The 60,948-nt window shown below is 39.1% G+C and overlaps 2 protein-coding genes across 4 annotated transcripts; one reads left to right on the top strand and one right to left on the bottom strand.

The window, feature by feature from the left end:
* Positions 1-4,174: 4,174 nt before the first annotated feature.
* On the bottom strand, positions 4,175-8,308 carry GON7 (GON7 subunit of KEOPS complex). 2 transcript variants are annotated; one of them, XM_021000281.2, is made up of 2 exons: positions 7,995-8,287; positions 4,175-4,497 (listed from the first exon to the last, which is right to left on the bottom strand). In XM_021000281.2, the coding sequence occupies exons 1-2, from the start codon at positions 8,203-8,205 to the stop codon at positions 4,358-4,360; spliced, it is 351 nt and encodes a 116-aa protein (XP_020855940.1). In that variant the 5' UTR covers positions 8,206-8,287; the 3' UTR covers positions 4,175-4,357. The 2 variants fall into 2 exon arrangements, with proteins under 2 accessions (XP_020855940.1, XP_020855941.1); XM_021000282.2 differs by having other exon boundaries at positions 4,479-4,567; positions 7,995-8,308.
* Positions 8,309-8,452: 144 nt separating this feature from the next.
* UBR7 (ubiquitin protein ligase E3 component n-recognin 7) lies at positions 8,453-41,272 on the top strand. Of its 2 annotated transcripts, XM_021000279.2 has the most exons (11): positions 8,465-8,739; positions 12,728-12,861; positions 13,384-13,444; positions 14,982-15,077; positions 16,829-16,882; positions 17,099-17,204; positions 21,485-21,705; positions 22,062-22,211; positions 22,785-22,947; positions 26,576-26,637; positions 39,076-41,272. In XM_021000279.2, exons 1-11 carry the CDS (start codon positions 8,590-8,592, stop codon positions 39,166-39,168), a joined length of 1,290 nt encoding a protein of 429 aa, XP_020855938.1. In that variant the 5' UTR covers positions 8,465-8,589; the 3' UTR covers positions 39,169-41,272. The 2 variants fall into 2 exon arrangements, with proteins under 2 accessions (XP_020855939.1, XP_020855938.1); XM_021000280.2 differs by lacking the exon at positions 26,576-26,637 and having other exon boundaries at positions 8,453-8,739; positions 39,076-39,245.
* Positions 41,273-60,948: the final 19,676 nt, after the last annotated feature.

Raw genomic sequence — 60,948 nt, forward strand, 5'->3', positions numbered from 1 at the left:
CATCTTTCTGAAGCATGTCTGACCGTGTCACCTCCTGCTCAGAAATCTTCAGTGGCTACCTTTTGTCTTCAGGCAAAAACAAACCCTGCAGCTTGACATTTAAAGCCCCTCCCATTGTGGCTTAGACTTATTTCACATTAATCCCACACTACATTTCAGACAAACCAGACAGCTTGCTATTCCCCAAACTTGGCAGCCTCTTCCCGTTTCTGGGCCTTTCCACAAACTGTCTTTTATGAATAGAATCTGTGGCTTCCTTCAAGGGTCAGTTCAAGTGCCAACTTCTACACAAAACTTTTTCCAACTCCCTAATCCTAAGTGGTCTTTCCATATCCTCAAATTATCTTGCATTTACTTTTATATGTTATATCCCACTGGAATATAAGCTTTCTGCGGGCAGAAGCCTTTTTCCATTTTTGTCATTGTATTATCCAGTGTGTGCCCAAATGCCTTGTACATTAGTAGTCCCTTTAACAATTACTTGGTGAATTGTTCTCAAAAGATGAAAACTGTTTGAACTTATTCTTGGTGTTGTTTCACAATTTTCTTCCTATGTCATCTTTTTTAAAATAAAAATTGTATCGATAGCCTAAATTTTTCCCTGTATCCTCCTCCCTCACTCTTCCTAGACAGCCATCCCATATAACCAAGAATATTTTTCCAAAGAGAAAAAAATTAGCAAAACTAATCAAAACATCAAGAAAATCTGCCAGTACCAGCCATGTATCACACCAATGGATTCCCCCGTCACCCTCCATCATCCTTACATCTGGGAGGTATCATTTCATATCTCCTTTGAGTCCAAGCCTACACTTTGAAAAATTCATTTTCATAGTTATTGGTTGTTTGCATTTACATTACGGTAGCCATTGTATGTATTGTTTTCATGACTGTTTATCTAAGTCATCTTTTTCAGTCAGATTTTAAATTCATAAACAAATATTCTAGCCAAGCAACTATGAACTACATGAAACTATAAAAGTATTGCTGGTGCCAGATCACAGTATTATATTCCCTGAAGAACAAATATTTCTTTATATCAAATTAACTTACTTCTAAAAATCTAATCTGCATTTAACTCATCATGGTTTATATTCCTTCCTTTCAGAGAGGTCATAGGCTACAGGTAAGGAACACTGCATACTTGTCAGTTTCAGTTTTGGAAGATTTGATTTCTTTGTTGTAGGGGAAAAGTCCTATGGATGGGATGTTGGGACATACCTGACATAAAAAAAAAGTTCTTGTTACTTCAGAGATCAACAGAGATCAACTTTTTTCCCTTTTAGCTGTGGCCAAAGTTTAGATGTTTTCAGAGTAGCAAACTTAGGAAATAAAAAGCTAAAAAAAATTCTGGGTCATTGTTTCCATTTTCCATCAAATGCATTTTTATCACTTACTTGAGTTTTATAAAATTTATCTAGAACCTGTGCATTTAAATTATACACAATACTCGGTGATAAACACAAATATTACTTCACTTCTCTCCTGGTTCAGATCCTGACTCTAGAATTTTCCACCTTTTCACCATCAGCATTCTCAGCCTGGAGATGCCTCCATCCCTTCAGCTCCCTCTTCTGATTTGTGGGTTCCTGTTTGGGGGCACCATTTCAGGCTCTTGTTCCACTCCTGGCTCCCCAGACTTTTTCCCGTACCTCCAGGTACAACCTCCTCCTCTTTTTTTCAGTGCCCTTTGGATGTGTTTTCCCTCATTAGAAGTTCCTTGAAGGTATTTTTTTTGCTTCCATTTGTACTCCAAGCAGAGAGACAGAGAGAGAGAGAGTATATTTGTGTGTGTGTGTGTGTGTGTGTAAAACCTTTAATGAGATGTAGCCTTTAAACACATGCACTAGACGAAGTCAGAACACTAGAATTTACAGAAATAAATTTGTATATTCAACTTTAAATATAGTGAAATATATATTTTAATTCTGTGAGAATGAAGACATACTTTATGTTAAAAGATTACTTGCGATGAAGAATGTTCCATTATGTTCCAATATTAGATTGCCTTTCCATTCTTTTAAAATAAGTCTAACCATAATTTCTAAACAAATAAAATATTTTGAACCATTTAAAAAGGGCTTTTTATAATTAGTATAATTTTGATTATTATGTAAGAGTACTTAGTAGCAGGTAAAAGTGCCAAGTCAAACAAACCTGACAAGTGACGAAAGGTATGTGATTCCAGCAGCTTTATCTGTTCTTTGGGTATAGATTTCAGAACATGTTAACTCACTCGGCTACTCACATTTCCTAATTAGAAAAGCAACAGGTATAGTAGCTTAAATTATTTGGTTGCTCCACCACTCCCACATAGACTGACCAATGATATTCTAACTCTCAGTCTGTAAGCTGAAGGAGGAAAAATGTACTTAATATACAAATGTATTGTTCTAACACAAAACAGACACTTATTTCCCTGTTTTGGCATTTTTGACCAAGAAAATGGCTTGTTTTCCTGACATGTAAAATAAGGGCTGGTGGTTATCTTGTTCAACCATTTAGCTTTCAATTCTAAAATTCTTTAAATTTCATTTAATTCCTTCATATATGCATTAATTTGCATGACTGCTATAACTAAACCTAATAGGAAAATGGTAGGTCAATTCCCTTTGCCATCAGACTTAACAGACAAGTTATTTATTTCACAAAGTCACATTAAGATGCTTTATTCAACCCCTAATATTAAATTATTGATTGCATTAAATCTGGAACTGATAGTTTGAAAAGGCGTAATACAGTGTTTATTTCTTAGTTGTGTTTAATACACACACACACACACACAAAATAAAAACAGTTCACGCCTCTATATTCCAAAGACTTCATATGTGCTTTTTTAATTTATAAAATTTCGGCACAGATAATAGCCCAGTAGGCTTTTACAATATAGCACCAGCTTGATGTTTCTTAATGAATGAGCTCTTGCAAAATCCACAATTCAAGTAGATATAAAGTAATGCTTAAATCTCTGGCAGCTGAGAAGTAATGGTAGAAGAGCTATACCCTATATATATATATGTATGTATGTATGTATATGTGTGTGTATGTGTGTCCTAAAAGCAATTTTATAGAAGTATTTAATCACAAGATGAAGTCAATAAGAAGCACAGGATTTTCTTGGGGTGTCATCCAAGGGTTTCCCCTTTTCTTCATTTCTCAGTTCCCTTTTCCTTCCACTCAGTCATCTAAAGTCCTGTCATTCCTATATTTAGTAGTCAAGCTTAAAGCTTGCACAAGCTCAACTCTTCGCAATGTGATCACTCACAAATCATGACATAACATGTTCTTTATACATAACAAAAGCAACAGCTAGAAGATACAGATATACTCTCCCTAACATCATTAAAAACATTACAGGGTCTCTGGGTATTTCACAACATTAGGGTAGGGTCTGGTTATAACATTTATATGTCACCATGGAACATTATTCAAATTTAACCTGTTATTTTAGAAAAATTAAAAATGTTAAGTTGCTACTTGGGATGATTTTACAAACCATGTGAAACATATCGTCAGGTTTTTTTTAATTTAAAATTTATACTGAAGAGCTTCACAATATGGATCCAACCTAACTTTGCAGGCAGATCATTTGACTCCCCACTCTCTTAGCCTTTCTTTTAGCTAAATTGGCCTACTTTTTCTTCCCTATAAGCAACATGTCATTTTCTCTCTCTCTCTGCACAGGCTATCAGTCCCTGTGCTGGGAGGACTCTTCTTTAACAGCTCTCAGTCTTGAACCTTTAGCTCACCTTTAAGGTACAGCTTAAGGGCCACCTCCTTCAAGAAGCCTTTCCTTATATATCCCCAGTTGTTAGTCTACTCTTCTTTCCCTCAAAATTATTTTGTATATGTGGAGGCAATGTACTATAATGTTATGAGAAATGGTTGTGGCATCAGAAGACCTGGGTTCAAACTCTGCAGGTTCTGTGTATGACTTGGGCAAGTTGCTTAATTCCCCAGGCCTCAGATGTGTAAAATAAAGACCTTGGCTCAGATTGGCCTCTGAAGTTCTTTCTAGTTCCAGATGTTAGGGTATCCTGTACTTCCGTATCTGTGTCCATGTTATATTTCCTTGGTAGAATGTAAACTCCTTTAGGGAAGAAACTGTTAAATTTTCGTATCCTCAGTGACCAGCATCTAAGAGGCGCTTAATAAATGCTTGCTGACTGAATGATAATCTCACCCAAGAGGACTGCTTTTATTTCCAAACATCCATCAATATTTTTTTTTGTTGGCAATACACAGAAGAAACATTTTCCTTTGACAGAGTAGCCCAAAAGGCAAAAACACATGCATTTCCAAAATCAAGTACAAATTTTACAAAATCTCAATATATACCAAATATTTATATCAAGATTTAGCCAAAGTTTTTTACTCCAAAACTAGATTCAAGACTATTATCAAAATGTAAGGGTTTTATCCGTTTTGCAGGTGGTCCAGGTGAGTAAATTTTGCTATGAGTGTTACTTTCTTCATCTTCAGCCTCGTCATCTTCACCTTTTAAAATAACAAATATTTGTTGTATGACAGTATTCTTGAAGGATAGCTAATGAGGTTGATAATGAGACTAAAAGAGAGAATGTACATAAAGTACATTTAAAATTACAAAGCATTTTATAATGTACCATAATGGAATTATTTCACTTCTGGGGTAAACACACACACACACACACACACACACACACACACACACACACACACACTCTATTACTTTTGAAGTATTAAATGTACTTCTTTTAAATTTATGAGGTAAATAATCTAGCAATGTTTAATTCTATTCCTGAATTTTAAAAATTGCTCTTTTATACAAATATGACATTATTAACTTGTTGATAGAGGTTTTTTTTTTCCTGATTTTTCAGGTGGGGAAGTGGTTCTTGCCCTTATGAGCAATCAGCCAACAGCATGCTATTTCAAGAAGTTAGGAATAGAGTTTGAAGCTATGAACCACAGCTGCTTCCCACCTGGTTCATAAGCCATACTAACTGGTTTATACAAGGATGGAAACTACCACCTTGATCTCAGTATCATGTCCTAAGACAACTAATCAAGCTACAGTACTAGTTATCGATTTGTTTTTCAGTAGTGTACAACTCTTAATGACCCCATTTGTGGTTTTCTTGGCAGAGACACTGGAGTGGTTTGCCATTTCCTTCTCCAGCTCATTTTACAGATGAGGAAACTGAGGCAAACAAGGTTAAGTGACTGGCCCAGGGTCACACAGCTAGTAAGTATCTGAGGCCACATTTGACCTCAGAAAAATGAGTCTTCCTGACTCCAGGCCAGGTACTGTATCCAACATGCCACTTAGCTGCCCTAACAGTAATATTACTAAATATCTTTGAGGTACTAAGACTCTAAAACTTTATGGTCTATCATTCAACAAACTTATATTGCAGTCAAAAGGGATGAGGCTCATCTGGTGAAAGAAAATTTCAACCCATGTTTCTGTTCAAAATATAAAACTGGAATAAAAATTTACCTATCCATACATAAAAACAAAAATTTACTTGGCCACATGTTATTCTATAAGCATCCTCTATAAGCATATTCTATAATGCACAGAAAAAGAGATGGACTTTAATGTTCTTAAACTTCTAAACAGCATGATAAGTCCAAGTACTAACAGACACAGAGGATTATAAATCTGCCTAATCAAGTATCTCACTGAATTCAATTTAAGAATTCAGATTTGAAGATGTGAGGATAAGGGATACAAGTAGGGAAGAACATCATAATCATTCTATATATATTTTTTTGGGGGGGAGGTGGGGGCTAGGCAATGGGGTTAAGTGACTTGCCCAGGGTCACACAGCTAGTAAGTGGCAAGTGTTGAGGATGGACTGAACTCAGGTCCTCCTGTGCCACCTAGCTGCTCCCATATATTTTTAAGTGGTTTATATACCTGTGTGAGAAATAATGCTAATAATAAGTGGTAATAGCAAGCATGTAACTAATATATATATATATATATATATATATATATATATGTATATGTATATATGTACATATACACACACGTACATTTATACATATACATACATATGATCTCACTTGATCCTCACAGCAACTTTGTGATATAAGTGCTATTAGCCTGCTTCTACAAATGAGAAAACTGAAGCTAAGAGAAGTTAAATGACTTACCCCAGGTGACATAGCAGTAAATGTCTGAGGCAAGACTCTAATGTCTGAGGTAGTCACTCTAAACAACCTACCTGTGTCTAAGTAAATAATAAGTACTATTGGCAGCAAAGAAAATGACCAGACAATTCAACTTGGGCACTACGTCCAACCACAAAGTACAGTGCCTATATGACATGGGTAAACAATTTAAGGATTGGTGCCTCAGTTTGCCCATTTATTTGACCATTGAAATATGTGAGACACCTCCACTTAAGTCTTTCTCTTCTGCCTCATCTTGGTATAGATGTGCCCTTCCTTCCTTCCTTCCTTCTTTCTTTCTTTCTTTCTTTCTTTCTTTCTTTCTTTCTTTCTTTCTTTTTTTCAGTGAGGCAACTGGGATCAAGTGATTGGCCAGGGTCACACAGCTAGTATCATGTGTCTGAGGCCGGATTTGAACTTACCGACCTTCATTTCTTGAAAGCTATCCTCACAGGCATGTGCTAACAAGCAGGAAAGATAAGGGCTTGGTAAGGACCCCTTGTGGATGGTTCAGCCTCACTACATTCAGAAAGATGTATCACTGCATGAATTTTTTTCCCCCACTACAACAACTTGAAAAACTGTCTACTAGGGCATGGAAGGATCTGTGTGCCAACACTAACAATATGACTTTTTTAAAGTTTTGGTTTTTGTTTTTTTTTAGGATTTCAGTGTTGCATTGGAAAGAGCCTGGATTGAGAATCAGAAGACTTGAATTTGAATCCTGACTCTACTAATACCAGTGTCAAATTAGACAAGTCACTTCTGTTCTCTACATCCCTTTCCTAGCTGGATATTTGAAGGCACCTTCCAGTGGTGCAGTCTAGTGCTTATGCTTCTTCCCACCACACAAAGTAGCTTTACTGAGCATCCACTACTAAGGTACAGTACAGTACTTGCAGCAGCTCAACTTCACCACAGTAGATATTCCAAGTCCCACACTTTACCCTAGTAGATGCTCTGAATAGCAGTTTTGTGTGGTTCAAAGTACTCAGATGCCGTAAGAACCACCTTGCACCACAGTAGAAGCTCTAAATACTACACTTCACCATAGCAGATGCTCAAAAGTACTACACTGTACCACAGATGATATTCAGTAAAGCAACTCTGTATAGTGGAAAGAGCAAATGATTTGGTGTCAGAGGAGAGGGATTTGAGTATCCTGTAACCTGTGTGACCTTGGGCAAACAATTTAACCTTTCTGAACCTCAGCTTACCGGCCCAGTGGATAGAGCTCCGGACTTAGAGTCAGGACCTAAGTTCATATCCGGCCTCAGACACGTGGTTGTGTGACCGTGGGTAAGTCACTTAACCCTGATTGCCTCACCAAAAAAAAAACAAACCCAGGGATAATACTTGCACTTCCGACTTCCCAGGGTTGTCCTAAGGAAACCTGAAAACACTCTACATAAATGTTTACTATTAATTTTTCCTTTCTTACTTTTTTTCAATTATCCTAGCTACTTTTTTTTTCCAAAAAATGGACATACAGGCCTCAAAGGACAAAAGGAACCCGACTAAATGTAAATGCAACATTAGGTAAGCGTAGGGAGAACAGAGGACTCAAGGTTGGACGGGCCCCTCCAACATTTTAAAGCTAGAATTCTAAGCCCATCCTTCTCCCCCTGGCCAGCCCCTTCCCACCAGACCCCCTCCTCTGAGGTCAACCACTCCGACCACGCGCCCTTCCGGGGCGTGCGACAGCCTGGGGCTCAGACCGCCATCTGCCTCCTCCTCCACTCCCCCGCCACAGCACAAAGTGCCCCGCCCAAGACCCCCGCCCCCGCCGTTGCCAGGGCAACAGAGCCGCCGCGGCCGCCGTCCTCGCTCACCCTCAGAAGCTGCGGTGGAGCCTCCAGCCGCCGCCGGATCCCGTACCTCTTTTCCTTCCACAGTTTTGAGGAGCTCGGTCACCTGCTCCCTCATCTGCGCCAATCCCGAAAGCAGTCCCTGGAAGCGACCAGACTCACTCGGCACCTCGCAAGTTATTCGGAGCCGCTGCTGCTTCCCGTCTCGTCCCACAAACTCTCCCAGAAGCTCCATGACGACAGTTCTTCAACCGCCCGCCACCAAGGCGACCCGGAAACGGAAGCGGCCGCTGCCCCTGCCGCCGCCGCAGCCACAAGGGGGAGGGGAGCCGGGAGGGTTAGGGAGGGGGGAAGAGGAAAAGGGGAGGGGATAAGCGACTACAACGAGGGAAAAAAAAAAGAAGCCTGCGCATTCTGCGCCTCCCGCCTCCCCTGAACTTCCGTTTCCGCAGTGGGCGCCTACGCTCTCCCTCCAGCTCCCCGCCTTCGTCTTCCGACGCTTTGATTGGTTTCTGGAGGTGGAGGGGCGGGGTTCCGCCGTCTCCGGCTACGCCCCTCGCGCGCAGTTTTCCCGCCGCCCCCGATGTTGAGTCCCGGGCCTGCCGGCTGACAGTTGAGTATGGCGGGAGCCGAGCGGGGCGGCGGTGGGCCGGCCGAGCAGGAGCCCGTGGTATCGTTGGTGGACGTGTTGGAGGAGGATGAAGAACTGGAGAACGAGGCCTGCGCCGTGCTGGGCGGCAGCGACTCCGAGAAGTGCTCCTACTCGCAGGTGGGCGGGGGGGGACGGCAGGGGCCGAGATTAGGGGGCCCACGGCCGCCTCCCGCGCGAGGTCCTCCAGCTCCCCGCCCTCCAGGGCTCAGTCTGGGCTCCTTCGGCCCCGGCCTTTTCTCCCCTTCCAAGATCTCTTCCGAGTATCGCCCTGGATCCTCCCATTCTCGCCCCGTCCTCCACGTGCCTGTTCTTGGCCCGTTCTCTCCTCCCCGGGAATCTCTCTTTCCCAGCCCGTTCTCTCCACGGAGATCCACACCCCGCATTCTTTGCCTGTTCACCTCCCCTTTAGGAAGTCCCCACTCCCGTGCTTGACCCGCTCTTCCCCCTCCAGAATCCTCCGCCTTTAGCCCACCTAGGTCTCTGGGATTCCCCTCCCGGATTCCCAACCCGACCCCCCATTCCCGACCTGCCCCGCCCTTCCCAGTCTGTCTCCCCCATTCCCACCCCGACCCTTCTATTTCCGATCCGACCCTCCCATTCCCAATCTATTTCCCCAATTTCCAACCCACCCCCATTCCTAACCCAACTTCGCATTCCCAATCTTCGCCTTTTGCCAATCTGTCTCCCTCATTGCCAGCATGCTCTCCCATTCCTAACTTGTTTCCCATTCCAACTCGACTCCCGTTCCCAAACGGCTCCCTCATTCCTATCCTGTCTCCTCCATTCCCAGCCTGTCTTCCTCATTTCCTAACCTGTCTTCTCTTCCACTTAACAATCCGTTGGTTCCTGGGTTAGACCACTCTTCTTTCTCTTTTAAAGGCTTTTCTGCCTTTCAGGGTCTTCTTCAGTCCATGCTGTCTCCTAGAGATCCGATAGTCCGCAGGCATTTACTAAGCTCCGGTGTTGCAGGCACTGTACAAAGCTGAGGAAATGAAGGAAAAACTAAAAACACCATGGTCCTTGCCCTCCAAGGACATCACACAGCCAGATTGCTTTTGATCTTCTAATCTAAGGATAGGCTTCTGAAGCCTTTGCTCCTGAGCACAATGCCTGGAACATAGTAGGTACTTAATAAATGCTTGTTGACTTGAGACAACAATTTGTAAACTGCTGTGTACAGTACAATAAAATAAATACCGGATAAAGTATAATCTCTGGGAAAGACACAAGGATTAAGGGGATCAGGAGAGGCATTTTGCAGAAGGTTCTTTTAGCTTGAAGTCTTGAGACTTGAGGGGATAGCCAGTGAAAATGCACAGAGATTCCCTCTCTTCCTAGCATCCCCTACCATACTTCTCAGGATCCCTTCATTCATTCCCTTTCTGCATCTCCCCTCCCACCCACCCAAAAATGGTTTTTGGCCTATCATTCCTCTTCGGGACTTCTATTCCCTGCCCAAGGCTTCTTCCATCTGTGCTTCACCCACCCACTTTCATGGGTAGGGTGGCCTGTCCGCTCCACTCAGTAGCATACCCCTCAACATTATCTTCTCCATTGCCTTTCCTCCCAATTATCCTTCCCTCCGGACCTCCCAGCCCTTATTTAGTCTTCCTCACCTTAGCTGGGATCCTGTCTTCCTGTTATTTCTTATTCTCGGGGTCACTAAAAATCCCACTCCCTGCTTTGCTCTCCCTCCCCCCCTTTTCTCTCCCTCTTCCCTCCCCTCATAATTTTCTGCTCTTTTGGTTCAGCTCTTTTATCCTGGCCCCCACTCCCACCCCCCCCATCCCATTTCCCTATCCTAGGGACAGCAAGAATGGATAGTAAATTCTTAGCAGGCAAATATCCAGACCCATAGTTGGGGCTTCTGTGGGATGTGAGGTTTCTTGCATATCCCCTGTCTGTAGTTTTGTAAATGTAATGTATTTTGTGGAAATGAGTCATTTGTAGAAGCTCTGCCTTAACACGGTTCCTGTAAACATTAGACAGGAACTAGGAGAGCAGGTAGTTGGAAAAAAAAAAAAAAGCAGATTTGGCATTGGACTGCTGCAAAAGAATTAAGGCTAAAGAGATTCCCCTTTACCTTCCAGGAGTACACAGAAGTGGGCTAGACACTAACTAGAAGAATTAAAATTGGTAGAGATGACTACCCAGGACCAGAAAGCTTAGTGGAGTGTGGAGAGAAAGGGACTTGAAGACATTATTTGATGTGGACTGAGATCATAATACAGCAGCCATTGAGAAATGTGTAAGCTGCAGCAAGCAGCATTAAATAATAATTCTCAGTATCAGGATCTTTTTTGGATTTGGAGGCAATACTTTCTTTTTAACTTAGAGAATGTATACTTCAGGCCTTGATCTTAATGAGTATTACCTGTTATCCTTTTATGATAAGAGGGCACCTAGGGCTGTGCTAAACACCTCAAAGGTGATTTTAAAAAAAATCTTGATTAGTAGTAACAGGTGGGTAGGCAAAAACCTGTTCTGTAACTTCCTGACTGGTAGAAGAGAGAGGGGAAAAGGCATTATTCTTCCATAAAGAAAATTTTCGGATTTAAATATCTAAGTAGACCAAGCATTTTCTGAGATGAAGATATGATGATTAGTTATTTTCATGTTCTCAAAAATGCCAACATGAGGGGCAGCTAGGTGGTGCAGTGGATAGAGCACCGGCCCTGAAGTCAGGAGGACCTGAGTTCAAATGCGGCCTCAGACACATAACACTTAACTAGCTGTGTGACCATGGGCAAGTCACTTAACCCCATTGCCTAGCAAAAAAAAACCAAACCAGAATCAAAAATGCCAACATTGTAAAATGTTGATTAACCAGAACCCAACTAACACTAAATTAGCTAAATTTATTTTGCCGTTTCCCATTTTTATGAAGGATTTAAGCCATAAAGCAAGTAGTATCAGCATTTTAATACAAAAAGTGTATTTCAAGATGTCTAGGGGCAAGTATGGATTCTACACAACCCCTGCATCATCCACATTTATTCCTATAATCTTTTATAATCATACTTGATATGCAGTGATGATAATGAGGCACTAAAAGATGCTCAATCATCAAATATTCGGTTACCTATCACAGATTATAATTATTAAAGCAGAGCAGTTCCCTAATTCATTTTAGAATTTTTAAAAGGGTTGGAACAAATATTTTTTGGCAGAACTTTGACCATAACGGCTCATTTTTTGTGTAGTTTAGTTAATAAAATACTTTTATTGAACATCAACGTTATGCAGATATGTTTAAGACATGATTCTTCGTGGATTTTTGAAGTTGGGGACTGAACTGAGGCATGTACACACAAAAAATGACTGGAAATATTAGGTAGTAATGGTAAGTGCAAAATGAGCAAAACAGATAGTGAATTTTAGGACTGAAGAGGAAGAGAGAATTTCGAATTGAAGGGGTCAATAAAAGTTTTACTGAGGAGGTACGGTTTGGGCTGGACCTTGAAGAATGAATTTTGGTGGGTGAGAAAGGGCTTTCTAAATGGGAAGCAATTGTGATGATTTGTGACACAACTCGTAAGATACAGAAACTGGTCGTTATAAAGCATATTTAAAAATACTGAAAGGATAGAGTTAACTGAAACAGAGAGAGGGTAGACTACATGGTTAAAAGGTAGGCTTGGGCCTAAATGAAACGAATACTAAAATCTCAATATACTATTTGGTACATATATGGAGATCATATAGTCATAGATCTAAAGTTGAAAGGAACTTTAGAAGCCATCTAGACTAAGGCCTTCATTTTGTAGGTGAGGAAACTGAAGCCAAGAAAAGTAAGGTGTCATGTCCAAGGTTACATTGGTAGTTCGTGTCAGAGGCAAGATTTCAACTCAAGTCCTTTTGCTCCAGAGCTTGTGCTCCTTCCACTGTACCTGCTTTCTCTTTTGAACTTTTATAGTACTGTTGTACTTTTAAAAAATAGGCTTGTAAGTTGGTATGGGAAGATCTTAACTACAGATTTCTATGGGTTTTGAATCAAATTCCATTTATTATGTAGATCACAAAGAGTGTTTAGTGCCAGCTGTACTACTTTTGAGTGAATTTGGCTTCTTGGTGATTTTTTTCTTCCTGTTTGTGCATCTTGCAGGGCTCCGTAAAAAGACAAGCGTTGTATGCCTGCAGCACATGCACTCCAGAAGGAGAAGAACCAGCAGGAATTTGTTTAGCATGCAGTTATGAATGCCATGGAAGTCATAAACTATTTGAGCTATATACAAAAAGGTAAAGTTGTTCAGAGAGCACCAGAATATCTGGATTAGTTCTTAAATGTTAACACCAATCCAAAGAGGTACACTTTGGAGTCTCAACTGTATTTCCTCCAGCCCCAACTTTTTCTTTTAAAGATGATCTTATAAAGGCTTAAAAGTGATTAAAGCTGATGTGTGCTAATGAAGCAATGTAATCAGTATTGGTTTTTTAATAGTGGTTAGTTTTGGGGAACACTTTTTAAAATTACTGTTAAAGTACAAATTGATTTACATTTGTTTAAATTTACATACTTAGGGTCAGCAAGTGATCTTTGTCTGTAGTAATTTTACTTATTTCTGCATTCTTTTTGGCTTTTTTTTATTTTGGGGGATTATACAGTTTTTTCCTTATTACTTTTGTTTAGGGATCAGGTCATAGTAACCAAGCCCACTTTCCAAAAAAATGAAGGATGACTGTAACCTGACTCCTGAACATGAAGTATAAGACATCAAATTTTTAAAATAAAGTGAAGTTGTTATTTCTCCTTTGTTTCAGAAATTTTCGCTGTGATTGTGGAAATAGCAAGTTTAAAAACCTGGAATGCAAATTACTTCCTGTAAGTAAGATTTTTCAGTCATTTAATAAAATCAGTTGCAATTGGATGCCAGAAAGGAAATTGGTTTCTAATTGCCTTTAGCATTTAGATTAATCTGCATTAGAATCTAATCTCATTATTATTTGTTTGCAAGGCTAGGTGGTAAAGTCATCAAAGTCTACAGTTTAGAACAAAATTAAAGGAACTAAAAAATAGATAACTGCTTAAAGTACCTTACTAAAGTATGTTGCATATCAAATTGAATTTGTTGAATTTATGCCCTAGACCTTTCTAAGGAAAGGCTACCATTTTAAAATTTGAATAAATAGCGTTGAATCTAATGTGAACAAAGAATTTTTTTAGTACTTTTCGTTATCTTATTGGCTGATCCTATGATAAAGTCCTGTTCTTTAACCGATAGTATGAAGGATGACCCTGGGATCTTGAAGGTTATGCCAGTAAATTGCAAGCTGGAAAGACTTTGGGTATGGACCTAGTAATAATCCCTTATGTTTGTTATCTGACGAGTCTAGTCTCATTTGGAGACACCCATCACCATAGGGTTAGTGATGAATTGTTCTAAACACAGCAGTTCATGAAGCTGTCTACTAAAGGTAGACAGGGTTTCAGTCTACATACGTAAAGTTTTCTTAGTTGACAGAAATATAGGTTTACTCAGCAGATTTTCTGGAGTAAGAAAAAAATGTTACATTAAAAAAGAAATTAAAAGGTATTAAATCATTTAATCATTATTTGATTCCTAAAGGCTTTGGACTATCTCCCTCTCTGCTGTTCGAGGAAGGGCAGTTAATTTGAAGAAGTAGGACTATTGTCTTGCCTTTCTGGGACCCTTTATCAGTCTGGCTGGGCATTAGATGAGATCTGAAATTCCACCAGGATTTCAGTCTCCCTTTCTTAGTTCAAGGTAATTCCCATTGTCTGTGGTCTTGGGTATTCAGTTTTCCACGTTGCCATTCTGATTCGTCTAGGTTTGAGTCTTTTGCTCAGGTCAGATGGTTAGTCAATCTGTCCCGTTAATCTGTGAAAGGTTGATTATTAATTATAATAAATATTTACTCCATCTTACTGAGAAGCCAAGATTTGCCACTAATGGAAAGAGTAAGAAGGAAGTTTTTCTTTTTCCTTTTATCTTAACAAAAGCTCTCTTTGAAGGGCTGAACTTTGCTGTTTTGAAAATATCTTAAAGCAAAATTTTCTAGCATCCAGCCCCTGAACCTATAGCTTTTCCAAGCATGGCTCTAACCAGATTAAAATGTAATGGGAAACATTTAACAAAATAAATAGCAATACAGTAAAACATAGATAATGCTACTGTGTGGTTTTCAAAGTCAATAAATGTGCAGCCCGTGGGATACTTACATTTTGTTTAGTAGCCCCTGATTCTATTTGAGTAAGACACTGCTGTCTTAAAGGACAGACTTCCTTTTGGGCAGACATTTTTTGTAATGTCAAGATAATTTTCATGATGTATATCCTTTTTCTGCAATTAAAATTAAGATCATATTGTTTATTGAAACTAGTATCATCTTACTTTTAGGAAAAAGGAAAGTTAAATTCAGGCAATAAATATAATGACAACTTTTTTGGACTGTATTGCATTTGCAAGAGACCTTATCCTGATCCTGAAGATGAGGTAAGAAAATTGAGGGTCAATACTAGAGTCCATGTCACCTGTGGCCTAAGCCCCTTGCATCATGGGAATGCATAGTAAGGATTGAGCTTCCTTGTGACTAGGCTTTTTTCTTAAGGGCCTAGAATGATTGAAGCAGCCAGGTATATTATAAATAGTGGAGTTAAAGCAACCTAGGAGGGGTGGGGAACCTGTGACCTCAAGGCCAAATGTGCAGCTTTTTGACAGAATCCACGTTTTACAGAACAAATCCTTTTATTAAGGGAATTTGTTCTGGGAAGTTTGGATTCAAAAGGCCGCACTTGAGGACTTAGAGGTCCACAAGTGGCCTCAAAACCAAAGGTTCCCCACCCCTGCACTCTAGTCCCAGCTATGTCAGGAACTAGTTGTGTCATGTTGGCATTCATTTCAGCTCTCTGGAAATCAATTTTCTCATATGTGAAATGACAAAATTGAACGAAATGGATTTCTAAGGTACCTTAAAGCCCTAACAGATTTTTCCCATTACTTCAGGATCATCTTTGTGTTGAAAGGGACCACATAGGAAACTAAGCCAGAGAGGGAAAAAGTCACTTTCCCCAAGGTCACACAGGTCTTGTCATTCTAAATCCCTTGTTTTTTCCATTGAGCTTTGCTGCTTTTTTCCCCTACAGTGGAGAAAGTCGGGATTTAAGTTTGCAGTTTGGGGTTTTCTTTAAGACCACAAGGAGGCCCTAGGCTCAAGTGTAATAATGTGCCACAGCCTATATCTTTCCAGTTATTATTGGTACCTCCTTAGTCGTTTTCCAGTCTTACTCTAAGTAAATAGTCTCTTTTCTATACCTTCTAATTATCTTTGGACTACAGCTACCAAATTAAGTCATGGAAGAATAAATTGAAAACAGCTGTGAATCAGTCGCGCGCGTGTGTGTGTGTGTGTGTGTGTGTGTGTGTGTGTGTGTGTGTGTAGATTAAAAACTTGGTATTTATGTGGGTTTAAAGAAAATGAGACAGAAGCCATAAATGAACTAATAAAGAGAAAGAGAAGAAGTAATAAGGGCAGAAGATAAAAGGGAAAATGCCAGTTTTTAAATTTAAAAATAAAAGGACAAATATGTATATATGTAAACAATATACATGTAGAATATTATCTTTAGATTTAAAAGACTAGGTAGAAGTAGTGGAAGAAAGACATATAAAAATTAGATACCTCTCTGTATCCTAGAATTCTGTTATTGCGTTTACTGCTGTTCTTTTGGGGTAAGGAGCTTGTGTAAGGAATTCCCAGTATGAGATCTCCCTGCCACGGCAGATCAGCAATTTATCTGCAGCTTATATTCTTAGAGAGTTGCCTGAACCCTTATGAGGTTAGTGGGTTTTTTTTCCCATGGTCACAAAACTAGTACATTTCAGACGAAAGACTTGAAATCAGGTTATCTTGATTTCCATGGTCTGACTTCCTGTCTACTATATTGTGTAGCTTTGCTACCTTTGTTAACAAGATTCTAATCTCAACATTGATTTTCCGATTAATTTTCATGATATTGTACTATTTATTATAGGCTTCACTATTTCTCTCATCTATTTTGTCATTTATTATTTAAGTTGAAATATACATTTGAAACCTAATTATGCAGATAGGCATATAGAGGACTCATGAAGAGTTCTCAACTAATTGACACTGTAAGCACAGAATGACTTAAAATTTTGCACATGTGAACTATTTGTGTGTCTTGGGTATCTTTATTTATCACAACATTGCCATTTTTTGCTAGATTCCAGATGAGATGATCCAGTGTGTAGTTTGTGAAGATTGGTTCCATGGAAGGGTGAGGAATATTTCTTCCATCTTTTAAAGCTAATACTTTAAAAATCTGAGATCTTTTAAAAAAAAAATTAATGTTTTCTATTTTGGAAAAGACATTGTAAAAGTTATTATATACATTGAATATCACAAATACACTACTTTAGTACTTGCTTAAAAATTAACGTATTTATTGAATGAATTGGAGATTATTGAAACGTTCTGTTTTATAAATTGACAGCATCTGGGTGCAATTCCTCCTGAGAGTGGGGATTTCCAAGAGATGGTGTGCCAAGCTTGCATGAAACACTGTTCCTTTTTGTGGGCTTATGCTGCACAGTTAGCAGGTAAATATCTCTATTTTCATATTTCCAGACTCTTAATGTTAACTTAACCTGCAAATCAAGCTGTCATTTGGTTTATGCACCTTTAGAAAATAGATAGTAGTAGAGAACATAGCTTTAGCTGTGTCATTTAGAGTATCACTTCAGTAGACATCAAAAAAGGCTTTGTTGAAAGTTGGAGACTACTTACACCTTTCTCCTCTCATATTACTCATTAGTACTGCTTTCCTTCTTTCACAGTGAGCATCCTTTTCTTCCTTTCTAATCCTTACCATCATCACCACAGGCTTTTATTGATTTATACCAGAATTACTGAAGTCAGTTCCTGCCTGGTTTCACTGTCACCAGTCTCACCTGTCTCTTAGGTGATACAGCTGGGCCAGATTCATCTTTTACGATAATACTCTACTGCTTAGAAACCTGTAGTGCCAGAATAATATATAGTCCATACTGTTTGGCCTTCTCTAATCATATCCCAATTTTCCCTTTCAAATGCTGCTTCCACTGCTTTCCCAGCTAGGCTCTCCACTCCAGCCACAGGGGACTCAGAGTCCCCTGGAAGCTACTTGGTGTGGCCCAGTGAGAGAAGTAATAAACTTAGAATGAGGAGACTTGGAGTCAGCCCCATTGTGCATGCTTCTCCTGTGGAATCTTGGGCACCAAATCACTCTGCTCACTAGGCCTTGGTTTCCTAATCTGTAAAGTGAGAAGGTTGGATTAAGTAATGTCTAATCATCTGTAGCTATGCTTTTAGCAGAGTTAGGACCAAAATAGAGTGTTTGCAACTCTAAATCCCATTCTTTTTTTCTGTTTATGGGACCTATGGGTCAAGGACATGAACCCTCATACCCCTAAAATCCTCCCTACCTTACCTTGGAGAGCCTTCTGTTGGGTGTCAAAAGTTATCAGGTATCCAGGACCTTGGCCTGCTCCAAGTCTTGAACTGATTGACCTACATTGTCAGTTTACACCTCTCTGTGAATACATATCACTGTTTCTAACCTGAGAGAGAGGCCTTTTTGCATGCTTGATGTCCAACAAGTGATGGGTCTGAGCTAAACTAATGGAAAAATGTGTTAGCAGCTGAAGATATCGGTTCTTTTTCGTTGTCAATCCCTACCCCTCTAATAACTTCCACTATAGTAGGATCTTTTAAATTTTTTTTCTGGACCTTTGATAGATGAAAATAATCTTAATAGCTAACATTTATCTTGTACTTTTAGGTTTGCAAAGCACTTTTGCTACATTATCTCATTTGATGTCACAACAACCCTGTGAAATAAGTTATTATCCTCATTTTGCAGGTGAGGAAACTGAGGCAGATAGAGGTGAAGTGACTTGTTCAGCGTCATACAATTAATAAGTGTCTGAGGCCAGATTTGAACTCAGGTCTTCTTGATTCCAAGGTCCAACATCTTTGTCATGATCTGGGTTCAAGGCCTGCCTCTGATGCACAATATCTGCGTGACCATGGAGAAAATTAATTTCTCAATGCCCCAGGAAATTTTCTGAGACTCAGTCAATAAATATTTACCAAGCACCTGCTATATGCCAGGCACAAAAAGAGGCAAAAGACAGTCCTTGCCCTCAAGCTCACAATCTGGTGGAGGAGACAACATGCAAACAAATATGTGCAAACAAGCTACATACAGGATAAATAGGAAATAATTAACAGAGGGAATTAAGAGGCCTTGGGAAATACATCCAGTAAAAGTTGGGATTTTAATTGGAGCTTTAGTTGAACTTAAAGATGGAATTTTAGTTGGAACTTAAAGGAAGCTAGGGAGGTCCAGGGATGGGAGAGAGCCAGAGAAAATACCTGCAGCTGAGAGATGGAGTATCTTGTTCATGGAACAGCCAGGAGACAAGTGTCACTGGATAGAAAGTGGAGTAAGGGTGTAAGAAGATTAGAAAGATAGGAGGTGGCAGGTTATGAAGGGCTTTGAATGCCAAACAAAGCATTTTGTATTTGATCTTGGAGGCAATAGGGAGCCACTGGAGTGGTGGCTGGCATGGCATGATTGGACCTGTGTGCTTTAGGAAAATCACTGAATAGAGAATGGATTAGTGTGTGTGGAGACTTGAAGCAGGTAGACCTACTGTTAGGCTATTGAAATAGTCCTGACATGAAGTGATGAGGAGCTGTAGTAGAGTGGTGGCAGTGTCAGAGGAGAGAAAGGGGGGTTATTGAAGAGATTGTGCAAAGGTGCAATTGACAGACCCTGATAACAGCTTTGACTCCTAGATTGTGAGCCTGAGGAACTGGGAGGGTGTGTAACCCTCTACATTAATGGGGGTGGGGGTGGAGGATATTGTAATTTATAGATGAATTGCTAATTTGTATTGGTATTGTATTGGTAAGAGTTTTCATACCAGGACTGATAAAGTGATAGATTTGAATCTTCTTATGTAGCAGAAAACTTTTTTTTTTTTTGCGGGGGGGGGGGGGGGGCGGCCAAAAAGAAGTAAAGTATTGTGAAAATTAGCAGTTTCTAGATCATTTGTCAAAAAAACTAAGGGGAAAACCAATTGTTTCAATACTCTGAAGGGGAGCCTTGTTTTAGGTGGTTAGATTAGAAGCTCTTTGTGGCCCTGTCCAGCCCTCCATTTTACTCTACTGTTCCTTCATTGTATCCCTTAATAGTCCGATATTGTGGGACTTCAATGAGATAATGAATTTAAAGTGCTGTGTAAATCCCACTTATTATGTTATTAGCCTCCAGTTTGGTGATGACTTCATTCCCCGAGCCGCCTCCCACACTTCTGCTAAGCTCAAGCTGTTTATAGAGATAAAGGGCTGTGCTGGCTAATGTTTAATGGTGAAGTAGAGAGGGGAGGAGGAATGTATGCACAAATACTTTTAAGTTTAATCTGCATTATTAGCAGTTTTAAAGTCTAAACAATGGACAAAACTAAGTCAAGCCCTAATTTATAGCAATATTTACACTGAAAATTTACTAGCTCTTGCCAGCCCTTTAGAGCTGGCTCCAGCACACCCCAGCTGATAATTGTCTTCCAGTATTTAAAGGACTTCTGTGTGGCAAGCTTAACCTTGGCATGCTTAGCCCAGAGGCAAAACTAGGAGCTGGAGAGAGAAGTTGAAGAGAGGTAGTTTCTGCACAAAGTCAAATCCCAAAATGGAGTGGGTTACTTGAGGTAGGAATAGGGGTGAAATGGATAGTTCTTTTTCACTGAATATCTTCAAGTGAAGACTGGATGACCCCTTTGACAAGGGATGTTGTAGAGGGGGTCTCAGATCTGACTTAGATCAAATGTTTTCTGAGGCCCTTTTAAATTCTTAAGTTCTGTGCACAACCCTCAACATCTCTAATTGCAATAGTCTCTCATCTCTACCTCTCTTAAGAGGTATCTGTCCTTCAGGTCCCAGCTGAAATCTTAGTTCTTCCATGAAATCCTTTCTCGACCACTCAAGACCATTGTCGTGGTTTACTGCCTCATTTGATAAAGAGAGTGTGTGTGTTGTACTATGGTGTGGTAGAAAGAATGCTGGATTTGGAATCAGTAGACCTAGATTCAAATCCGCCCCAAATGCTTAGTAGCTGTGTGATATTGATTAAGCTAGTTAAGCTCTGAGAGCCTCATTTTGCTTTATCTCTAAAATGAGGATGATAATATTTTGTACTACCTACCTCACAGGATTGATTTGAGCAAAATGCTTTGCAAATCTTGTATAAATGTAAATTATCATAGGTTATTTTGAATTATTATATTTTTATATGAAGATCCTCTACCATTCTAAACAAATTAGGAGTTATTTTGAAGGCCAGGGACTCTTTCTTTCCCCTATGTATCACCCCATAGCACTTAATGTAATACCTTGTACCTAGTAAATGCTTGGTAAGAACATGGATAGATTATGAAAGAAACAGCCCAATTCTGTGTTCAGTTTTTGTTGTTGTTGTTGTTTTTCAGTTGTGTTCAATACTTCATTGACTCCATTTGGGGTCTTCTTAGCAAAGATACTGGAGTAGTTTGCCATTTCCCTCTCCAGCTCATTTTTACAGATGAGGAACTGAGGCAAACATGGTTAAATGACTTGCCCAGAGTCACATAGCTAGTAAATTTCTGAGACTACATTTGAGCTCATAAAGGTGAATCTTGTTGAAAGTTAGGCTATTATAATCCTCAAAGTATGGGAATTAGTTATTAGTTTTATTTCTGTCCACTTTGTAGAGTGCTCTCCCTTCCTAAGCTATGCAAGTAATTTTGTCACGAGACAGAAGAATTTCTATCTGACAATTATATGGATAATTATCTCCTAGTACCTACAGTCACCAAAATAATAACTGCTGAAGATGATGGGGTGCTGAATGTGGATGGAACAGACGACCAGAAAGTCATCAAGGCTGAAAATGGAGCAAATCATCATGAAAGTATCCCTGAAGAGAGTGTCCTAGAAAAGGGAAAAGATGTCAGGGAGGAGAATAAAGTAGAGCAAGTTGATGAACCATCTACTAGCTCTGGTTCTGAATCTGATCTACAAGTAAGAATCATATTAATGCTAGGTAGGGGTATTATGGGCTATGAAAAAGTCAACACTTAAGCTAAATAAGTTTAATTTTAATATGCAAATATGAAACATTGTGTGGACTAACTTGATATATAAATTAAAGATATTTCATTATAATAAAATCAATATAATTAAAATATAGATAATTTAGTAATTATTTTTCAATTAGATCTATAATAATTTAATGGTCTATAATAATAATACTTTAAATGCTTATACTATTTTGCATCCAAAGAATGCAGTTTTGCAAAATTTAAAGTAAGGAATGAAACTATAGTGGTTTTTAAAATGGCAAGAAAAAAAAAACCTGGTGCTTCACTTTAATCTAGACAGTTTCCATGAATGAACATCAGAATACAGAATCCCATTCAGGCTGCAGACTACAGGAGCTAAGGACCAAGAAGTATGTAAAGCAAGATACTGCCACCTATTGGCCCCATAACTGGCGTAACAAGTTATGTACCTGTAGTGACTGTATGGTGAGTATTAAGTCTAGTTAGTTTTTGATTGTTTGGGGAATAGGTTTTTAAAATGAGAAGAACTGAAGGCATATTTTGAAATTGATATCAAGAATATAGTCATAGCAGGAATTTAGAACCATATAATATTTTCCTCTTTGACTCTTGTTCCCCTGTGAATTTTGGTTTAGAACACAGGTTCTTAACTTAGTTTGGAAATAATCTGTTCTTTTTGCCCAAATTCTTCCAGCCTCTTGGAAGATGACTTGGACTAATTCTGAGGTATTTAGTAAGAATCATTGTTGCAGTAGAACTCCTCAGTTATACTAAAAACTGTTGTGGCTGCTGGTGGGGCTCATGCTACAGGGCATGTGTGTTTTTTGATGTTCTTCAGATAACTTTTGTGGTTTCTAGTGACCTGCATGGTAAGAAAATAAAACATTTCCCCTTCATTATAGGCTTTTAGATTTCTTACCAGGTACCCCCAACTTCTCTCATTGATTAAAACTATCAGATGATAATTTATTAATTTTTCATGAGATTGAGGTCTGAGGGTAGTAAATTCTAATGATAATTTTATTTTTATCTTTAAAGAAAATGTATGCAGATCTAGAAGTCTTATTCCTGACAGATGAATATGACACAGTCCTGGCTTATGAGAACAAAGGCAAAAGTGACCAGGGAACAGATAGGAGAGACCCTTTAATGGATACACTTAACAGCATGAATAGAGTCCAGCAAGTGGAACTTATCTGTGGTAAATATTATCTCAAAAGTGGAATTTGGTAATATTATAAAGCATATCTCATTATATAAACTGACCTGTACAGAGGCAATTTTTCAGTTCCAAATTCCCTCTCTCCATCCCCCTCCTTGAGAAGGCAAACAGTTTGATATAGATTATGCATGTGTAGTTATGCAGAACATATTTTTATGTTAGCCATGTTGCAAAAGAAAGCAAAAAAGTGTGCTTCAATTTGCATTCATATTCCATCAGTTCTTTCTCTGGAGGTGGATAGCATTTTTCATCATACATCCTTTGGAATTGTCTTGGATTATTGTATTACTGTTACTCTGTACAGTGTTCTACTTCTGATAACTTCACTTTGTATCAGTTTGTTTAAGTCTTCCCAGGTTTTTCTGAAAGCATCCTGCTCATCATTTCTTATAGCACAATAGCATTCCATCACAATCATGTACTACAACTTGCTCAGCCATTCCCCAGTTGATGGGCATCCCCTCAATTTCTGCTTCTTCACCACAAAAAGAGCTGCTGTAAATATTTTTGTACGTATAGGTCCTTTTCCTTTTTCTTTAATCTCTTTGGGAGCTTGACCTAATAGTGATATTGCTGGGTCAAAGGATATTCACAGTTTTCTAGCCCTTTGGGCATAGTTCCAAATTGCTCTTCAGAGCAGTCAGACTAGTTCACAACTCCAACAGTGCGTTAGCGTCCCAGTTTTTCCACATCTCCTCCAACATTTGTCATTTTCCTTTTCTGTCGTGTTAGCTAATCTGATAGGTGTGAGGGTGGTATCTCAGAGTTTTAATTTACATTTCTCTAACCAATAGTGATTTAGAGCATTTTTTTCATATGATTATAGGTGTCTTTGGTTTCTTCTGTTTCTTCTGAAAACTGCCTGTTCATATCCTTTGACCACTTATCAGTTGGGGAATGACTTATATTGTTATGAATTTGACTCAGTTCTCTTATGTATTTGAGAAAGAGGCTTTACCAGAAAAACTTACTATAAATTTTTTCCTGGTTTTCTGCTTTCCTTCTAATCTTGGCTGCATTAGTTTTGTTTGTGCAAAAACTTTTTAATTTAATATAATCAAAATTAGCCATTTTGCATCTCATAATGTTCTCTGTCTCTCATTTGATTATAAATTCTTCCCTTATCCATAGATCTGACAGGTAAAATTTTCTGTGCTCCCCCAATTTGCTTATGATACCACCCTTTATGCCTAAATCATGTACCCATTTTGACCTTATCTTGGTATACAGTGTAAGATGTTGGTCAGTACCTAGTTTCTGCCAAACTGCTTTTCAGTTTTCCTAACAATTTTTGTCAAATAGTGAGTTCTTGTCCCAAAGTTTGGATCTTTGGGTTTTATCAAACCAACTAGATTACTGTGGTCATTTACTACTGTGTATTTGTGTACCTAATCTATTCCACTGATCTACCACTCTATTTCTTAGCTAGTACCAGATTGTTTTCGTGATTACCGCTTTGTAATACAGTTTGAGTTCTGGTACCGTTAGGCCACCTTCCTTCACCTTTTTTTCATCGATTCCCTTGATGTTCTTGATTCTTTGTTCTTACAGATGAATTTTGTCATTTTTTCTAGCTCTATAAAAATTCTTTTTGGTAGTTTGATTGGTTTGGCGCTAAATAAGTAAATTAATTTAGATAGAATTGTCATTTTTATTATATTGTTCAGCCTACCCATGAGCAATTATATTTCTCCAATTGTTTTGATCTGACTTTATTTGTGTGAAAAGTGTTTTATAATTGTGTTCATGTAGTTCCTGGGTTTGTCTTGGCGGACAATACTCCCAAGTATTTTAGATTGTCTGCAGTTATTTTAAACGGAATTTCTGTTCCTCTTGTTGCTAGACTTTGTTGGTATTATGTAGAAATGCTAGTGATATATAGGTTTATTTTATGTCCTGCAAATTTGCTAAAGTTAATTATTTCAGCTAGTTTTTAGTTGATTCTCTAGGATTCTCTAAGTATACTATCATACCAACTACAAAGAGTGATAGAAAAGGGCAAGTTATATAGAAGGTGTGTGATTATGATATCATATGTCACTACTGTTGTTTAATTTTTTTTTTAATGTTATACTGGTTTTTGACTGTTCTAATCATTATAACAAAACTGCATTCCAGAATGATTGCATGCTTGAAAAATAACAAAATGTGCTGTTTTGAATAAGTGTGGACATAGAAGTAACAGAAAATATAACAAAATCAGTTTCTTCCATTTCTCTTTTCATCTCCTGAAATAATTTTCATCCAGCGCTACTCAAATCATGTCAGTGCCCTGACATTGTTCTTCAGTTTGCTCCTGATAAGAAACAATCCTACTTTGTTATGAATTTTTATTAGTTAGATAGAATTAGAATTTTTAATAGCAATTAGAATTTCCAGTTAGAAATGGAATTTTTGCTATTTCTGTGATTTTCTCCCTCCCCAGAGCCTTCTTTTATCCAGAGTAACTTCAGCAAGTTCCTGCAGAATTCTACCTTTTCAGCATCCACTGTTCATTAATTTGTCCTGCATTTCTAGAACAACTTGTCTTGTAGCAAACTTCCAGCCTTCAGATTCTTTTTGTTTTGGTTTTTGTTTAGGCAGTGGGGTTAAGTGACTTGCCCAGGGTCACGCAGCTAATAAGTGTTATGTGTCTGAGGCTGGATTTGAACTCAGGTTCTCTTGAATCCAGGGCTGGCGCTCTATCAACTGTGCCACCTAGCTGACCCCGTCAGATTTCTTTCTTGACGAGAGCCTACTCCCTCTTGCTGTACTGTTCCTCTCTTTTCCCCTTCCAGCAGCTGACTTGTACCAAGCTCTTACATTCCAGGTGTAGTGAGAAAAAAGTAACCAACAGGCCTGTTTGAGTCCTAAGTCAGCCACTTAAAGTTTTATGACTTTGGACTGGTCATTTAATCTTTAGGCCTTAATTTCCCTGTTTCTAAAATGAGAAGATAAATGATCTTTTAAGAATCTTTCACTGTAACATTGTCGACCTAAAGTTTTCTTCCTGTAAAATTTTCTCTTTTCCCCCTCTCTGTCATATACTTACCTAAATGTGTATTATGAGTGCTGTGAAGTATTGTGTGTCTTTGTGTGTCCATTAATATAAATTGTTGGGAGTTTAATTTTCCCACCAGATTTTTTGATTTCCTAAGACAGATATGATATTTATGCATTCGTTATGATGCGGTCTTTTTTCTACTAGCAGCTAAGCATATAGTAGAGTCCAAAGTTTTCAGTAGATGTATTTTTTGAAATGTTTTATCATGGGTATAGTAGTGTGGATTTAGAGATTGAACCTGTGACATATCTGGATTTTCCCAAAGATTAGATTTGTGGAGAAACAAAAAAGCTTTTACCTAATTTCTTGGCTAATCATATTTGGAGTTAAATCTCTACTTTTTTAAGACTGGGGTTCCTGAGGTGAAGCTGAAGGGAGTTTAGAAGAATTTAGATAATATGTAGAATGAACTTCTGGGTTTTGTCTAAGAGAAATAATTCTGGTTTTAAAATTCTAATAGGCAAGACTATTCAAACACAGTGACAGAAAGATTGCATTTTATAGCTGATGCATCTTCACTGAAGTTAACTTGAGTGTGTGTGTGTGTATTTTTTTCTCTTCTAGAATATAATGATTTAAAGACTGAACTTAAAGACTATCTCAGGAGATTTGCTGATGAAGGAACGGTAAGATGAATCACAGTTTTTAAAATTGCTGTGAGTTCCTTAAAAATGGTTTATTTTCTTTGACAATTTAAATGATCAGTTGTGCCATTAGTTTTGCAAATTGAAATCAGATGTGTTTCTGGGATGATAAAATTCAAGGTCAATCAACTAGAAAGGGAAAATTTTATTAAAGACTATGATATAAAGGAGCAGCTAGGTGGTGTAGTGGGCAGAGCACCAGCCCTGAAGTCAGGAGGACCTGAGTTCAAATCTGGACCCAGACGAAACACTTGACACTTAACTAGCTGTGTGACCCTGAGCAAGTCACTTAACTCCAATTGCCTAAAGAAAAAACCAAAACCAAAAAAAACTATGATATAAAATAATTTTCTTCTTATAAAGAAAGACTCATCCCATTTGCCTTAGTATATATTTAAAGACTAACACTGTTACTCTTAGCCCTACCTGCAGTTTTTGCCTTTCCAGGCTCAGAAATGACATAGGAGAAACCTAGGTTTGTCTAAGTATCCCCAGATTTTTGACTAGGAACTGTGGGGGATAGGCTGGCATTATATAAAGTAGCTAAAATTCTCCCTTTTCCTGGAAATGCAGAATTTCATCACTGGGCGTACTTCTCCCTTGCCCCTGCCCTGTGATGCTTTCAGCCATTATTCCTTCTCCCTTCCAAACTTACCATTCAGCTAAAAGTCTTAGGAAGTTCTGTCTTTGTTGTTTATTTTCATATATTGACACATTTGGCCTGTGCCCAGTCTGAGCTGTGGGGAGCAGATTCCTCTGTTATCCTGTTGATAATTTAATTGTGTTTGCCATGAGGCCTGATATTTTAGAATTCTTCTGACCAAATGGGGTTTCCCGTTGACCTTTGCCAGTTTGCATTATGTCCATTTACCCTATTCTGATTTTACCCCCTATATTGCTGGAGATGAAATGCTTGGGGAAAAATTCTGAGTCTGTATGTTCCTAATGATAACACTGAAACTAACGAAGATTTCTAAAACTCTGGAGGCCTGTTACCCAAACCCCTTCTCCTATTTTTTTTCTTTTTAAGTTCAGTCAGTAACCATTTATTAAGCACGTGTGTCAGGCACTGGTTTTAACCTTTTAGCTACGATTGTAGCAGTATTAAATTTTTAAAACAATCTTGATTTTGATTTTAGATTATGGTATACATTTTTAGAAATTATGTTGACAGGTGTCATTTGGACATCATTATAATCACTTGTAGAAAAATTATTAAACATTAGAATTTAATTGTTTTTGCATGAAACTGGGTATTTGTACAAGCCTCCCAAAATACCTGCCTTAAGTCAGTAGGAGAATTGAGGGATCATATATCAGGAATTTTCCTTAGGAGTTCTTAACCTTTTTTTTTTTTTGTCATGGACTCCTTTGGGTGCTTGGCGAAACCTCTGGACCCCATCTCAGAATAGTGTATTTAAATTGACATAAAATACATGGGATTACAAAGGAAACAAATTATATTGAAATATAGTTATCAATTTTTTTTGAAGTTCACAGGCCTTGGATTAAGAAACCGTAGAGAGGTTTCCTTAGGAGAGAGGCACAAGGGTGAGAGTGGGCTGAGTTTCCTTTGCGTATCATCTAGATGCAAGTGAACATGCATTTGTTACCTCATACTTACTTCATGTCAGACACTGTGCTAAACGTGAGGATTCAGGAATCATGTGTGTGTATGTGTGTGTGTGTAAATATATATATATACACACATACACACACACACACATATATCTATCTATCTATCTATCTATCTATCTATCTATCTATCTATCTATCTATATATGACCAAAGCCAAGTAGAGAAATACATCTTTTTTTCCAGAAATCTTGGAGTGAGAGTTATTCTAAAGGACAGAGTTGTCTGGAGTGACAGAAGTTAACCCTTTCGGTGATGGAAAAGTTTTTTGAAATAGCTTTTTTTTTAAATGAAAATCTTTTTGAATTATTTAATAGGCACCCTGTCTTCTTAAACAGCATACATAGAACATATTTAACCTTTTTATGATCACTCAGTTTGTTTTTATAATCTTAAGAGTTTATATTTTTATAGTACTCTGAAGTTCAAAGTCCCTTACAGATAATCTCATTTGATCCATATTTGCTCTAGGTATATGGTGCTGGGATATAATACTGAATGGGGACTAACTGCAGTACTGGTCTTCTTGAAAAGAAGACTTTGTATTACTTGTCTTCTTGAAAAAATTTCTGATATCAGCTTGTTTGGAGATCATTTACACTGATCTTTGATCACAAAGAGTGCAGATATGTCATTTCCTGGGTGGTGTAACGTGACTGCCTTTCTAAAACATGGTTTATTGAATCAGAGACCAAAGTAAGTTTCTCCCTGTTGGTTGTTGGGTTTGTTTGTTTTTTTAACCATCCAGAAAGGCATCTTGACTGTTGCTTTCATGGCCTTTTTAACTTTGCAGCAGCTTTCAAAACATTATTAGTCATTTCTTCATCACTAACATAATCAACCACATGTACCTACTCTTTTCCGTCACTTGCTCTTATTTTCTTCTTAGACTCTGAAGGAGGAATGTTCCTTCAAGCATTATCATATGTAAAAAGAAAAGTTGACATTCTATATTAGACTTCTCTGGGGCACATAATTCCCTAGTACCTGCCAGCTTAGAAGCTGGCAAGCATTGCTAAGAGAGACCCATGTCATTAACATTATAAAACTGTTCAGGGGATAAGACTGCTCAGAAACGTCACAGAATTCTTATGGTGTATCTTACATTGTAGTTGTTAGAGTTTTTTTTTTAACTATGTATGTCTAGGCTTTAGTGCATTATCTCAGTTTCAGTTGAAAAATTCATTCTTCAGGAGACATGTATGACATACGATGGAAGGTGGTATCTTAGTACAGTGGAAAGATTTAACATCAGAAAACCTAGGTTGAAGTCCTGACTTCGCCAACGACGATTTATATGTTTCTGAGTCTTAGTTTCCTCATCTGTAAAGTGAGCATAAAAATGCTTATGTTACCTGTCTCATAGGTTTGTTGTATTAGAGTGCTATATGAATGTTACCTTTATTATCATCAACTGCATTTGCTCAAGCTAATCTTATGACTCTTCAGTTAACATAGGGCCAAAGATAGAGGTCTCCTCAAATTTTTAAAATTACAAACCATGAAAATATGGTCTAGGTACTCTAATTTAGGAAGCTACAAAGTATAGTGCTGTTAAAGAGTAGGCTGTCTGCAAATAATTTGAATAGCTGACCTTGCTGAGCCTTCATGTCATCAAAGAGAGCTGAATCAATGTTGTACTGATTCATCAGCATTTTACTCTATTTGCCCTTTTTGTGTCATATGCAGATTCCTATCTTCTCTTTTAAGCCTAATGCAGCTTTCTTATTCTACTGCCCTTTATCTCACTAGAGGAAGTTTGCTGTCCATATTATACAGTGACATCTGTACAACTCTGTTGCTACTTTTATGTATGCTGCTGTCCTGATAAGGTCATATTATATAGGGTGACTTCTAAGATACAATTGCAGTTCTGTTCTGCTGCTTATATATACACTGCGGTACAGGTTACAGTATTCTATAATACCTGTTGTGACCTACTTTATCAGTGTGCTGTTAGAGATTGTGTGTCAGTCTCCCAGTAGCTGAGGTGTATCAGGTGTATCGTTGGCATTTCTGGCCTATTGCAATTTAAGTGGTTATTTGCCACATAAAATAGACAAAACCTGTGCCTTCTGAAGCAATTAGGGTCCAGGTGCCTATTTTATATCCAGATACACACATACCCAGACAGAAGATATTCTGTGCTTTTGAGGACTTTTGAGGTGAGGTTTGATAATGCCCTCACCAATTTCGGAAGTTCTATCTTTTGGAACCCCATTTTTCTGATTCCAAAAGTTTCTGATGTTTGGTCCCATGGCTGCTAATTTCTTAAGATTCTCTGTCTTTTTTTTTGGACTCTGATTGCTTTCCCCCTCTCTTTTTGGCTTTTTTTTTTTAGGCAGTTGGGGGCTAAGTGACTTGCCCAGGGTCACACAGCTAGTAAGTGTCAAGTGTTTGATCTGAGGCCAGATTTGAACTCAGATCCTCCTGACTTCAGGGCCAGCACTCTATCCACTGTGCCACCTAGCTGCCCCTCTTTTTGGCTTTTTAATAGGCAGTTAGAATCAGATTATGATGGGCTTTAAACCTGCCAGAAGAGTTTTTAGTTGACTCCAGAGATAACCAGCATTTACTGAGCAACAACAGAGTGATGTGGTCAAAACTATGCTTTAGGAATATCACCTTGGTAGCTATGTGGAGGTTGAATTGCAAGGTATGGGCTCGGAGCCCAGTTAATAGGCTGTTGTCTGTAGTAATGAATTCCAGAACCAGAGCAGTGGCTGTCTGAGCCAAGAGATGGAGGTAGATCAGAGAACTGTAGTAGAGGTAGAATCAATGAATCTTGGCTCACTGGGGAATGCAGAGCATGTGAGAGAAATCAGGGGTCAAAGATGACCGTAAGGCTGCCCTCTGTAGAAAAAGGGAGGTTCTGAAGGCGTACTGAGATTGGGGACAAAGGACGCCAAGTTCAAAGCTCTTCTACTTTTTGATGTTTGTGTAGTACAGAAGGAGAGTATAATCCTTGATCTCAAGGCTATGAGGAAAGCTAAAATTTAATATTGTTTTGAGGACACTTACCTATTTGGTTACTCCATTTAGTAGTAAAGATCTTATATAACCCGTATCTATGTTAACCTAGTTCCTTGTTATATCAGAAAGTGCCTTTATGAATATTATTGTAGGTATGGACCCTTCCCTCTCTGTCTTTGACTTTCTTTGGGTATGTGTTGAATGGTGATGTCACTGTGTAAAAGGATATATACCTTTACCCCAGAAGTGAGGGTTGCATCTAAAATGGACTTACAGGAAATTCTAATTGTCTGGATACCAGGAGAGCATGTGGCCTGCTCACCTTCTTACATTGCTTTCTGACATCCTTTAACACCTTGAACAATTCTTGGTTGGTAACATTGCAGCTTATTTTGATTACATAAAATTGAAAATCTTCTGTTCGAAATAAATGCAATTAGAATCAGAAGGAAAACTATTAACTGAGAAAAAATTTTCATAGAAAATTTATCTGGTAAGTCTTAACATCCAAGATACATAAAGAATTGATTCAAATATTAGACAAGAGCTATTTGCCAATAATAAATAAGGGTCAAAGAATATGAACAGGCAGTTCTCAGATGAGGAGATATAAGCTCTGAACAGTCATGTGAAAAAAGTGCTCCAGGTAAGAGAAATTGAAATTAAAATAACTGAGGTTCCCTCTCACATATTAGATTGGCAAAAATAACAAAAAAAGAACATTGTAATTGTTGGAGGAGTTGTGTAGAAGCAGGCATACAAATGAATGCACTGGGTTGGGTTTGTTTGTTTTTAGGGGGGTTATTACTGAAACTTAAATAAATACACAGTAAGAAAAGAAAAAGAAACATTGTAAACTTAAATAAAAATAAGAAAATAGGGGTAAAAAAAGCATGTTATGTGCACAGCAGAACACGAGAGGATTCAAAATATATAGCAGTAAATTTCCATTTCAAGAAAGCCTATATAATAAATACTACTGCTATATTGAGAGCTGTCCATCTTTTCTTTGCTTTCTTGTTAGTTTTCTTTTGTTCTCTGCTATGCACTTTTTACTTTGTTCTTTTTTCCGCCTTTCTTCCTTTCCCTTTTATATACACAAAGGTAAACAGTCTGTCCTTGTTGAGTCTCGTGTAATTAGTCTTAGGTGTGTACCTTATATTTCTCTTGGCTCTTGTATGTCAAGGCTACAATTAAGCTTGGATATATTTATAGATATAGATATATAGATATACATATATACACATACATATATACATGTATAGACATATACTTTCCTAACAAATTCTACTTCTGATCTTTGTTTTTGTATTTGTTTGTATCTCTTATTTCCTATCCCTCCTAACTCTTCTACTTTACTTCTACCCACTACCTTGCCCTTCTGTTACTTAATCTACACCCCCATGCCCCCAGGATCCTTCCTTTATCCTCCCATTCCCATAAATCTAAATGCCCTTCTATACCCCCCTTTGACCTATTCCTTATCCCTTCCTAATCCTCCCAAGGATCCCTCCCTTTTCCTCCCATTGCCATTAATCCAAACATCCTTCTATATCCCCCCTCTTTGACCTATTCCCTTACCCTCCCCTCTAGAAGTCCCTCCCTTATCCTTTCTCCCCTTCCCTATCCCCTTAGCATTCTTTTTCTTTCTGAATTTAGAAGACTTTTATACTCAATTTATTTATTTATTTATTTATTGTTTTTTTTTTGTGGTTTTTTTCCCTCTTGAACCCATTCCCAATGAAGGTAGGTTTCCAGAACGAATAGCTCCCCCCCCCAATCTAATTTCTTTGTGTCAGTTCTTCCTCTCACACCAAATAATTACTCTGTTTAGCTGTTCCTAAACAGTTTTACTTTCTAAGGTCATATTATACTCAGGTCTACCCCAATATTTCTTACAAACTACCTAATTACTAATAGCAGTCTTAGACATAAATTTTACATTTTATATACATAAAGGTAAATAGTCTGTCCTTACTGAGTCCCTTGTAATTAGTTTTTGGTATGTACCTTATGTTTTTCTTGGCTCTTGTATGTCAAATCTTCTATTAAGTTCAGTTGTTGTTTTTAAACAAAGTCCTGAAAATCTAACGGTTCATTAAATGTCCCTTTTTTATTTGTAGTAGCTTAGTTTTTATAATCACCTCTAGTCCTGGGGTATGGTACCTCTGGCCTCAGATCCTCCAGCCTCCTATAAGTACCCACACCCAGTGGGGCCCCAGACCACTGCTTCTGTAGCATCTCTGCAGCACAGCTGGGTCTGGTGTTCCTTGTCAGCAGAGGCTCCCTCAGATGTCCAGCTCCCCTCACTGTCTGGAGGTAAAAGTTCTTGCTGCTGGCACTGAGGCAGCCTCCCAACTTAGCTAACCCCAGGGCTTGCCCCTTGTTGTTTAAGCTGACCTAGGACCTAGCCTGGAGGTGTTTACTCTTTGCAGGGACCAAACCTTGTCCTGGGACTTTTCTTCAAATCTTCTGATTGTCCCAGGAGACTCCTATTCTGTCCTTACTCTTATTTATTTTTACTGCTTGATATTTGCCCTGAGGCGCTATTTCATCTCTTTTGTGGAGGAAAATCTTGAGAGCTCAGAATTTTCTGACCTATTCCACCATCTTTCCAGAATCTTCTCTGAATGCGCTGTTAATAGAACTGTGAATCAATTGTTCTAACTAATCTGGAAAGCACCCCCAAAATCACCAAACTTGTACATGCTCTTTGACCTGATGTTGCTACCATTCAGCACCTTCCCAAAGGAGGTCAGGAACAGAGGGAGGAAAATCCACACCCAGAATAATATTCAGAGCAACACTTTTTTTGTTGTAGCAAAGACCTGGAAACAAAACATAGGTGGCTTTTAACTGGGGAATGGCTAAACAAATTGTGGTATATTAATGTTATAGGATTTTGTGGCACCATAAATAATGGTGATTGATTGACTCAGAGAAATATGGAAAAATTTATGAGCTGATACAAAATGAAATAAGAATAATTTACATAATAGTTACATTAATAGTAAGAGAGGAAAAAACTTTGAAAGACCTCAGAACTCTGACCAAACAGCCAGTCATGACTTCAAAGATTTGTGATTAAAGTTACTTTCCACCTCTTGGCAGAGAAATAGAGCTAGTAAGTGTTATGTGTCTGAGGCTGGATTTGAACTCAGGTACTCCTGACTCCAGGGCCAGTGCTCTATCCACTTCGCCACCTAGCTGCCCCAACTCTACATTTGTTAAAGAGGAGGAAGTCTACTTGGGAGGTAGATGTCGCGGCGGGGGGGGGGGGGGGGGGCTTCAAAAAAAAAATTTTAAACACATGGAAGAAAACGAAAAGAAATGCAGACAAGGATGTATATAGACTTAAACTTGACTTTTTTTTTAGCAAACTAATAATATGTGTGTGTGTGTTTTTTGTGTATATATAAAATCCTTTTTTCTGTTCTTTTTATCTTGAAATGTTAATGTTTGTCAATTGATAAATTCATAATTAAAAGAAATATTTCTTTTTAAAGAAGTATAGGAGGAGATACTTTGGGAAGATGGCCAAGTGAGATGTCCTGGAGGCAGCTCTCCCCTCACCACACTAAGTAGGAGAGGTGAAAACAATGAAATGCAGAACACAGCAACAATAGAAGGGGAAAAAATGAAAGAACCTGCTACAGTAACTCTTACTGGAAAAATTAAGATCTGTTCCACAGCCCATAGTTTTTGGCACTAGAAGCCCTTGTGTTTTCCTAATTCCAACGGTGTCTACTGACCCTGCGTACTCCTTAGGTTTTATCAGTTTTAGGCAGCTTTTGCAGTTAACTTCAGTAAATTCCTCCCTGGGGTGGCACCGCTTCCTAGGGCAGATTTGGGCCTTGTGCTGGATATTTTGGAGGAGAGGAAACACCAGAAATGCAGTACTGAAAAAGAATACCATGTTTCTAGAAGTCACATGGAAAAATTGCTCAGAAATAGTGAGAGCAGATTGCTAAGTATAGATCAAGAGAATCCATAGAACACTGACGGAAACTCCAGATTTAATTCACCAAGAAATCTTGTGGTCAGATTTCATAATTAAACTATCAAAGAACAACTTTTATATGTAGCAAGGAAAAAATATCAGATTTCAAGGAGAATTAACCAGAAGAACACAACATTGCCCTGTGGTTACAAGAAATCGGGGGGGGGGGGGATAAAATTTGATACTCCCATAGACCAAGGGAAATTGGTTGTCTCCTCCAGAATAAAATACTCTGTGGCAGAGCCTAAACATCCAAGAAATTAATTGAACATTCAGTAAGAGGGAAAAATTTGAATCTCTTCTTCAAAAGAAATCAGAGGTGAGCGGGTTATTAAGTGCAAGTTACCTGGCCGGAGGAAGTTAAATACTTCCAGACTAAGAAAGGAAATGTTTGTTTTCACATAGCCGGGACTGACTGACTGAACGAGGTCATTGAATGTGTGGGTGGGGATGTTTGATTTTCAGTAGAACAATACATTTTTTTCAGTATCTCGGTGACAGAAGGCACAGGGAACACTAGTGCACTAAAGAATCAATCTTAGGATTAAGCAGCAGAACAGGATCATTCAGGATAGGAGGTGGAAGAAGTGAATTAATTCAGAGAACAAAATCGTATCCTTAATAAACCAATGTTAATGGTCCGATAATACAGAAGAACGTTTTGTATGTGAGGAGAGTGCAAAGCAGGTAGAGAAAAGGGTCAGGAGACCAGGTAGTGATCAGGAAAGACTTGAGAGAAGCGGATAAGGGACTTCTGTATGTTCCTCTTGCCTTTTATATGGGAGAACAGTAAGGGCAGAACATAGTGAGGAAGATTACATAAGGAGAGGGAGTCTGGTTACAGACAGTAGACAAGAAAGGATGTGGCATCATCTCAGTGATCCCGTGCAGGCAGGAATGGCTGAAATAAGCAACTACCTGTGGTTGCTTGATGGTTTGGATACTTCAGGAGATGGACTTTTTTTAAGTAAGAAGGGGTTGTGCATCTTTGTGCTAACTTTCACTGAGGGGAAGAAATGGTTGGAACCCTGGGAGGTTACACATTGGAGAGAGTTGAACAAGAGGTCCTATGTTGGAAAGGGAGGATGAAGACAGAAATCAGTAGGGATAAGTGAGAGGGGAAAAGACAAGAAATAGGATCTAACTCCTTTGTCAAGTGTTTTAATCTGCATTTGTGTTATTTTTAGTGATTTAGAGTAGTGTTTCATATGGTTGTTAAGAGTTTGTCAGTCTTGTTTTGAATGTTGTTTCTTCTTGTCCTTTGACCATTTGCTCATTGGGAATGGCTGATCAGAGATGTTTGATACAAAGATTTTTCCCATTCATCTGCTTCCCTACATATCACAGAAAAATTTTCATTTATGTGATAGAAATTATCTTTTGTCTTTTTTGATTGCCTCTAACCATTGTTTGGTTAAGAATTCTGCTGTGGCTGTCTTTAAAAAGAAACCTGATCTGGTTCTCCACCAGTGTTTTTATGGTGTAACTTTTTAAATAGTTAGGTTATGTATATCCATTTTGAGGTTATGGTGGCATATGGTTTAAGATGTTGATCTAAATCTAATTTCTGCTAAGTTACTTTCCAGTTTCCTCAGCAGCTCTTTTCAAATAAGTTCTTCTCCAAGTAAAAATAGATAAACCTGGTCACAAAAAAAGAAAATAAAATCAGTAATTAAAAATGAACAAGGTTTGAGAAGTAAAATGCATTATTGAAATCTGTTATACATAATTTTATACTAGCAAAATAGAAAATTTATAAGAAACAAATAATTACTTAAATAATAAAATATACAAATTTCCAGAGCTTAAAACTGAGATGTTAACCTACTCTCAGCAAATAAAACTGTATAATAAGTCATAAAGGAATTCCTGGAGGAAAATTCACTTGATGAAGTTGGATTTATACTAAGCAGGTTCATCATTAGGAAGATAACATAATTAATTGTATTATAAACAAAAAACATCCCAAATCACGTAATTATGTCAATAGATGCAGAAAAGACTTTTGGCAAAATACTTTTTTTTCCCCTAAAAAGCATAGTCTTTGAAGGGTTATCTTAGTCAGTTAAAAAAAACGAAACAAAACACTATAGAGCTAGCATTACTTGCAATGGGGAAAACATCAGAAGTTTTCCTGGGAAACATGGCTAAAGCAAGGATATCTGATCTCCCTAGTATTATTTTTCATAATGCTTGAAATGCTAGTAGTAGCAATAAAAAGAAATTAAAAGCAATAAAATTGTCAAAGAGGAGATAGAATTACCCTTAGTTGCAGATGATAAAATGATTTACTTAGAAAATCCTAGATCAGTGAAGGAATTGAGAAAATTATTAGCTTCAAAAAATTACATGATAGAAAATAAGTACACGATTATCAATTCTCTGTAGCAAGAACAAATCCAGGAATAAACAACAGAAAAGAAATTCCATTCAAAATAACTACAAGGTACCTAAAATATCTGGGAATCAGTCTGCCAAGAATATGATCAGACATATAGTTATAAATATAAAACATTCTTTAAAGAAACAAGAATGTGTTGAACATTTGGAAGGATGTTAATTCCTCATGTTGAGATAACTTTTATTTTTTTAAGTGCAAGAAGTCCATGTGGGATTGAGAGACATTTGGAGTTATTTTTTTTCATGGGTTGTGATGGCCTAAAACTCCATTACCAAAAGGTGGCCTCCCCAGTGAACATTTTAATGCTGGCAATTTTTGATATTGAAGTATTTTACAAAGTAAAAAAATACAACTTACGGTATTGATAATATTGTTGGACTTTGGTAAGTGAGAGACCATAGTGTGTGGTCCTTATTGTCTCCACCCATAAGAATAGGTTCAGTAGATGGTCCCAGCCTTTGTCAGGCACATGGTTAACCCCACATTGTGTGTCCTTAGGGATATCAGTTAAAGTTAAACATTTCTGTAGGAATAGAGACTTCCAGGGCAGCTAGGTGGCACAGTGGATAGAGCACTGGCCCTGGACTCAGGAGGACCTGAGTTCAAACCCCGCCTCAGACCAAACACTTGACACTTACTGGCTGTGTGACCCTGGGCAAGTCACTTAACCCCATTACTAGCAGAGCACTAAAAAAACATAAAATTGGGATAGTAATACTTGTATTAATAACTACCTCATCAAGTTGTTGTTAGGAAAGTGCTCTGCAAACATCAGAGCACTATGTGAAATATTTATTTTTAAAAGTGTTTACGTCTCCTACTGCTAACATGTCTATAACCCTTTAAGGTTTACAAAGAGTTGTACATAGGTTGTCTCAGTTTGATCCTCACAACAACCCTCTGAAGTGAGCACTATTATGCCCATTTTACAGATGAGGAAACTGAGGCTGAAACAGGTTAATTGACTTGATCCAGGGTCACACAGTTAGCAGGTGTCTGAGTCAGGATTCTTCAGGTCCAGCATTCTATCCTGCTGCCACCCGGTTGCCTATAAGTAAGGAAAATGAGATTCAGAGAAGTTACTTATTTCAAGTTCTGACTTCAGGCTTTTTCCATCACATGTGTGGATCATTGGCATCACGGCTGGGACCTTGGCAGGGCTACAAATGCTGGTACATACCTCAGCGGCTGATAGCAGTCTCCCAAGTTTCATCATTTTGCTTCTGCTTGAGAATTCAGGGGTAGGGGTGTGGGAAGGCTGAACTTTCAGTAACTTCAGGGAGGATTTTGAAAAACCTCTCCTTCTCTTTTGGGGAAAGGGATAAATCTTGAGAGTATGTTTTTCCCCTTTGCTTTTTTGTGACTATTTTATTTTCTCCTAACTACCATTTATTTTATTATTCACCAACAGGTTGTTAAGAGGGAGGACATTCAGCAATTCTTTGAAGAATTTCAGTCAAGAAAGAGAAGGCGGCTAGATGGGATGCAATATTACTGCAGCTAGAATGGCATAGATAAGCTTTTTATTTCAGGCCAAATGGGAATGCTGCTGTTCAATGAATAAAGGAGGCAGATTTCTAACTGTTTGGTCCCCTTTTCACTATGCCCCTTTCCAAGAGGACTTCTCCAGCCTTCTGCTGTTACTACATGCCATTACTTTAATGACCAGAATGCATATTCTAATTTCACTACCAGTGATCCTCATTGTGAACTCAGTTCAATGTAACTCTGGTTTGTTGACTCCCATTCCCCACCCCTGGTGTCAATTGGTTTTAGGTTTTAGGGAGTTCGATTTGGTTTTAAGAAAAGGTTGCCAGGATAATAGCCCCCTTTCTGCTGCCTAGTACTATAAGCCGGGTATTAACCCTGTTAAATTTTGGTGGTTGTTTACAAAGTGCTTTGGATTTTTGATATTATCAGGGATACTTATGAGCCTACATTGAAAACTGACCTACTTTGATACTGTTGTGTTTTAGAAATACTGTTATCAGGATCCCAGCAAATTATGTTCTCTCCAAACCTGGGCTGAAGCAAGTATATCCATGGCAGACTATCTTACTGGCGGTGAGCTTTGCGACCGGGGCAGCGTGTGCCGCATATGGAAGGGGACAGACTTTATGAAAATGGATAGAAAGAAAGATTTTGTGCTCATGGATGATTTTTTTTTTAATGTAAGGAAAAATTGACACCCTTTCAACTATGATGGCATCTCCTTTGGAAGCTGGTCAGGTTTCCTACGTTTGTGAAATGTGAAGCTCCATGGAAAGCCATTTCAGTTAGTAGGAAGTTCCCTTGACAGCTTCCCACCTCCCCTGGTTTTTGTGGAGCAAGAGCATTCATTGAGAAGTATGTAGCCTTGAATCAGTGCCTCCCTCTATGTGAATCAGATTCTTCCTGGAAATAGATGATGGATGTGTTTTAAGACACATTAACTGCTTTGGGTTTCTTAAGGCCCTGATGACAAAGTATGCTCACATAGAGGCCACATAGGTTCAGTAGGAACTCAGTTTTGGCATGCCCACTCATGACTAGTATCTTAGAGTTAAGTTAGGCATTGGGCCTAGAATAAATCAAACTGCCTTTTCAAGTGGTTCTCCTATCTGCAGCGGTGGTCTTTGGCTGGTAGATCCTCGTGCTTTCTGAACCTCAGGAGGGCTCACCACACAGCCGTGACACTTAGCATTCCTTGCAAGAGTGAGGATTCTGCAGGAGGCCCTGCCACGGTCTGTTAGAGCTAAGGCTCTCAGGACTAGTTAGGAGGGCCAGGGTGACTGGTGGTTGTGGCTAGGACAGACTTGTAGGTCTGTGTACTTTCATTTTTCAGATAACAGGATCATAGAATTTAGAGTTGGAAGAGACCTTAGAATTTATCTAAGCCTTTCATTTTACTGGTAAGGAAATAAGGCCAGAGAAGCTAAGTGACTTGTTACAGGGTCACAGGTCATAAGTAAACAGCAGAATTGAGATTTGAACTCAGGTCTTCTGACTCCAAATTCTGTGCTTTTTCTACTAGTCTGACAGTTTTTGGTTTGTGTGTTTTTTTAACCTGTGGTCCAGGGCTGTATCTCCATGTGGCCTAAAAGTTTGCCTCTTTCATTCAACAAACTTTTATTATCAAAGTACCTAAGGTGTGTAAATTCAGTGGCAGGGACTGGGAATACAAAATCTGGATAAGCCATAGTCCTGCCAGTTATTTCTGACCCAATGCCCCAAAGTAACTTACTCACCTGGCAGGGACAAAACCCACCAGGTCTGAGACTGGTCGTCCACAGAACAAATTGCCACTAGTGCTGAAGAGCTTGTTTGATGAAAGGCACTGTTCCTTCCTTAACATTGACCAAAAAACTTCTTTTATACCTGTTGTTCACAGCTCCTTTTCTGACTGACTTTACTGGGCCACCTCTCCTCACAGAGACTAATTTTGGTCAAGATGCAAATGTGCTCAGCGCATGTTTTATGCAAGAGAGGAATATGATATTAGTTGCTTTAAAAACAATAAATTCTGGTATTGTATGTGCATTTTTGTAGAAATTGTTACTGGAATTGTAACTACATACTTAATTTCAATCAAGATTCTGTAAAAATTTAAATAAAACATTCAGAAAAGATCTGTGTATTATATCTTCTTCAAATGAACTTTTTTGTCTTTAATAACTATGCAACCAAGCCTCCCTATTGCAGGAAGTGATCATTCACATCAATCTAGTACTTTCCAGAGTTATGAAGTGTTTTTCTCAAAAGGATCATTGTTGAGGTAAGTCTTCCCTCTTGAGTCCATCCCTCCAGACCTACTAACATAATATTCTGATAGCACCAGTCTTACCACATCCCTTCCCTGTACAAAGAAACTGGTGCCATCCAAAACTCATCTGTTCAGCCTTTCATGACCTGGCTCCAACCACCCTATCAGGCCTTATGCATCACTCCCCTTCATGTGCTCTTCAGTGCTGCCAAAATGGTCATGTTCCTGTGTGGCATTCCTGCACTTCCTTATCTGACCTGGTGGAATCTGACGCTCAGCTCAGGTGCTACTTACAACATGAGACCTTTCCTGATCCAATTTGTACATTGTTTTTTGGTATATCCTTAGACATGCATACGTTACCCCCAATAGAATGTATACTTAGAGGCAAGAGCTTCTAAATTTTGTTTCCTAGCATTGTGTCTGACAAACGTTTGCTGACTGAGCGGGGAAAGGTATCGTTTCTGTTTTACAGATTAAAAAAACAGAATCAAGGGGTGGAGTGACTTGCCTATGGTCAAAGCTGGCAGAGCCAGGATTTGAGTCCCAACTTAAATTATTTTTCTGCTGTCTCATGCTATCTCTTTAGTATGTCCATACTCCTATTTGAGCTTTTTCATTCTTTTTTTTATTAATATATTTTGAATTATCAACAATCACTTCCATAAGCTTTTGAGTTTTAAATTTTTCTCCCACCACCCCTCCCCAAGATGATGCACAATCTGATATAGGCTATACATATGCATTCCTATTAAACATTTTCACATTAGTAATGTAAGTAAGAATTAGAACCAATAGGAGGAACCACCAGAAAGAGGAAACAAAACACAACAGAAGGGGAAAAAATAGCAAAAGTATGCTACGATCTGCATTCAAACTCCATAGTTCTTTGTGGGTAGCATTTTCCATCATGAGGGCTTTGGAGATGTTTTAGATCCTTGTGTTGCTGAGAAGGGTTAAGTCTGTCAATATTAGTCATTGCACAGCGTGGCTATTCCTGTGTACAACATTCTCCTGGTTCTGCTCACTTCACTCAGCATCAGACCATACAAGTCTTTCCAGGTTTTTCTGAAGTCAGCCTGCTCATCATTTCTTACAGCACAATAGTATTCCATTACATTCATATACCACAACTTGTTCAGCCATTCTCCAGTTGATGGGCATCCTCTCAATTTCCAATTCTTGGCCACCACAAAAAGGACCTCTTTTATTCTTGACATGAATAGCAAACGAGTTGTTTCAGATAATCAAAAGGGGAGAGTTAACAGTGTTAAGGCACTGTCTTCACTTTCCCATTGTGTCATGAAGCCCAAGTGGCTCAAGGTCCAAGGGAAATGTAGCTACATTACCCTGGCTTCATCTATCCTAAATGAAAGTGTCCGTTACCCAACTATAAGGACAAGGAGGAGCCCATAGATAGCCATATCTGTTACAATCAGTTGTCCAGGACCAAGTGCTGTGTTTACACTACTGACTTAAAGGTCATGGGATCAGAGGATTTAAATTCATACGGTATTTTATAGTTGGAAGGGACCCCAGGCGTCCATCTAGGCCAACCCATATCTAAAAGGAAACCTCCATGTGACATGCCCACCCAGTTGTCATCCAACCCCTGCTTGAAGGTACCCACTGAGGGAGAATCTACTACCAGCTAAGGCAGCTCATGCCACTTTTGGGCAACTCACATTGTCAGGAAGTTTCTCCAAACATTTCCCTTGTTTGCCAACCTTGAGTAAATTGGAAAATATTCAGTCCCATGCTCTCAATCCCATCAACCAGTTGCTGCACCCAAAGATCCCAAAATGGTTGGAGCCAATACCTCTTCACTGCCCACCAATCACCATCCTGCAACTCCAGAAAGGAGGAAGCATCTCTAACACATCAAGGACGGGAATTTTCCTATACTGAAGGGAAGGCTGGGAAGCTATTTTTGGAGGAATGGTAATTTACATTTGCATAATACTTAAAGAATTATGAAGGCTTTCCCTCAAGGCATCTCTATTGAGTTGTCAACTCTTTGATCCATCCTCCCTACAGAAGCCACACTACTACCCAATTTGGACGCAGATTTGTTGACTATATTCTGCTCCCATCTATAGCTAACTGGTTAAAAGAAACATCCTCCAATAAATCTCTTTTGGACTCATAAAATCTTGAGCAAAATCATGGATGAATTCTTAACCATTTTTGTGTTAGACCCTTTTGGAAGTCTAATGAAGCATATGGATCCTTTCTCAGAGTTATGTTTTTAAGTATTTAAAATTTCAGTGGGAGGTTAGTGAAGATAAAGATGCAATTTTATTTTCTAATCTAATTTCATGGAATCCATGAAATCTATCCATGGACCCAAGGTTAAGAACCCTTGCTCTAGAGTGTGGATGTAGAAAAGATGAAATGGGCAAGAGAAGAAACTGATTAAATCTCCTTAAACTCCCACATAAGCCCTCATTCCATTTACTGCAGTGAATGTTCCTAATTTAAGTATTCCTTATTCCTGGAAGCGTTGCCTCTTGATGCAGCCCAAATTCATAATATAAACCTCTCTTTATAATATAAGCTCTATAAGTCACTGGGTATTTAAGGATGAAGAACAGTCCCTGCCTCCCAGGAGATGACTTTCTACTGTGATTTAGAGCTGGGGTGTGATCATTTTTTTTTTTAATTTAGTGAGGCAATTGGGGTTAAGTGACTTGCCCAGTCACACAGTCACACAGTTAGGAAGTATTGGATGTGATCATTCTTAAGAAACTCACAGTTTATGGCAGAGACAGAGTACAAAAATCATGGTTGTTTCTAAAATAGTTAAAAAAAAAAAAAGGATGAATACAAAACCTACAGCAGGAAGAATACAGGGACCTGAGTCTCACAGTAGCTCTCACTACCCTCCAGGGACTTCTTTAGGTTGCTAATGATGATTTCTTTCTAAAAATTTTTTAAAAGAAAAGGAAGCCAATGTTTGAAAAGTACTTTAAGATCTTTACTTGAAAGGTGCTATATATGTAATATTCTAATTATTAAGCACGTGTGATGTCAAATAATATAGCCCAGTATATGGAACTTCTTTTAAAGGAACATTTGTGTCTTGGTGGTGGGAGGACCTTAAGTTGGACCTTTATTTGTATTACAAAGAAGGAATACTCCTAAACCCACTTAAAAGCTCCTTAGAGCTGTGTTTATGATTTACAGTGATTTGGAGTTACTTTTAGTTACTGTTCTTTTCAGGTTTGATGAAACATGAAAACTCAAGGGGGGCTTTTTGTACCCACGTGGGAAAGTTCTCCTTATTTTTTCTGTCTTGGTTATAAACTTGGTTATAAACAGTTATTTTCTCCCCAAATCTAATAAAACAAAGAGACTTTTACCTTGGTTATTTTATTAGTTTATGACACAGTGATTCTGAATATTGAGTTAATGTTTTTAGTTGCTGAAAAAAATGTTATTTTGTATATATTTGTCCTCATATTAAAAAGTACAAAGAATCGTAATTTATGGTGATTTCTTCATTTTCCTTAACATGATTTCAGGTATTTACAAATGTAGTAACTGAATTTAAAAGGTTTTAAGCATTTGTTTCAGGATGCTATACTTATTAAAATTACAATATAGCTGATATGTGAAGCACAAATAAATTCTTTGAAGGTTACTATGTTGTCAGTGTTTTCCCATGAAGTCTGAATATCAAGTTAAATAAGAGTACAGTCAAATAAATAAATAAATAAAAAGAAAGGGGGGGGGAACTCAGTGTAGCAAAACTAAGCTAGTACATAAACTAACTCCATCATAGGCAAGGTTCTACCCCACTTCTTTGAAGAAGGGAGGAAAATGCATTTTCATAGCTTTTCTTTGGGACCCAGGCCAAGCCCCACTTGGTCATTGTTTGGATGAATGTACAGAATGAATGTAAATAGCAATTGTTTTTGTTTTGGCCAGAAATCCCCTCCCAGATTGATTTTTTTTTTTGGACTAGGTAAAAGAGGCCGTTCTCTGCCTCTCCAACATAGCCTTAATCACCTAATGGGCATTTCCCTAGTCAAACTGAGACCTATTAAAGACCTTAGCTTAAAAAGGCCAAGGTGCCTAAAAAAGGCTATTGCATCCAGGGGCCATCTCCAGTAGTCCTGATCTGTATCTGGCCACTGGATCCAAATGGCTCCAAAGGAGAAAGTGAGGCTGGTGACCTTGCACAGCCCTCCCTCACTCAAATCAAAGTCAATTGCAAATCATATCATCATCTCCCTGATGTCATGGTTCTCTTCGAGAAGGAAGGATAAACAACAACTTTGGGACAACCAATTTTTTTTTGGAGGGAATTGGGGTTAAGTGACTTGCCCAGGGTCACACAGCTAGTAAGTATATGAAGCCAGATTTGAACTCAGGTACACCTGACTCCCGAGCTGATGCCCTATGCCTTGTGCCACCTACCTGTCCCAACGGGCCACCAATTTTGAGCCATGAAAACATGAAAATTTACATCTATGATGAACTATACAAGGTGTTTTTTTTCCCTCCTTCATATTCTGGATTCTCAACAACTCTTGCTTTTCTATTTATATCTCTAGCACTTAGCACAGTGCTTTGGCACATAGTAAATATTTAACGAATGCTTTATTCCATTTCATTAGACCAGGAAGGCAAGAGAATGCAAGAATTTTCATCCCCATTTTACAGACGAGGAAATAAACTCAGAGAGAAGTAATTTGCCAAGACAGGTATTAATCGATGTCATTTAATAGATAACAAGAAACCCTACGATGTGAGGGATGCCTGGGGTATAGACCATATGTAGTTAAATTATATACTCACAGTTTCACATGAATGATAATAATAACTCACCTTTGTTTAAAGGCTTTAAGGCTAAAAAAATTACTTTCTCCCCAACATCCTTTGAGGTAGGTAATAGAAGCATTATTTTCTCCATTTTATAGATGAAGAAACTGAAATTTCAGTGAGAGGAATTTGATTTGATTAGGATTACACAGCTAGGATTTGAACCCAGGCATTTCCCACTGTTTCTTCTTCAACCCAGATAAGAGTAAGGTTCCAACATAACCAGCCCTCCACCCTCACCTCCATCCTTTATATTAGTTCTTTCTTTCACACCCCATTTTTATAATATAATTGTTCTCTTTTACCTTTTCCTAACCATTTTTGTTTTTTAGCATCATCCCATTAAACACAACTTTGCTCCAACCTTTCTTTCAAACTACCTTGGTAATGACGACAGTTTTAAAAATACTGATAACATTTTCATATGTATAATAAGTAAACAGTTTGACCTTAATGTGTGTCTTATAATTGGTCTTTAATGTTTTCCTTATATTTCTTCTGGATCTTTCATATCGAATTTTCCATTCAGTTCTTGTCTTTTTGTTACAAATACCTGAAAATATTTCAGTTCATCAAATGTCCATTTTTTTTCACTCAGGCTTATACTCAATTTTGCTGGGCAAGTTATTCTTGGATGTTGACTCTAGGTCGTTCCACCAAATCTGTTGCCTTAAACATTGGCACAAGTTCCGAGCATTGAGCAATCTTCCCTGTGCTCCCTGTAGCTACTGTCCTGCCTTGCTTATTGGCCCCAGTTTCAGACTCAGGCCAGGGTGTGCTTTTCTCTTAGGTAGTTCAGTGGCTAGAGAGCTGGGCCTGCAATCAGAAAGATCTGAGTTTAAAGCCTGGCATCAGATGCTTACTAGCTAGCTGTGTAACCCTGAGCAAATCATGTTTAATGTCTCTCAGAGCTGGTTTTCTCATCCATAAAACAGAGATAATAATAGCACTTACCTCCCAGGATTGTTGGTCAGGGAGTATTAGGACAGCTCAACCGGCTCTGCAAGAGCTGACTTGTGAGAGCTGATTGTTAAGTTTTCAGCGTAAGCAATTAGCCTTGAAAACTGGCAAAATGCTACAAATCAGGGCTGGATCGATTGTTTTGTTGATTGTCTAGACTTAAGAAAGAAAGTAATGGAAAAAATGTTAATAATTCATATTAAACTTAAAAGCATGTTGTGAATTTAATTTTTTCCCCCAGAGAACTCATTGTTCAGTATTTACCAGTACATCTCATTTGTGAGGATCAATGAGATAAGTATGTGTAAAGAAAGGCTCATCGGAAACTTTAGAGTACTACATAAATGTTAGCTATTATTATTATAATGACCCTACAGGACTTTGGTCCTTTGCTATCTGGGTCTACCACACTCATCTTAAAGTCCATAGGTTCCCAAAGTAGGATACCACCCCTGGGGGGCATTGGAACGATCTGAGGGGACAGTAGTAGCCTCGGGTGTAATTGGGGGGCATTGAATAAAAATAAAGGGGCAGTGGAAGCATAAGGAAAGAAGAGAAGAAAATTTTGAAAAATCATGCATGCATGTTTCATCTGTTGTTCTACAACAGAGTTAAAGTCTTAGTGATTCCACTATTTTCCAAGTAAACACAAAATGCAAGTTAGGACCCATCAATGGTCAGGTCCACTGACAGGTCTTAACAAACAAGTGTTGGCTAATTCCACTGGCCTTTTTGCCAGGACTTTTAGGGAAGCCAGATAATGGGAAATGAGGCTCTCCATGTTGGATCAAACCAGTCTGAATGTGAGAAAGGGAAGAGATTGGTTAAAGTTAGGAGGCAGAAGGAAGCTTCATTGCCTTCTGTGTTTGGTTCTGAACCTCCTGCAAGGATGCAAATCATCCAAAGGAATAGTTCCACCAAGACAAGAAGTATAGGTAGGTACTGAGATACCAAGGGAAGGAGGCCAATCCATGACAGGTTTTATTGAGGTTAATTGGAGGCCCAGTTGTTGGCAGCAGAGGGCAGTGGTAGATCTCTGCACAGCCCCTAGGCCGGGTTGGATATTATGTAGAAAAAGAACAAAGAAGGCATGGCACCAGAGATGGCCCAGTGTGACGTGCAAGTTTTCCCATGGGATAATTAGAGCTTCTTTTGCTCTTTATATTAAAGGTAGTTTATATTAACTGTGGAGTCATAGGTCATGTTTTCACACTCTGGCGCTCACTGTATACTCCACCCCATCCTGACCTGCTCCTGCATTCTTCCTGATGGTGTCTTCCACAAAGTTCCCTGAGTGGTGCACAAGTGGTTTTGTTAACATGGAGGAGCCAGGGGCAGCTAGGTGGCGCAGTGGATAGAGCTCTAGCCTTGGATTCAGGAGGAACTGAATTCAAATCCAGCTCAGACACATATTACTTACTAGCTGTGTGACCCTGGGCAAGTCACTTAGCCCCAATTGCCTAGCCCCTCCCCCCAAAAAAAACCCATGGAGGAGTCAACCAAGGAACTACATTGGAAGCACAATCCACAATAGCAATACAAGAACAAGTGGGAAAACAACAAAACAATATAAATTAACAAGAGAATTACCCCAATTGTTACAATTTTCTTTCACCCTACCTCAAGGTAAGTGAAGTCAAGGACATCTGGTGATTAGTGGGAAAACTGGATTTCTGAACTTGACTTACTTTTTTTTTTTTTTGCTTTTTAGTGAGGCTATCAGGGTTAAGTAACTTGCCCAGGGTCACACAGCTAGTAAGTGTTAAGTGTCTGAGGCTAGATTTCAACTCAGGTCCTCCAGACTCCAAGGCTAGAGCTCTATTCACTGTGCCACCTAGCTGCCCCCTGAACTTGACTTATTACAGGTTGGCTAAATTTCTGAACTAAGTTCAGAGACAAAGAAACATGGGTTGGGTGATTTTACAACTTGTTGGAGGTGATGCAGAGTAGAATCAATTATAAAGTGGAATTACAACCATTTGATTGCCCCAATTTCCCCCTTTTTGTCAATGGGAGATCTGTTACAATTTTCCCTATTAAGTTAATGTAAGAACAACAAGATTGACCAATCACAGTAAGAATGCCTAACCTCAGGAAGAATGTTTAAGATCACAGACTAATTTTAGCAGGAGGATTTACATGACACCAAGGTGACTGAGAGAACTCAGGATGCAGATATAGTGAAACAAAAAAGTCAAAGTAATACAATGATACCACCAGCATTAACTAACATCGAGTCTCTTTATATTTTAGTAATCTACTCCCAAAGTCCATTTTATCAACTCATTTCATCTTGGATCTCAGATGTCCCACGCAATTGTCTGGTCGTTGCAAACATCTCTTGGCCATTCTGGAACAGATCTTGTTCTTGGGGCAGCTCTGAAGTGGTCTCTTTTTTAGTAGATTTGCTTCTCTGGTTCCAAGTTACTTGTAGATATTCCTTAGATGTGCTTGCCAAAATCTTTTACAAAACAGATCTCACTACAAGTTAGTACATCTCTCAAATTTTCTCAAATAACTAGTTCATCTAGTTCAAGCCTTGTAGTTTTAATCTTATCAACAATAGAGTTATAAGAAAAACGTCAAATTAGGGATCCAGGGTTCACCTGAAACTTAAAAGAATTTAAGTTTTTACATACCCCATTAGACATATTTGACATATATGATCATCTGATCTTGTTGCTTTCTCAAAAAATTTCCACTCCAATTAATTCTAATTTCTTTAGGAGGATCAAATGCTATTAAGGATATAATCCTATAGATGAAAATGTAGGTAACAACACTCTTCACAAATAGATACTTTCCACCCCTGGATTCAGTGGTTACAGAAATGAATTTACTCATAAGAGGCTGACTTTGCTCCAGTTGTAACAAAAAGACCTGGGAGGGGATGTGTGGATAAACTATGTAATTAATTCACAGTTGTATACAGAAAATAGTGTATATCAAATTGATTATCTGTAGTAAAACATGTTCAGTTGTTAACCATATTCAAATGGAATAGATATTACCCAAATATTATTTTCCACCAGGATGACTGATTACAATAAAATTCAATTCCTTAAAACAAAGCAGATGTTTTTGACTTTAACCTCACACATTAATAAATTCATATCTTGGTTTCATAAACTTTCTTTTAAACCTTTGTCCAATTATCCCCATAGCATTCTGAAAGAATGAGATGCCTCAGGAGCCGAATCTTACATACATGACTATGTAACCAGTAGCAGGCAGATGACAAGTACTAATTTACTTAGTTGTTTGAGATATGGAATGGCTACACATTCAGACTGAAAATCGTAAGATCTTACATAACTGCATTGTGTTCATATTTTCTACTGACCACTTGCCCTGATTATATAAATTTTCTATAAATGTAAAAAGCAAGGATATGACTATAACAGCATCAAAACTGGTCCTCCAGGTCTAAGCCTAAGGGCACAGAATGATTCAACTCATGTATGCCAAGATGAAGCATCCTTGACTCTGTTTGATTTCAGGTAAGAGTCACAGCTCATCACATTTTGGAACAGCTGTTAGTGCAGCAAAAGTTCCACCTCTTTTATTGCCAGACTCAGGATTAATTAAGTGGGAAACATTCCTATTCAAAAGGAAGTAATACAATGGGAAAATGAGTCAAGAGGATCCTACTTTTGGCCCTGTAAGGTCATGCCCTCATTCTTTTCCCAGATACAGACATTCACACCTGCAGCAATTCAGGATCACACTCCCTCTGTGTAGCTTTTGGAATCTCTCACAGGTGGTGGATTACTGACTTGACTGACTTAATGATCCATCAGACAGCTATACCTGAATTCAAAACTCAGAATGATATCAGTTTCAGTCCCAAGAGATTTTACTGCAAATAGCAAGTTTCACTAATCATAATGTAGGGCTGGACACAATTATTATCATTCTTATGATTTTCCAATAAGCAATCAAAGTTTACTAGGACACTCTCTCTCTCTCTCTCTCTCTCTCTCTCTCTCTCTCTCTCTCTCTCTCTCTCACCCCCCCCCATATTTCCCTTAACATCTTTTTCTTGTTCTTTTGCTTTTCCTCAAACTCATCCTGGTATAAAGATTAATCATAGACATCACTTCTATATTATAAACAAACTTGTCAATGCTCAGTAACCTAATTTGTTGTTTAGGAATTCCATAACCCAAATAAGATCTTCCATGGGGCTGAGGACCTTGACCAAACATGGTTTCAAGAAACCTGGCAAGTTTACAAATAAGAATCTTTTCTTTGTACTTTTTTCCATACAGTAATTATCATTTTCCCCTTTTTTTCCATAATTTTTTCCAGTCCCTACAGAGTCTCATCATTCAGTTATGGACCTGAATGGCAGGATTTTTCCAAGCTATTATAGCTCATCTATCTGGGAGTTCTCAGGAGGGCTCTGACTCACTTCTCCTGCTCCCTTAAATAAGATTCTCTTTTTATAGGGAAGAAGCAAGACAGTTCTTAAAATTCAAGTTGAACTTACTATATTACAAACTGGGTAGAAGTCTCATAATTTATAGCAAAATTTGTAATTTCAAGACCCACCGATTAAAATTTAAAAAATGACCAGTACTCAACTTTAGTTTGTAAGACTGTATTAAGTATTTAATCAGCTGTTCTCATCAAACTCAAATACTTTTGGTTGTTTCCTGATGTACACAAACCTTTTTTTTTAATTTTTGTGAACCAGGAAAGATGTTAATAATAGGCAGTTTCTAAGAGTCAGATCTATTCCAAAGTGTAAGCCTTTTTTAAAAAATTCACTTTGAAACTTCTCAGACCAATCCCCAAACCTGCTTCTTGATAATCATGCAAATACAGGCCATTTCCTGCTGGCAGCTAGCTTATTTTCATCCCTCTCAGGGTCCTTGAAACTTTTTCTTTCCAGTCTCCAAACCCTTTACTTTCAAATCATCTGTTCACACTGTCAGTGCAAACAGACTACAAGTTTCTTAACTTTCTACCCATAATACTCTCATCCCTACTTGTTTAAACTTTCTCTCTCTCTCTCTCTCTCTCTCTCTCTCTCTATGTATATATTATATATATATATATATATATATATATATATATATATGTGTGTATGTGTATATATAATATATACATAGAGAGAGAGAGAGAGATAGATAGATAGATAGATAGATAGATAGATAGATAGATAGATATCCCTCCAGTGGATTTTCATTAAAGCCCATTTTAAAACTGCACATGTCATATATTGATTCAAGGCTTATCTCGCTTTCTTTTACCAATCATATCCCAAATCTTCACTGAGTATTTTTCCTTTCTCTTTCTTGCTCCTGAGTCCACCCATCTGACACCAGTCAGGGAGGAACAGAGAGAGAGACAGACAGACACCCACACACACAGACACACACACAGACGCTGTTTCTGTTTTCTCTATACCATCCTCTGAATCTTCCCTTACATTGTTGTCTTTCCTGGGGTTTCTTGCCTTAGCATTCTCTTCCTAGCTGTTTACAATCACCCAAACCTCTGGTCAGGACAGTCTGCTCCCCAAGGCGAGCAAAATGACAGTCAGGGGTTTAACTTCTCATTGGAGTTCCTCCCTCAATCATTTCACCTTCCTCTCAGCTTTTAACTTGGATTGAGCAACCCGACACACAGGCCTCAACAGCAGCCGTGCGATAGAGGCAATGAGCCATCGGCCCTCCCTACTAAAGTGAGGCACTCCAATTCTTCTATGAACAGGCACAACCAAGCAGCGTTTTTCCGGGAGGCCTGCGCTCACATAGCCAGCTTCACCCAGGATTGCCCCTGGCTGGCCGGCCACCCCTCCACACATAGATGCAGGTGAACAACTTGGAGATGCCCACCCCTCCCGCCATGGAAGCTCAAGGCAAACATGTAGCATGCAGTCCGCCCTTCCCTCTAGGGATGTGGGTGACCAGTCCTAGGACTGCCCCTAGAGAAGGCCTCTCTCTCCAACCCATCTCTTTGGTGTGACTATGCCAATTGTAAGGATGCAGACCATACAAAGGAACAGTCTGACTGTAACAGGAAGGTACTGAGACGCTGAAGAAAGCGCAGCGGTCCACACCAGCATGGAAGTAAATAGATTTTACTGGGTCGCTTGGAGGAGTTTACTCATGAGGCCCAGTCCTTGGTGGCAGGAGAGGTCAGGTCAGATATTCCATGGAAACAACAAAGAAGGCCCGGTGCCGGGGATGGCCCAGGGTCACGTGCAAGTTTTCTTCTGCTGTTTATGTTAAAAGGAGTTTATATTAACTGTGGAGTCACGAGTCATCTCATACTCCGGCTCCCGCCGTACACTTTTTTGTGTTATAATTGTGGTGAGGATCTGAGCCAGTCTGGGAGAAGAACTAATGGTGTGCCAGAGGCCACAAAAAGCTTACCAGGAGAGCTGGAGGAAGTAATGACGAAGAAGGTGGTCTCATCAAACCCAGCGCTGCCCGAGTGGTGCTAGCTCAAGCTTATTCTTTAGAGAAGGGGTGCCCGGTAGTGGGGTAGACATCTGATACAGGGTAGAAATTCTCTGATAACCCTTTCCTTCAATTCTAGGAAATCAGCACATCCTGGCTTTCACTTTTTCTGCATCCCCATTTCTGTGTATTTTCTAGTAAAATTATTACCTTAGCCACTCCACTTTCAATCACCTCCTTTTGGACTTCTCTGCCCTCCTTTTAGCCTCTGTGTATTGACTCACACCACCCCCCCCCCGTCTGAAATTATTTCCTCTCTACATAATAATAGCAAACATTTCTATGGCACTTTAAACTCTGCAAGGCACTTTACAAATACTGCCTCATTGTATCCTCACAACAACCCTAGGAGGTGGTGCTATCATTATCCCCCTTTACAGAAGGGGAAACTAAAGCAAACAGGTTAAATGACTTGCCCAAGGTCCCACAGCTTGTGTCAGGCAGGATTTTGAACTCAGGTTTTCATGACTCCAGACCCAGCATTCTATTCACTCCCTGTATGTTTGTTCTTCCTCCTTTTAGGTGGAAGTTGGAATCCAAACCAGGTTTTGCAGCCAGCCCAGGAATGATACTCTGAGAAGCAAACCTCTGGGAGTGACCTTCTGGACCCAGGCCAGAGGAAGGTAAGCCAAAAACTTATCCAGCAGTCATGCCAAGTCTGGATTTGATCTTGATGGGACCAACGCTATGTAAGAACCGAGCTGAAAGTGAATCTACTATCCCCAGAGACCAAGGTGATGTAGGGGAGAGTCTTGGGAGCAAATGATCATACTTTGTTCTTTCTATATTTTTGAAGAAAATATCCTTTTGTAAAAGCTGATTGATGTTAACTTGTGAAATGGAACTGGGGTGCTTTCCCCTTGTACCTATTAGTGGAGGGAACACGGTCAATGGGGGCTTGAGCTGATGGCAGTAGTGAAGAGGTATCCACAAGCCCCTCAGAGTACCCTAAAACCTTTAGAGGGGAGATGTAGCAGCCTGTCTCTGTAATAGTGAGCCAGAGAGTACTTGCCTCAAGGAAAACAGACGGGGACCCACAAACTATAACATTACTGCTATTTTATTGCTAAAATGAACATATGCATTTTTCAACAAAATGTAGATAGTTGGATTTGTGTATGCTTTTATTTGTTGGAATGTTTGTTTTGAGGACAAACACTGCATCTTAGTTATATTTTATTCCCTCAGTGACAAGGTGACTTGTCACCCACAGGGCAGGCAAGCCGAGGCTAGCAAGGGACCCTGAGGGAAGACAGGAGGTACATGCACCAGACAAGTCAAATCACCACCACCACCACTACTACTCTGTATACCCTCAGATGCTGATGAAGACAGCCCAGGACCCTGATTCCAAGAGCTCTGGAAAGAGCAGTGTTGCCCTCTCTTCCAGACCAGTAGCTCTGTTTTTGGCTCCATACTCACAAGCATCATCTGCAGCCATCACTCAGGGGAACAATCCTGTAGAGAAGGGTTCCCCAAGTCCTTTCTACTGCCAACACTAACCTTTGACCAACTGCCACTGACAGGTAGGTAGGCAGGTCTAAGAGCCCTGGGGGAATAGCAGAGTCCCTTTTCTCCACTCTCCTGAACCCTGCCATGTCACACCCCAAACCACTGGTTTTACTTCTAATCTAGGCTGAGGAGCCCAGGGAAGCATCCTTTGTGGAGATGTGGCCACCTCCCTCAGCAGTCACTGCTCCTGAAGACCTGTGAAGGAAAGCCCTTACCACCAAAGTCCTTGGCCCTGTCAAATAGTTCAACACTAGAAACAGATAAAGTTCTTAACAGTTCAAGTGCCATAAAGGAAGATACACTACCATGTTTTGCCTCTGAACACTGAGGACTACAGGATCTTTCCATTTGACTTTTCAGCAGGGATCTCTGTCAATTGATTTAGAAACCTGTGAAGAAGAGGAAAGACAGAGAAGACACAGACGTCATATGGCAGATGGGAGGCTCTCTGAACTATAGACATGTGAGGAGGAGCTGGCCCCCCAGCTTAGTCCTTCATTCCTGGCAAGAGACTACCAAGAGTAGATCATTTGAGTAATATTGTTTCGTTTCCAGTTGAGATTAGATTTTATTTCACTCCCAGGTCTTTTGTTGTTTTGTCCTTCAGTCATGTCTGACTCATCATGACCCCATGGACCCATGGGGTTTTCTTGGCAAAGATACTGGATTGGTTTGCCATTTTATTCTCCAGTGTGCTCCCATTTTATAGACGGGGAACTGAGGCAAATAGATGGTAAGTGACTTGCCCAGGGTCATACAGCTAGTAAGTGACTGAGGCTGGATTTGAACTCAGATATTCCTGGTTTAAAGTCTGGTGCTCTATCCACTGTACCACCTAGCTGCCCCTCCCAGGTCATAGACCTTCCTTTATTCTTGCAAATTCTATCACCTAAACTAAACAGTATGTCTTCCTTAATCATTGTTTAACTGTTAGCTTTCAGAAATATGTGTAATGAAGTTGACCCAGCCTCTCAGAGTCAGGCCTGTTACATTTCTCCTTTCAGGATTCTCAGATTCTCAGGTACCCTGAGAGGGGTGAGGGAAGAGTACCTTTTTCAAATTTCAAATGGCTCAAGCCCCTACTTCCCCCCATTTTTAGTGGCCCAATGACTAGCATCCCAGTTCCAGTTAACCACTTAACATTGGAAAGCTTTTGTAAAGGAACATTTACTTCAAAGATATATCTAAAACAAAGTGTAAACATTTCTCCCAACACCTCAGGGGCATGCATGCTTTATCCTATACCACCTCAGTCTCTTGGAGTGGGGATGAGGAAGATTAGGCTCAAAATTTAGCTCAGTTCCAACTTAGCATTGATCCTACTAAGTTTAGGTTCAAAACTGTTATCACCACCAGCTTCTGCTGGGCTGGAATTCTGGACCCTTGTGGCTCAGGGCATTGCTGCTGGGGCTGACTGTAACACTCACCCTGGATTTCTGGACTGCTAGATCCTCAGGGATTGCACTTGTGGCCCAGATGGGAGTTTCTACTTCTTGAACCTAGAATGAAAAAAAAAGGCAAAGATCCAGGCCCATTTCTCAGGGCAGGGCCCAAACGGCCTCAGGAAGAGGGAAGAACCCGCCCCCCCCCACCACCTTATTACATGGTCATTGTTGCAGTTGTTAATATACTCTCTCAGATGCGAATGCAGCCAAGGCACGGCAAGTCCTGACTTGGGCTGTTTTAGAGACACTGACAGTTTTGGCTACAAACCCAATGGAATAGGTTCCTCCCAACCATGTGAATGGTCAACACAGCATTTCCATGCATGCTCCAGTTTTCATGATTCTTCTGGAATCAGGTCCCCAGAATCCTCCATGTGGATGACTCCATATTAACAAACTGATGATCATATATATGTATACCTATACATATATGTATATAAATTAATACATGCATATATGTGTGTGTGTGTGTGTGTGTGTGTGTGTGTATTTTTTTTAGTTGATTAGCCATATCTGACTCTTTATGACCCCACTTGGAGTTTTCTTGGCAGAGATACTGGAGTAGTTTGCCATTTTCTTCTCCCGCTCATTTTACAGATAAGGAAACTGAAGCAAACAGGATTAAGTGACTTGCCCAAGGTCACACAACTAGTAAGTGTTTGAGGTTAGATTTGAACTCAGGTCCTCCTGACTCCAGGGTCACCACTCTACCCATTCTGTCACCTAGCTCCTCTAATCTTCTATTAGTGATTGTCTTTTGTGTAATAATCATATGGTAGGGACACGTACTCTTCAATTTAGTAACACTGGACTCCTGGCTGTTCCATGAACAAGAAGACACTCCATCTCTCAACTGTGGGCATTTATTTTTTCTGGTTGTCCCCCATACCTGAAATTCTCTTTCTCCTCTGCTCTGCCTAATAACCTCCCTGGCTTCCTTTAAGTCCCAGCTAAAATCCCATGTTCTACAGGAAGGCTTCTCAAAACCCTCTTAATTCTAATGTCTTCCCTCTGTGAATTATTTCTGATTTATGCTATATATAGATTACTTTGTATATATTTGTTTGCATGTTGTTTCCCTCATTAGATTGTAAGCTCCTTGAGGGCAGGGATTCTCTTTTGCCTTTTTGAATCCTCAGAGTTTAGCACAGTGCCTGGCATAGTAAGTGTCTGATAAAAGTTGATTGATTGATTGGTGGGGAGGGGAAATTATTCTGGTTGAGATTAAGCTGGTACCCCTCTAGATCTGGGGCAGAATTTATTCTCCTCCCCACTACTAGCAACCAGGGGAAGTGGTTTTTATCCCGAATCCTTCCCCTCTGAAAAAAGTATTGTATCCCTAGTCCTTAAATATCTGATACTTAGTAGATAGATAGAATTCTAGTACAGAAACGTCTTGAAGAGAACAAAGATATGATCACTCAGGCACATCTGTCCTCCTGCTTCTCACCAAAGTGGGAACCAACCCAGCCTCTTCAGTTTATTCCAGATTGTTCTAAATACCCAGTTATTCCTGTGCTGTCTTGGTCCTGTTACTTGGCGCCCTTGTACTGAGAATATTAAATTGGTCCTGCCTCACTTTTTATTGATCCTATTCACAGTTAACTGATTTCGTCCTGTAACTGCCTAAGTTATGGGTCTTTTTCTTTGAACTTAGTGCGGAAATTCAGCTGGCCTGTTAATGAGTTTAGTTTAGAAATCCAGTTCTCTGGTTAATCACTGTTCCATTCTTGCCTCAAGGATATCTGTGGTCCTTGAGGGATGAGGATGGACATCAATGAGTTTGGTCTTTATACCACCAAGCCATCCTTCAAGGATATCTGGTGTGCTATCCAAAACGTCTTGCACACCATCTCTAACTTTGCAGGTGGATTCAAACAATGAACCTTTCTTAGTTATAGAAGAGGAGGGGGTTATTGCTACGCTTCCATTCCCAACTTCCAGCCAATCATATCATCTGCCAGGCTTCAGCCATGTAACCAGTCAGGTTGTCCTCAATTCCACAATGTCACCAACCCTAGAACCAATTGTATTATTTCCTCACCTACTCTGTTCTGTACTCTCCCAAACATATAAAAGCTGTTATACTGCTTGCAGAATATGTCAGTCTACCTTTGAGTTTCACTTGTGACAATACAATCTTACATATATTGTCTCCTCTCATTAGAAATACGAGCTCCTTGAGAGCAGGAATTACTTTGCTTTTCTATCTATATTCTCATGGCTTAGCACAGTGTTTTGCATGTAGTAAGCACTTAATAATTTCTTTTTCATTCATTTATTCATATATGGGAGGGAGAACAAGCATTTATTAAGTACTATGGGCCAGGCACAAAAACTTTGTACATATTTAATTTGGTCCTATCCTGGGTGGTAGGTGTTATTATCCTCATTCTACAGTTGAGGGAACTGAGGCAGATAGAGGTTAAGCGACTAGCCTAGGGTTACATATCTAGAAGGGTGAAGTGTCTGAGGCCCAATTTGAACTCAGGTCTTCTTGACTCCATGCTCAGTGCTCCATCTGCTGCTTCCTATCTATCTTTGATGATTATCTTTTACAACATTTTTCCTTGTCTATGGCTATGCTATAACCCCTTGTGCACCCACACCTGCCTCTCCACTGCACTTTGAGTGATCTCCAACTTCAGTTCTTTAGAGACTATTGAAGATGATCTGGTGGTTTGACAAAATCAAGGGACCATGTGTTGCATCTGCATGTATGCATGTGCTTGGCATTTCTTCATAATGCCAAGAGTACACAAGAAAGGTCCTGAGTAGGCCAAGTGGATACCTTAGGGTGAGCTAATGGTGAGATATTGGCAATAACTGCTCAGGATGGCAGGCGGGAATCTGAATCCTTACGAAGGAGTATCCTAATTCAGAGGGGTCAAACATGGTGGTGACATTGCTGCCCCCCAGAACTCCTAACTGAACCAGATTAAAAAGTGACTGGGAAATATTTAACAGAATAAGTAAAAATACAATAGGACATAGACAGTGTTAATGTGTGGTTTTCTAAGTCAACATACTGCCATCAGGGATCCTGGTATCTGATTTTAGTGGCCATTTCTATTTGACTTTGGTGTCCTGATGTCTTCATAGGTCCACAGAAATATGTTAGGGTATTTACATAGTCCAGTATGTTGCATATGATAAGTGCTTAATAAATACTTGTTGAGCTGAATTTAATTAAATTGGGCTATGATCATTAGAGTTCCTTAAAAGCCACAAAATGTTATTAATTTTATAATTAGAATATTATAATTGGAGAAAATGCCTAAGTTGACAGAAAGAATGTCATGTTCAAGGAACAGCAAGGAAGCCAATATCACTGGATGAAAGAGTTTGAGTTGGGGGGAGGTATAAGGTGTAAGAATGTATGTATTTTTTGTTGTTTTGGGGGTTTTTTTTTGGTGAGGCCATTGGGGTTAAGTGACTTGCCCAGGGTCACACAGCTAGTGAGTGTTATGTGTGTGAGGCCGGATTTGAACTCAGATCCTCCCGACTCCAGGGCTGGTGCTCTATCCACTGCACCACCTAGCTGCCTCAAGGTATGTGTTTTTAGAGGCAGGTTATGAAGGGCTTTGAACATCAGTGTGGTGACTGTCAGTGGAGAAGAAGGCATATATGAGAGATACCAACATTTCAGGAGTGATGGAAAGATATCTACATTGGGTGTCAAAAACTCTGAGTTTGAGATCTGGTTCGACAGCTTAGTACAATTAAGGTCTAAAGGGGCAGGTAGGTGGCACAGTGTATAGAGCTCCAGCCCTGGAGTTAGGAGGACCTGAGTTCAAATCAGGCCTCACACACTTGATACTTACTAGCTGTGACCCTGGGCAAATTTAAAATCTAAGTCTGCACTAGACTTAGAGCATAGTAGCTTAATCTCAACCAGCATAACTTCCCCTCACCACCATGAGATAATTACACAAAATAGATGTATCACCAGTCATTTCTTTCTGGACCTCCCTTTTCTCTTGTCAAATGTTTATGTGATAGATTTATGCATATTTATATAATGTTTAGCAGCTGGTTAGTGCAGTGGATACAGAGACAGGCCTGGAGTCAGAAAGACTCATCTTTATGAGTTCAAATCTGGCCTCAGACACTTAACTAGCTGTGTGACCCTGGGCAAGTCACTTAACTATTTGCCTCAGTTTCATCACCTGCACAATGAGTTACAGAAGGAAATGGCAAACAGCTCTGGTATCTTTGCTAAAAAACTCCAAATGGGGTCACGAAGAATCAGACACTACTGAAATGACAACAACACAACACGATGTTTTAAGGTCTATTTTAGCAATCACATTCTGTTTTTTTGA

This window comes from Phascolarctos cinereus, unplaced genomic scaffold (assembly GCF_003287225.1).
Source record: "Phascolarctos cinereus isolate Bilbo 61053 unplaced genomic scaffold, phaCin_HiC Scaffold_3;HRSCAF=262, whole genome shotgun sequence".
NCBI lineage: Eukaryota > Metazoa > Chordata > Mammalia > Diprotodontia > Phascolarctidae > Phascolarctos > Phascolarctos cinereus.

Excerpts from the sequence above, each read along its gene's own strand:
- UBR7 (XM_021000279.2), top strand. The coding sequence starts at position 8,590 with ATGGCGGGAGCCGAGCGGGGCGGCGGTGGGCCGGCCGAGCAGGAGCCC. Across the intron at positions 13,445-14,981 it reads TGGAATGCAAATTACTTCCT|GAAAAAGGAAAGTTAAATTC; the intron begins GTAAGTAAGATT and ends TCTTACTTTTAG. Across the intron at positions 17,205-21,484 it reads TTATGCTGCACAGTTAGCAG|TACCTACAGTCACCAAAATA; the intron begins GTAAATATCTCT and ends ATTATCTCCTAG.
- GON7 (XM_021000281.2), bottom strand. The coding sequence starts at position 8,205 with ATGGAGCTTCTGGGAGAGTTTGTGGGACGAGACGGGAAGCAGCAGCGG. Across the intron at positions 4,498-7,994 it reads CTCCACCGCAGCTTCTGAGG|GTGAAGATGACGAGGCTGAA; the intron begins GTGAGCGAGGAC and ends TTATTTTAAAAG.